At 41.4% G+C, this 69,219-nt stretch overlaps 3 long non-coding RNA genes across 4 annotated transcripts; all 3 read right to left on the reverse strand.

The window, feature by feature from the left end:
• Window positions 1–11,649: 11,649 nt before the first annotated feature.
• On the reverse strand, window positions 11,650–14,995 carry LOC114011776 (uncharacterized). Its single transcript, XR_003553839.2, has 3 exons — window positions 14,783–14,995; window positions 12,768–12,881; window positions 11,650–11,943 (listed from the first exon to the last, which is right to left on the reverse strand). It is a non-coding gene; the product is annotated as an uncharacterized LOC114011776 (long non-coding RNA).
• A 1,491-nt stretch (window positions 14,996–16,486) lies between these two features.
• LOC114011775 (uncharacterized) lies at window positions 16,487–51,542 on the reverse strand. 2 transcript variants are annotated; one of them, XR_008745319.1, is made up of 5 exons: window positions 49,654–51,542; window positions 48,219–48,409; window positions 29,636–29,832; window positions 28,290–28,398; window positions 16,487–16,721 (listed from the first exon to the last, which is right to left on the reverse strand). It is a non-coding gene; the product is annotated as an uncharacterized LOC114011775 (long non-coding RNA). The 2 variants fall into 2 exon arrangements; XR_003553838.2 differs by having other exon boundaries at window positions 48,219–51,542.
• A 6,528-nt stretch (window positions 51,543–58,070) lies between these two features.
• LOC114011773 (uncharacterized) lies at window positions 58,071–59,986 on the reverse strand. Its single transcript, XR_008745419.1, has 2 exons — window positions 59,947–59,986; window positions 58,071–59,476 (listed from the first exon to the last, which is right to left on the reverse strand). It is a non-coding gene; the product is annotated as an uncharacterized LOC114011773 (long non-coding RNA).
• Window positions 59,987–69,219: the final 9,233 nt, after the last annotated feature.

The raw sequence follows: 69,219 nt of genomic DNA on the forward strand, positions 1-69,219 counted from the left end.
AAATTGGAAATATTTGTAGGGAATTAAAAAGCAGAGCACTGTAAAAGCCTATCTTTATGCACCTACAAGTGCCCAGGCCAGGTGTGTATCTCCTCCCACATGGTGCAGTGTTAGGTATCTCATACCTGGTTCAGCTGAAAAATTCCCTGTAGCTGATGGCAATGGCTGTGCCATGGTTTAACCCTGGCCTGCAACTGAGCCCCACGCAGCCGCTCGCTCACTGCCCCTCACCCAGAGGGATGGGGAGGAGGATCTGAAAGGAATGTGAAACTCAAGGGTTGAGATAAGAACCATTTAACAGGTAAAGCAAAAACCCCACACACAAAGCAAAGCAAACCCAGGAATTCATCCCCCACTGCCCACGGGCAGGCAGGGGTTCGTCCATCCCCAGGGCAGCCGGGCTCCATCACACATAACGGCTACTCGGGAAGACAAACGCCACAATGCCAAATGTCCCCCCTTCCTTCTTCTTGCCCCAGTTTATATACTCAGCATGATGCCATATGGTATGGAATGTCCCTTTGGCCAGTTCGGGTCACCTGTCCCGGCTGTGTCCCCTCCCAGCTTCCCGTGCCCCTCCAGCCCTCCCGCTGGCAGGGCCCAGGAAACCGAAAAGTCCTTGATTTAGTGGAAACATCACCCAGCAACAACTAACATCAGTGTGCTATCAATGTTGTTCTCACATCAGAGCCAAAACACAGCCCTGCACCAGCTACCAAGAAGGAAACCAACTCTATCCCAGCTGAAACTGGGACAGGCTGCCATCGTGACCAAAACACGGGGGACCAAATCAGGAATCCCCAGGAGAGAAAGCTTACGCACTCAGCACAGTGGTTTACCCATAGCATATGGAGGCAACACCACAGGCACTGGTGTAGTAATATATATTTCTGTTTACATCACTAAAGCTGCTCCATTTGGTTTTAATTCATTGATTAAATATTATTTCTGCATACTACAGTCCCAAACGTTGAGTTATGAGTGGCTGAAGCTTTAGGAGTAAGTAACTACTGTCTGTTCCCTGTGAAGTTAAACATTAGCATCATCTTACAGGCTATAGGAAGCAAGAGCTTCATCTTAAAATACAACCAAGCAATGATTTTTTGATATTTTTTTTTTAAAGCCAACATAAGGAAACTTCACAGGCACCTCTGAACTGTAAAAAGTGAAGCCTATTTAAATTAGATAGGATTTTAGAAACGTGTTTGATGACAATGTTGATAAGAGCTAGTTTTCACTAGAACCATTTGGAGAGACTTTCCGCATCATTTTGCATTTTCCGTCATGGTTGGCCTATTTTGCTGGTAATTCAAAAGGCTCAGAAGCGCACACACAAAAAACCCCCAACCTTTTTCTGTTTTCTCAAAACCATCTGAAAAAAAGATGACACCTTGCAGTGATGTAAGCTACTTTTGCTAAACCTAGTGGAACTTCCCTGATTTATACTGGCTGAATACATTGCTGTTTATGCTTTGGGAATTTTATCAGATGTTGTAGTTTTCAGAAATTGATTGCTGTTTTCAGCGATCTAATCCCTGTCAGGTGGTAGACTCTTCAGCTCCCATTCACATCAGTGAAATCCAGCAAAAGCACTGTCAAAACCAAAGACCAATTGCCTGCAGAAATGCTGGTGTTAGCTAAAATTGATCATAAAATACTTATTGAATTGCTAAAAGGTGCCTAGCTAATCCTCTCAAACTTTATAAATATATTTCTTGCTGAAAAGAGAATCTTTATGCCATTGGCAAATTGGACTACAAACAGAGGGAAGATTTGTTGGTTGTAGATGTGCTTCCCAAAGCCCGCGCCAGGAAGGGTGGCAGAGCAAAGCAGAGAGCTGTAGATGCAGGTACAGGAAAACACGGCTGGAGGGACCCTGTCCTGCACCCCCCGCACTGTGATGGGGATCCCACCCCCACCAGATCACCCCACTCCTGCTGCCAGGGGGGCTGAGCACTCCAACAGTCTCATACCAGCATGGAAATTGTGTAAGTATTAAACAGTAAAACTATAAAGTGTTTTGTTAGTTTTCTTTCACTCTGCAGCAGCATTTTCATTCACAACTGCTTTTCTGATTTTGTTTTCAGAACTTTATAATTTTACAACAAAGTAAAGAAACTCACTCATTTCTGTAAACTTTTCCATGCTGGTATTAATGTGCTCTGGAGCCATGTGGGGTGGGAAGCAAAGTCTTTTGCTGCAAATGTAATTAATTCTCAAACTCCACTGAATGCTACTAGATTTAAAGCGCATCATTACCCTATTCAGATCTTCAGAAGAAATTTGTGCTTGAGTAACACCTGAAACATTTCTTCTGGGTTATTTTTTTCAGAATCCATTTCAATAACAACATGAAGCAGTTTGAATTTTGAAACGAAGTCAGAAGTTGGCAGGAATTTTGCGGGGACAGGAAGAAGGGACTGGTGCTCTCATTGTCTTTGATAGTAGAAGATTTTTTTCTTTTCTTAAACATGGACATTAAACTTTCTAAAGAAATACAGAGCACATTTCATCACATAAACAGGAAGTGAGAACTTTCTAATGAATTTCATAATGGAATTACTTATTTCCATTATAATGGAATTAATTATTTGTGAGCGAAGTTTGCTTGAAGCAGTATCTCCTCCTATCTGTCTCTAAAATTACTAACCAAAGTAAAGGTCTATGATCTTCTGCATGTGGTCTCTTCTTACTTTTGCTTTTATCTTTTCTTCTTAACTTTTTCACTCTGATCTCTCTACAGCGAGGGATTTTCAGAGATTTGTTCCTCCAGAATAAAGAGAACAGTCCCCCCCTCTCCATTTTATTGTTAACCCTGCAAACTTGAGAACAGAAACCCAAGTGGGTTCTTACCTTTCTACACACTTGCACCAGCAGAAGGGCCACGTGTTGCCTTCAATTAAACCGGTGCAATCATACCAGTGGAAAAAAAAAAAAAAAAAAAAAAAAAAGAAGAGACAGCTACGTAGAAAGGTGGGGGGTGGGGGGACAGAGATGGGGACGACACACCAAACCAGAAATGCTTATATCCTCTTTTCTACATTCACACAGAGCTGAAAAGCAGAGACTGTCCACTGAACACATCTTGATGCTGGGCTCTCCGTGGCAGAGAGTGCTGGGGATACTTGCTGTTCCCAGGTCTAATGGTACTCTCTGCCAGCTTGAGCATGTATTACAGCAGCTTCAAGGCTGCTCTAATTTATTCTGCTATTGACGGATCCTTGTGGGAATATATTATCTGTGGAAGTTCAGCAATGCAGAGCTGTATCGCAGCTCCTCTTGGCCCAAGTACCTCGTTATTATTTGCATTAGGGTTGCTCCAGGGTTGCCTGGGGCCATGCTGCGCTTAGTGCTGTGGAAACACAGCGGTGTGTGCCCTCTCTCAGAAAGGGACAAGAAGAAAATGGCCTGGGACCAGTTGCCTGTGGAGTGTGGGGCTGCGGCTGTGCAGGATAGGCTCCCCCCAGCTAAAGGTCCTCTTCTGCGGGGAAATCTCTTCTGAGCACTCATGGGCACAACCAGCAGCAACAACAAGCAGAAAGCTGAGCAAATCGGGTTTGTTTCTTTCTGAAAAAAGAAGAAAAAAAAAAAAGAAGAAGAAAAGGAACCACATTTTCATACTCGGGCAATGTCATAACTTGTGATTATTTGATCTTTACTTGGATGTAGAAACTTCCCAGAGGAAAGCTTCCTTCCCTCGCATGGGAGGCCAGGACTAAAATAATCGCGGCACGGACCTGGGGATGATTTAGCCTGAAAACTTTCAGGTGCTCATTGAACATTGCAAACTGGATTTCAGGCACCAGGAGGGGAATACTTTCCCCTTTGAATGCAAAAACCTAGCAGGATTCCTTTGTAATCTATACTTTCCTCTAGGCCTTTTGAAGCTTAACTTTAGGCTGAGTTCAAGTGAGGAGTCTTAATTTCTGCTTCCTCACAGCATTTTTACTCTGGGACTCACTATTGCTTTGTTTGCTTGGGAAGGAGGATAAAAAGCAAAAAGTGAATAGAAATCACCCTCTAAATCAATGCTTGGAATGCACACAGTTAGCTGAGAAATGGTTTTATTTATTAAAGATGTGAGAATCCCTGCTTCCATTGCACATCTAAATTTTCACTTAAGCAAGATAACTGCAGTCCTCAAAAAGGAACAACCAGTGCTTAGGAGTAGCAGAAGTGGGTACTTTTGAGATCATCAGTATTTTATAATGCAAACAGAGAGACAATATTGTCTGAAATACGGTCTTAAAACCAGCTTCATCTATGCAACAGCAGTTTTCCCCACTTGCCTTGCAGTTTTAAAAATGAACTTGTTCCAGCAAAAGAAATAACACAGATACTTGTCATACAAGGTCACTGGCTATTTTATCCCACAGCTTAGGTTTTATGCTGTACAGCTCAACTTCAGACTCATTCAGAAATCAAAAATCTTGTGACAGACAGAAGTTGATGACAAATGCATGCAGTGCTGACCCACAGTACACCATCCACTTCTCTGATGTGTTCCACATTGTTCAGACATTGCCCTTCCACATCTACTTTCTTATTTATATTGGTATAAGTATGCATTTATTTAATTGTCTTTTGTATGTGTAACATACATGTGTATGTTATGTATGTGTAAAATACATTAAAGCATCGCTTTAATATTAATCCATTCTCCTCTTAGTGAAATTAAAGTTCTACAATGTTTTTCCACTAGTTTTTGGATGAGAAAATTCCCATTTTAACTAAATTTAATTAATTTTAGATTTATTTTTCTCATTTTAACATGAAAATTCCCATTTAGCTCAAATGAGTTGTGATTTTAGTTTATCAAGTTTGCCAGTACCAGCAACAGTGCTAGCTAAGCAAGCAGACACATGGTAAGAAAGTTGGGTTTGAGTCTTACTACTCTATTAAACAGCCCTTTTCCCCATCTGGGAGCAGGTTTTTTGCTACATGGACTCCTTACCTCACTTAAGAAACATCTCTCTCCAGGCAGATGTAGGTCACTCAGCCAACAGCTCACGCCCAACTTCTTGCTGGCCCTCAGCACAGGTGTCAGTAGGAGATTTGAGGGTCATCATCCCAGAGCAGTGGAGGGCAGGGAATCTTTTTATTCTTGCAAGGAGAGTGGAGAAAGCAACCTTCAGAACATGTCCCTTAAGCAGCAGCACAAGTCTGCACCCCTACCTACCTCCGCTGAATGTTCGGGGGAAACAACACAAGCCATTTACGCCTGCAAACCTATACAAACAAGCAAGGTATTTGCCATGAGAAGTAGCTCATGGTAAGAGGAATGCGGTTTTCTGTATTTGGCTAGGAAGAGTTTCTAACAAGCTTTGGGACAATTAAGCCTCCCCTTCCCGTGGATATTTTAACATAGAGATACAGTGTAAGAACAGGTCTTTCTCTGAAGAAAATATCCCACACTGCTGATCAAGAAATATTAAGAGGCTTAAATAAATGTTGTCCGCTTGTTGTACTGTGATATCTCTGCAGCACACAGTGAAAACCACAGGAGGCACCACTGTCTCCAAAATGTTAAAGAAAATAATATTATAGTGTAAGTGAACCACTATCATGAACAAGTTGTAACAATTTAATACATTTATTGAAAGCTAAATTTTCCATATTTTCAGCAAGTTCTCATGCCCTTTGGGATATATTGTGTAGCTCAAACTACCAGCTACTGTCCCCTCCAGCAATAAAACATTAATAGACTGAAACTTTTCAATTGCGTTACTATGAATGCGATGCAATTTAATTTTATAAATGCCATCAATAATGCATAAAAAATATTGTAAAACATAACATGATGATTTTAATTCCTAAAAGTGGGTCTGAAGAAACAGCGGATGAAGTGCAATACTAAGCAGGTGCCAAATATAATTATTTACTCATGCTAATATCCACATGCCCAGAGCTGGTCAGACAACGCCTATGCAAACACCTTGCTCTGCCAACCACCTCCCTTTTAGTCATGTTAATTAAATCATGGTCATAAAAGACTGCTTCTGCCTGGCAAACTACACAAGCCTCTGTTTTTGAACATTGTAGGAAATCAGTTGTAAGAAGTGTTACTTTCACTCAATATAAAATTTGCTATTGGGGGTGAAGCTGGTACTTGATAGAGAGGACAGTTTTCTGTTATCCACACAGGTTCTGATCTCTGGCCTGACGACATAATGGGAACACATTATGAACTTGTCACTGTGGACAGTCACAAGTATAAAGTGTAAAGAGAAAGAGTGTTTTAAAGACATTTTCACCTCTGGAAGGGTCTGATCCTTGGTGACAGAAGTGGGATGGCTGAGACCTGCAGTCAGCAACATTCTGAAAATGCATCCTGCATAACTGCTATCCTATTTTTCCCATGCCCATGATTCCTAGGGATGAAATTAGCCTCTTCCATTCAACCACATGAGAAGAACCAGGTCGCATCAACCTGATGTGAGGGACCAGGTTGCACCAGATGTGCAGCCTTTGGCATTCTCTGTGGCTGCATCCCTCTACAGTGATCCTCTACCTCCTCCTGGGACCCATTTTGGAACCTATCATACGTACATAAGTCTCAAACATAGTGAAAGGACATTAAATAACGTAAGGGAAGGACAAAGATGAGGTGTAGACTTTTAGCCAGCATGGGATTTCACTGCAAGACAGATCTCTGTTAGAAAGTGTAAATGCAGAATTTGGCTCTCCCATTTGTGGGTTTGTGTCTGCTGAATAGCATGGTAGCCACTAAGTGTTCAACTATAGACTAACTTCTGCTTTACTTACCTTTTAACTAAAAAGATACATTTTTGAGTATTTTTCTAACATACACATTCATAATTAGCAGATAATATTTTAGCATTTGTAAGAACTAAAATCCAAGTGGCAGCACGAACTGGCTCTGTCATTCAAGTACCATTAAATCGGGGTGGGGGGGGGAGGGGGGAAGAGGGGTGTTGCCATTTATGTGAACATGCATCATAAAGCAACACAAATATAAAGCAAACAAAACAACACAAGGTGAGACACGTGCTTTATCACTGCAAAGCAGAGCCTGGATAACCATGGATCCTAAATTGCACTACAGACTTTCCAGTGCGGTCAGGAGGAGACATTTCTGTGTTGAGACAAGGCCAACATATCCTCCAGTTGTGTACAGCAGCATAAAAATACTTTGCCAGCAAGGCTCACTTTGCTTGCCAGATCAGCATTTTTCCCTGGCATAAACTTGCCCAAGTGCATTATTTACAGAAATAGCAGACAACTCAACTTCAAGAGGACCTTTGGGACAGGTCCTCAGGCAACAGAGGCAGCTTCTCTGTACTGACAGTGTTGGGTTTACTCACACTGAAGATACGGTCTGAAAAGGACATGGCAAATGCGGGAGGGGGGTTTTCAAAAAAAAAACCCTGGATATTCACACCTGCAGATCTTTCCAAGCCAATGTGTCCCACAAGCATAAACATAGTCTTGCGTGTGGGACATAGCCGTGATCAGGCTGGCACGGGAGGAACTGACAGCCAGAGACAAACAAGACCTACAAGATACCAGACATCAGTCTTGCACTTGAAACAGCCTTGCACGATGCAGGCGTATACATACCACAGGCATTTTCATCAGGGAAAGCTTTTAGAAGTACCTGGTCTGAAACACTCTGTGAGAAGTGGATCCAAAAATAAAAGATCTCCTCATAAGCTGCTTCTTGGAACAACTCTCACATGAAGACCAAGCTTGGCAGATTTGTGGCTGATGTGCTGGGTTGTGACATCTGAAGTCAGATTGTAACTTGACATGAGAGATCCAATCTGACAGCATGCATCAGCTTAAGATGCAGCAACTGAAGTCTTAAGAATATGTTTTTCTCTTTGCTCTGCAGTTTTGACAAAAGCTCCACTTACAGAAATGGCCCATCAGGTACTCCCTGCCTCTGCTCTTGGCTGGCTTTGACAGGCTCGGTCACAGGCTCCCGGGCCACTGTTCGTAGAGAAACGTGATGCATTTGGGGGCATTTCGCAATATGTTCCTATTTGAATGCCCAGATCACTGACTACGTTTCCTTGAGGATAATACATTCAAATTAAAGCAACGCCTGTAAAAGTGACAGATCAAAGGACCTAGAGTGCAATGTACCAGCTCCGTCCCCTCCCTTTCGCAGCCGTTTGATTTACTGAGGAGGAGAGGTTTTACCTGCAGATAGCAGCCCCAGCCCCATGCCTTCGGCCAGGCTTGTTCCCACTGTGATGCCATGTTCCCTTATCCCACCGAACCATCACTGAACCAAATTACCTTCTCCATCCACAACGCATGAAGCTTGCCACCACACATGAAGCATCCTCTTTCAATTAAGGCTATTTTGTAGCATCCCTCATGTGCAGCAACTTCCATTCTATCAATACGTGAAGGAGACTAAGCAGACACAATTTGCATCCCAAAGAGCCAGAGATGGGAGCTAAATCAGAGATATATATGATAACTTTCGGTTAGTTAAACCCTTTTCATTACACCAGCATAGATCCCCGCTGACTTATCCATTAGTACATTAGGTATAATTATGTCAAGAGAAAACTAGCTGAGCCTAAAAAGACAGTAAAACCTACTGACGAGCAATTTGCACCAACTTGCTTTTTAGCATCTGAATTCGTTTTGGGAAGCGTGGAAGTTCAAGATCTCCTTTTCCACCTGCAGAACATTCTCACTCAGACCTTTATGGTGGCTCTGACCCCAGAAGACCATCTGGGAGGTTGTCCAATGACTGCAGCCTTTGGCTGCTCACATGTAAACACCAGAATTTTGTTAATTCTCGGTACCCAAGATTGTCTTCATTAGTATGGAAGTGACCAAAACAGAAAAAATAAAGGCTGCTAGTGAAGAATTCTTTCCACTTACTTGGTGCAGCTTCAAATATTACGAAAAGCCCAAGAGCAGCTGATGACATCAGCTACCCTGCACTGAGGCAAAGTGATTTATAGGGAAAAAGCTTCTGGACAGAACAACACTGGCATCAGTCAAAGGTAAAGTGAAAAAAATCTTTCACTCAGTGGTGAGCAAGTAACCCAGCTCAGCGGCTGGTCATAACAAAACTCTTGACCTCATCTCGTATTTAACTTTCCAAGGGAAGTTTTGATGGCATCCAAGACTGGGTATGTTTGAACAGGATCACAGACATACCGGCTCTTTCCTGGATAAACTATGTGAAGCTGGAGAACAGCATCTGCCCTAAACAACAAAATGACATAAAAATCAGTCACATCCTCATCCCTATATTATCATGATTATAAAATACACTCGGGTAAACACTACATGGAGCAATCTCATCAAATTCACTGCTAGGATTTTTTGCGCCTTCCACTGTTTTTTCCTGTCTATGAAGACCACAAACAGTGTTTCTGTGCTAATTCACTTGTGTCTTCATAGGGGCAAAAAGAAGAGACAGGAAACATGACAAAGAGAACAGCTATGGAGGGAGTAATACAACCAACTTCAAAATCATTTTGGTCCCCCATCCTACCCTCTCCTGCTCCAAGCTGCCATGACTGAAAAACGTGCCCTCAGAAAGAGCAATTTTAGACCATTGCTTTATGTGCTCTGTTGTTCACCCTTTTTTTGTATTTCTTTCAAATATTGTAGTTCATACAGCAGAGAGAAGAGATTTGGAGGGTAACTTTTTAATGATACACTCATAAGCTTAAGCTTATATTGATAACTGGTTTTGAGCAGCAACTGTGTTATTTGCAAAAAAAAAAAAAGTAGAAGCCAATTTAGGGAATTAGGAAACAATTAACCCTTAGGGCATAAGCGCTGCTATTAGGCATCAGCCCACCCTGGGCACACCATGAGGAACCTTATCTGCAGGAGATCAGAGGGATGGGAAAGGAAAATTGCATGTCCATTCCCAGAAAATTAAACACCAATTTGAAAACTCATCATGTGTTTTTAAAGCTATCTGAAAACATTAAGTGTGCAAGGAGAACCCTGGGACAAAGCGCTTCTCCAAGCAGGGGCTGTACTTCAAACACTACTTGTGCCAGTGGAAATTTATTCACCTTTGGGTCCTTGAGCAGCCTATAGTGGGAGGACCCCCAGCCTTTCATTGCTGCATCCTGGCCCAGCTGGTTGTCAGTGTTAGGTGGAAAAGAGCAGACATTTTGCATCACGTGCATGATCCGATCCTCAGCTGGGATAAGCTGTCAGAAGCTCCTTTGAAAGAAGCTGTGATATTTCACACCCACAGAGATGCTGCCTCTCTGGGGACAGACAGCTTTTTTCCCAGAAACTCACATATCATCACGATAACTGAATTCAAAATGAAATATGAGTGTTGAGCAGTCCCACGGAGCATGACCACTAGCAGATATAACCCAGCTTACCTGGGCTGCCTTCAGCATCTCATAAATGTTTGGTCCTGGTGGCATTTGCTGCACTTCTCTCACAAGAATCTTCAGTACACATACTGTAGCTTAAATCTCCAAGACAATTTCATGAGAAACATCACCATGTACCAAGCAGCCCATGCAGCAGTTCTGGACAGATTTTGGGGTAATGTTTTGAGGTGAAAACAAGGTTTTCAGCTTGGGCAGACACCCACTGCCTCCCTGAAGTCTGTCCCTCCCTACAGTTAACAAGGACACAGCATAAGAAACATACTGCATTAACCATACTCCAGCTTCCTACAAGTACAGACCCACAAGACAACCATGTTTTGCCTTTTCTGCTCAAGGGAGGAACCCACTGTGGATGCAGCAGACCCAAGCACAAAGCGCCGGGAGCTGAGAAGACAAGAAGACAGGCAGTGGTCCCAAGCCCTGATAGCCCTGGTATGTTGTTGTTGCTGTTGTTCTGCTTTACAGTGCAATTGCCAAAATGTAAAAGGAAACAAGTTTTCTGCATGAGAAATATGTTTCTAGCGCAGACGAGGAAAGAATACTTCATTGTTTTAAAGAATAGTTAGAAAATTGGATATTTCTGAAAAATGAGCCCTGTGAATATAAACCAGCCGAGTCCCTGAAGGCCTGCAGTTTCCCAAGGAAACCTCTATGAATCTTGCCAAGCACACAGTATGAATAATTCCTAAAACAATTACTGGGTGAAGTAAATAGGTGGCTCAACAATTTAAAGTACGTGTGTGTGAGGGTGAGGGACTAATTGCAGGGAGACAAATCTGAGCCAGGTGCTGCTCCAGTCCTAGGGTTAAAGGTTGAACTTGATGATCTTAAAGGCCTCTTCCAACCTAAATGATTCTATGAGTCTATGATTCCCTGAAGTTTGGTGACATCTCACTGAGACTCCAACCATCCCGCGAGGACACGGGCAGTGGGATGTACTGGCAGCAGACCCCCAGCATCACTGCCATCAAGCCCTGGCACTCCCTGGAGCAAAGCCTGGCCCTTTGGTTACGTTACATAGTGATTTTGAGATGCTAATAAGTTAAGAGGTGCTCCAAATCCAGAAGGCATAACACATCATTTAGCGCTAATGACAATTGGGCTGCGCCTGCACTTTGTCACCCTCAGAAGGGACCAAAGAAATTATTCCTCCACACAAGGCCAGGGGGAAGAAGGGATACAAGGAGCAAGGGATTCCCTAATATCTGCTGAGAAGGCTGTAATTTCCTGAGCAAGAATCATAAGAGAAATTACTTTCATATCAAAGATACACAGGGGGTTATAAATATTTATGTAAAACTTGCAAAAAATACATGGTACTGAATAAATAAAATATTTTTTAAAACAGTTAAAAAATGACAAGTGCACATGGGATTATTTTTTTTTTTCTGATCCTAGAAGCATTCATGCAGATCTGGCAGTGCTGTACCTCACTTGTATAAATCATTGTAAGAGATACTGGAGAGGGAATAAAGGTCCAGATTAAAGAGCTGTGTTAAGTGTTTCCATCCCACTGTGCTCTACAGGTCCTTGTTGTCCCTCCTCTGCCCTCCCAGCAGGTCCTTATGCACAGGATGCTTCTCTGCCAACATAAAGAGAGCAAGAAAACATTGCCTCAGCAAGTTCAGCACTCATACAGAAAATAATTTACTTAATGTAGGGCAGAATTAGGAAGACTCGAATCGCCTTGTCCCGGTCCAAGTACTCGGAAAAGGCTTCTGTGGCCTCTGGGACAACATTTCTGGGGAACATTTCTCTCCAAAGCTCAGCTCCTGCAAAAGATCCGAGTTTAAAGGCCAGCTACATGGGCTATTAATAAATCCAGTGCACAATGATTTTAGGCACAACTCTGCTACGTGCACATTAGCATTTGCTTATGCAGCTGGGATGGAGGCATCCTGCAAACCTTTTCCCTTCTGTTTGCATGCCCCCTGGGCAGCACACTTGAGTGGCTACACAACTAGCTCCAGAGCACACTGCAAACCAAGCTGGCCTCATTATTAATATTCAGTTTTTTTCCTCCACTCCTTCTTGGTGGGTCAACCAGAGACAGCTCTGCCTGTCCAGGCTGTTAAGGAGCCAGCAGCAGCTCTGCGAATATCAGCCCCTTTAAAATTACCAGCTGAAGCAATTTGGTGAAAGCATTTGCAGATTTCACGAAAATCAAATCTGTTTGCCATAATAATAATAATAATAATAATAACAACAATAACAATAATAATAGTAGTAGTAGTAGTAGTAGTAGTAGTAGTAGTAATAATAGTAGTAGTAATAATGATAGTAGTAATAATAATAATAATAGCAGTTTATATCAACACCTGATAAAGTCCTATGAGATTTAGAAGTTTAGACAATGAAGTGGAATATCATCAGTCCAGGAGAATAATTTGGTACTTTGTTCTTTACCTTTCACTTGAGCTTTATGGTGCATTTTTAACAGCAATGGAAACCACTGCAAAGCATCACAGTGTCTTGTGGGTGTGTAAGAACACGCTCTGAGCTCTTTTCCTCTGAGGAGATCTGCATGCAACAAAAAACAAAACAAACAAAAATATATCTTATTCAGAATTTTTTGCCAAAATACTTGAGTCTTTTCCCTGGCTTCCCAGGGATCCCATGATGGGGCAACTGTGCCAAGGGGCTGCTTGCAGCCTTTTTAGCTCCCTGTACAGGGAAGAAATACAGGGGCAAAACCAATAACACAACAAAGATCTGAATGTATGTCTGAACAAAAATCTCAAGTTTCACCTTAGAAGTGTCATGAACAAAACAGCCACAGCAGCTCGTTCAAAGCCTGGCAGCTCTGGACACTCCTGTGAGATCTGGTCCGAGTGCCTGGCCGCTGCCATGCCCCTGAAGGTACCAGGACTTGGGGGCTGGGGGGGGACAATTTACTGTTGTTCATATAAATATGTGTTGCTTATGCAAAAGAGTTCTAATCCAAGTGTCTGTCAGCAGTTCCTAGCACTGAGCTTTGAGAATGCAAAGGGAAAAAAAAAAAAATCTCTGGTTTTTTCTCAGAACCGAGCAAAAGGAGTATTTTGCTTTAAACCCAATATTTCAGTCCGCTCTGTTTCGATCTGCTCAGCATTAGCTCCATGCAGACTGTGTTTTCCTTCTCTCTCAGTTTCAGTATACAGTTAGGTGAGTAATATAATCTATAAATAAAATATTTTTATCATCTGAATGTCATTAGGAGGCTTAGAATTTGTGCCGCTAGATCTAACCTATCACAGATTATCCAGGGCAGATGTTATTTAAGATCTGTAGTAACTATGATCATATGGGTTAAAATTAAGAGAGGGTATAATGAGCTTCTTAAATAGCAGGGAATATCACTATGGGAAAGATCCTATATTTTTTTTAAGTATCCCAGCTGCCTGACTCAAGGGTTCATGATACTCCACCCAAACAGTTCATTCTTCCACACTTCATTACTCTTAGCCTTTTGTACATTTAAAAATATATATATATGTATAATCTCTTCTATTCTACCATTATCAGGACATCATTAGAGCGTACAGCTCATTAGACTTCGTAGCTTCATGTCTATAACCAAGCTATTAGACAGAAATTGCTATTTCCACAAGCGCTCTGAGCTAGCATCCTAACTTCTGGGACGAAAAGAAGCAGGAGGAATGTTAATTTCCATGGTGGATCAAAGAAAGATCTCTCTTCTGTGGGATCTGCTCCTGGGTCTGAGAGGGGAACAGCAACGTAGCATGAGGAGGAGACTAACAATCACTGAATCACCGGTAGAGAACTGCCATTTGAAACTCTAGGGATCCACCGCATTCTAAAAGCCAGGACAAGAAAACAATTTTCTGCAAAAATGTATTTAAGACAAATGACATCTTACACACCCACACGCCAACCTAAGAGGGTTAACAGTACTAAATATCATTCATAATGATGTCTTATTGTTATTTGTACCTCAATGAAATTCCGTTTACTGGCAGAACAGATGCACATCTTGTTTTGACCACTGCAATTAAAAAGAATAGCACCCTCCAGCTGATGTTGATGAAAACATTGGAGTTACTCCATAGATGGAAGCTTGGATGCCCAGATTTCTGAACACTTACAGATAAAATCAGAACCTAAGTCCCTTTAATTACTGTATTAAATCCCATATTGTATTCTTTGAGCCTAGATTAAATTTGATCAGTTTTTACATAAGTATGACCAAAAGAAAGTCAATAATAAATGTGAGATCCTCACAAAGAAATAGAGACAGAAAAGGAAAACACAGCCAAGGACTATTTGTGAGTGGAAAATCCCTCCTGTGATGGAAGCGTGGGTTGGTGGCCTCTGCCACATCGCTCCCCACCGCAGACACCAGTGCCAGCGCTCATCGCAGCATCAGCCAGACGGAGAGGGACTTCCACAGGGTTTTCCCCAAATCCCTTACCTGGGCTTACCTTATACTTTCGCGGTCCTGTGGCTTTATAAAATTCAGGTTTGAAAAGGCCCCTCTCCCAGTGTGAGGGGTGCAGTGAAGCTGGTTTTGCCCTCCGTGCAGCCTACCCACTCCCTTCCTGGGCCATCGCTGCCACCACGAGGTGCCTCCTTCACCAGGACTTTCTGCCTTGGTTTGCGGTAAAGTCACATACATTTTCTCACGACTCCTGTGTTACTCCTTGTGGAAGGCAAAGCAAAAGAAACAAATGTTTATTGTGGCTTTAATGGCTACTTATTTTATTACAGTCAATTGCAAACTCCCCGGAGCGGTGTGGTGATGAACGCACATCTCTGCTAACGAGTAGCAATTAGGAAAAACAGGTAGCACCATCTACAAAGACAGACCCCCTCTTTTCAGTAAGATTAGATGACACTAGAGTCCATAGCGGTCCCCATAGCAGTGCATGGGAGTTGGGTCCCAGCATGGGGAGGATGCCCCAGCTCCAAAAACCCAGCGTGCCGCTGCCTGGGTGCAGCACCACCAGGAGTAAACACCAGGAGGGAGCAGCAACCAAAGGCAGTGGCTGCTGGTCCCTGTGGGCCAAGACGGCTATTTGGAAATAAAATAAAACTAGATTAGAGACACTACATGTTTCCTCCAGAAACCTGAGTGAGCGGTCAGCAGGGCAGAGCACGTTTCAAATGCTGCTCCACAAGCACTGGCAATTAAAAACCTTGGTTGAGTGTGTAAAACAAAGCACTTTGTTCTTTCTATCTCATTTTAAATTGTTCCAACAGTTAATTGTGTTAAGATTTGGTTTCTTCACATAAACACATACTGTATGTAGGAATTAACTATACAGTAAACCTATATACCTGCTCGGAAGTGTTTGTGAACTCATAATTATTACAATAAAAGCTAAAAATTAATTGCTGGAGTAAACCAGCAGCACGGATATTGTTAGCGATCAAAGAGAGGAAACAAAGGAAAAAAGTGCAAATTAAAACCCAGCTAATCCAATTACTGGCTCATATTTTCTCAGCTAAAAATAAGTTAGATTTCTTCTCTTATGTCACTATGTATGAGGACCTCTGTAAGATGCAGCTGTAAGCATGCACATCCTGTAAAGATTTCCACAGTAACAACTGCTGACAAACTCTTACAACTCTGGTTATCTTAAAGCGTCTCTTCATGCGATCTGTTGGCTGAAGCTGCTGAGTATTTTAGCATTGACTTCAGATTCACACAAGCACCCCTCAGCAGACGCCATCAACCACTCCAGCAGCTGACAGAAAAAGTCCTTCATCCCACAGGATTAGTGCCCGATCTCACCAGCTCCTTACAGGACCAGAGTCCTGCCTTGATAAATTCAGCCACAGCAAACTCTATGTATTTATTGTGCATGCATTACTAGAAGAATATTATATATGATCATGACCTTTTGAGATCAACTATTTATTACTTGGAAGAAGCAGTTGCTACTGCAATTCCATAAATATTGCTTCCCACCCAGGCAGGAGGTGCTGCCCGCAGCTCCCCACACTCTACAAGCGGCAGCCGCTGCAGGCAGCATGGCCAGCACGTCACTCCGCTTCCACACCAGCAGCCCTGCTCAGCACAAGGCTCATCTGGAGGAACCACCTTTACATTTCTTAGATGCAGCATCCATTTAAAATCTCTCCCTGTTCTGCCATAGAAAAATAATAGAAGATTGGAAGTGTCCTTACTGGAGTTACCCAAGTCTGTCTTTGTTTATTGCTCCCACTGCTCCTTGGAAAAGTCAGTCTTGGCCGTGTTGAGCAGCCCAGCCCAGCATGCAAAGCGCTGAAGTCATCCGCAGCCCAAGAGCCTCTGATGCCAGCTGCAGCGCGATGGGCTCATTCAGCAAGAGCTGCTGACCTCCTCTGCATCCAATATCACTTCCCAGCTAGCATCTTTTTTTCATTATTTTATTTTTTCTGGAAATCAGAAGCATTTTTAAATCATGACACCCTGAATACCAAGCAACGATTTTGGGGGAAGCTTCTCAAGCAAAGTCTAGACGGAAGAGGAGAACTCTAACCCAGTCTGAAAGGATTATATTCTCACTAACCAGGCCAGCAATCATTCCTCTAAATGCATACAGATATATGGGTTCCCTAGAAAGAAGAATCACAGAATGACCGGAAGAAAAACCTCTGTTTTCTGGGGTACTAAGTATCGATTACTTTCATTTCACTTGTGGAAATGAAACACCCCTAAAAGGCAGCATCAGGTTCACTAAGTACAGATTTGATGAGCTAAGTGGAGCCTCATGTATCTGCATAGCTGAAGATGTGACTAATTTTTGGCAGAAGCACCAGAGATTTGTTATAAAAAACAAAGCACCTGCATTAGTTAATTAGCTCCTGGTACTGAAAGATCCTTCCCAGAAGGACTGCGTTCACAGTAAATTCCTTCCTGAGTCACAGCGATATATGTATCAGCAGACAATTCAATCATGACAGCAGAAACCCGATGTGCACAACTCTCAAATCTTTTCCGACATCAGCCTTCAGCAGTGAGACAGCCTTGGAAGCTGAGCTAGAAAAAGATGGATTACATTACAGAACATGGAAGATCTGCCACCCACCAATGGAAAATGATCTTTTTAAAACGAAGATGGAGGGACTTAATGAATTGATAACTGAATCTCATCACAGTACTGTTATAATGGGACATATCAAAGTTTGCCATCAGCTACACGTTACTGTCTGAGCCTTCTTCCTTTCTACTTTAATGGATAAAGTGATTTATTTTTTTTCCCCCATTGATGATGTGGTGGGGGAACCTGATACTCCAAACGGGGAGCTCATCAGCGGGGGCTGGGGGTCCCCTGGGCCGGGTGCTCTTTCAGCAAATGCAATAATAGGAAGGCAGAATGAGGCTGGCAATGAGGGGCAAAAAATTAAAAACTTTGCCTGCAAAGAGATTGGAGACAATCCAAAAGGGCAAATACGAGCATTTCCTTCACAGGTTGCATTCATTGGCCATACATTTCCAAACACATAAAAGATGTCCTGCTCCTTCTGTCCTAAGAGGCCAAAATATGATATAAACCAGCAGGATTCAGTCAAAGAAATATCAAGTCACAAAATCACTTTCTCCGATGTGGAATAACCTAACAAGGAGTTTAATTTTGGCAAATCAACATTTAAAAGTTGCCCAGAATTGCAGTTTACAACAGGGTAAAGGATGAGGATGGTGAAACTGTAGGCACAGAACACAGGTTCTTGCTAAATAAACTCATTACGTCTAACTTTGCACTACTTCTACTTAACAATATTCAGTTGCTGTTAATAACATGGTATATTGTGACAGAAGACACTCAGATCTGTGTCGTAAAAGACAACGGCAAACCGTAGCCTGAGATGTCCAAGGTGGCAGTCAGTGGCACTGCTGCCCCTAGGTCCAGCCCTCCTCCTGCCTGCGGGTCAGGGATGCCCGCTGTCCTGCTGCACACCCCATGGCCCCCAGAGGATGCAATGAGCTTCAAAGACACGTTTGCAGTCTCCCTGGGACTCACAGGTTTTTCCTCGCATTGGTTTTCTACTCTATGACCAACCCTACCCAGATGCTCAGAGTGAAAATTGGGAGGATATAGCCTTATAATTTATTTTTGGAGATTTTTAAGCTGGTATTCTTCATTTCCTTGCCTGATCTCCTGCCTTATAAAGTAGAATAAAATAAAATCTCTAAGGGCCTTCTTGGAGCTCCTGTTTCAATAGTGGAGCTACTGCTGGGAATAATTCCGACATTGTTTTGGGGGCTTTTGTTGGTTGATATGACACGTTACCAGCTTGGGATTTGAGGCTGGGGATTTTTCCCCCCTCCCCCCCATCTCAAGAGGAGGTAATATCTATTCTAAAAATAATCCTTATAGCCATAGTGGCAGGCATTTTCAAAAAGGAAGGTTCTGCAATTTTTACCAAGCACAGTCACTCTGATTTCACCTTGATGTCCCCCAAAAATGTGTCCTGCTCCTGAGCAGGAGAAACTAGACAGTGCAGAGCCAGGACCTGGTCCAGGAGGGTATTTTTGATTCAACAGAGAGAATTTAGTACCTATTCTTTTTAAACAGGAAAGATGGTGACAATATTCCTGTTTTTGTTTTGCTTCCCATTCAATGCTCCATTCTGCAAGGACTTCAGTGCATGTTTATCTCTGCAAATATCCTCAGAGATTGCAGTAGGACAAAAAAGCTGTTTGTTTATTGGGGCGGGGGAGGCACACACAGGGGTTGGGATGCAAATAATCTGCATATATATAACCTTTCTAAAATGAATTTGTTTTGTCTGAGATTTACGCTGCCATCCTTGGTAGCGGAATAACATTACAGTGTGCAAGTAGTCCAATAAATTCATTCACTTCTCCTGATGCCTGCTCGGCCACCTCCTTTTCCACTGCAAAATTACAGAGAAAGAAAACAAACAAACAAAAAAAACCCAAAAAAACCAAAAAAAAAATGAATACACAGAGGTCTCAAAATTCACAGTGTTTTGAGCTCATACCAAAGTCAGCGTGCCTGTATGTGGGAAAGTTTCCACTGACTTCATTTCCAAGAGGTGTCTGAAAGTGCTCTGGGACAGACCCTCATCCTGCTGGCACGCACAGCTCCTGCCCCAACAAGGACGTTTCGGCTGATTGGCAAAGAAAAATGTCTTCTTTTTGTCACAGTGAATAATCCAGGTACTGAGAAAACTCAATTGCTCATGGTGTTAAGAAAACAGATGTTGCAGGACTTTAACAGTGGTTCAAAGACTCTTTACACTGATGCCCAAAGCTGTTAAAAGGGCACAGGCTTATTCCCTGCATGGACTCTTCCTTTTAACTCCATACCAGGCTTTCATAGCTTCAGTGGCTATTTATGAATCATGATGTTGTTAATCAGTATTTCTTATTCACTGAAAAATAGGATCAGCAAATTTAGCAAATTGTGAAAGTCATTTAAGACCATTGTCTTACATCTGAAAAGAGCCAGTTTTGATAGATGAACTTTCTGCCTTCCTGCTCACCCTCTCTCTGCTTAATCAACTGCTTCCCTCTCATGGAAAAAAAAAATCCTTTCATCATAGAGTCACAGAATGGTTTGGGTTGGAGGGGACCTTAAAGCCCACCCCGTCCCACCCCGTGCCCCGGGCAGGGCCCCCTCCCCCCAGCCCAGGCTGCTCCCAGCCCCATCCAGCCTGGCCTTGAGCACTGCCAGGGATGGGGCACCCACAGCTGCTCTGGGCAGCCTGGGCCAGCGCCTCGCCGCCCTCACGGGGAACAATTTCTGCCTCACAGCTCATCTGCATCTCCCCTCTCTCAGCTTAAGGCCATTCCCCCTTGGCCTGTCACCACGTGCCCACGTACAAAGCCCCTCTCCAGCTTTCTCATCAGCCCTTTTAAGTTGCCCTTCAGCTTCACATTCCACACCAGCCCCTCCTTGTTGGTGACAACAAGGTCCAGCATAGCACCCCTCCTCATGGGCTCCTCTATCACTATCCTGTATCACATAGAAGGCAACACCCCCTCCTCATCTCCCCTGCTTGTCCTTCATAAAAACCTTCTACCCTTCCTTCCCAATGCTACTGTCATAAGAGCCATCCCACCACATCTCTGTGATGCCAGTCAAGGTCATAGCCCTGCAGGCCTGCACATGCCTCCAACTCCTCTTGTTTATTCCCCATGCTATGTGTGTTTGTATGGAGCATTTTGGTTGGGCCCCTGATGGAGCTGGCTTACCAGCTGGGGAGGCTGGACTACCTTTGTGCTGCTCTATAGGTGCTCTCCTGTTGACCTGTGACTCCTCTCCAGGTGCTGGGCATCTATTGCCGGCACTGGCATCAGCCTGGTAGGAGGGGGATGGACTGAGATTTCTTTCCCCTGGTAACTTCAGTGTAAAGCAGATCAGGCTGCCTTAGTCAGCTGCAGTGTCCCTCCTGATGTGATGGGTCTCTGCTCTTCATTCTGCAGAGGGCAGAAGTGGTTCTGCAAGGGCACCTCGGGCTCTGGGCGATGTCTCTTCCTCCCGCAGGTCCTTGCCGTTGTGAGCTTCCGTTCTTCTGCATTATTGGCCCCTCTCCTGGCTGTGTGTGCCGGTGGGGGATTTTTGGGTTGCTTGGCCACAGGCTGTGGGGTCCACTGCAGACTGCACTTGTCAGCAACTATTTAAATCCTTCCCAGCCTCCCAGAGGTTACACAGCCTCCTCACCACCTCCTGCAGCTCAGCCACCGGCTGCAGGAGGTTTCCACCTAGGCACACCTTCTTCAGGCAGGTCTGCTGCCTGTCCCTGCCCCAGGAGAAGGGTCCAGGTACGTCTTGCAGCCTCAGGTCTGCACTACAGCCTCCCCCTGCAGCAACTCCATCTGGGTGGAGGCATTAGCCACCGCAGACCCCCCAGCCAGAGCTGCAGCCTTGACTCTCGGACAAGTGCCCACCATTCTGCCTTAAGGGTCAGGTAGGATGAGTGCCCTTTACCTGTGTAGATGGTCACAGGATGCTACACAGCTGGGTTACGTGGACCTTAAGTCTCTCCACTCAGCCAGTGGAACGCATCTGCACTGGATTATCACCTTGGCAAGTGACTGTTGATGGGGGTTACACCACATTTAAATTAATCTCATTTATAAGCAAAACACTGTATTCTTTTCATCATGGCAAGACAACAACCCACTGTTTGGTTAGGCACTGTGCAAAGCCCAAATCCCTGACGAGAGACTGCTCACCCTAAGGATGGAACCCCAGGCCCCCCATGGCAGTGGCTTCCCTGATTTCTGGATTTCTCCCAAAGTGTTGTACATGAAATGTAGGCGTTGAAGGCTGCAGGGTGCTCAGACAGGGTTACTATTAATGGACTAGGGAAATACTGCAGCACGGAGCTCAGTGCCGCCTGCACTTAAAGTGCCTTATAGCCCAGCTACCTGATGCCAGTGTGGGCATCCTACAACCTTGGTGTGTGGAGCAAACAGGGAAAACTGACACTGGTGCTCCAGGTTAAGATTGGTTTATCTTTTCCCTTGCATCTTCTTTACGATTTTTGACATTAGACAAAGTGGGGTTTTCCTAGAAAAAAAATTTCATAACCACTTCTCTGCATAGCACTACAAAGGCCTCATAAGGTTATAATCTTCAAACATATTATTGCAAGCCTTTGATATTAAAATTAACTGCTGTAAGTAGTTAATTCCTGGGTGTTTAAGAATAAAGACCATCCCTGTGCAATGACAATTTGAGAACAGAATTGAGTTGATGTTCCTCAAGAGCTCAGGTTCAGGTGTGTCCCTGGGCTTTCTGCAACCTCTAAGGCTCAAAGAGCATTTCAGACTTATTTACCGGGGCAGAGAGAGGGGAGAGTTTGTACAAACTTTGATTGATTTGCATTTCTTCAATTATTTATTTCTTTTTTTGGAATTAGAGAAATACTAGTCCCTGGTAACTTGTTATAGAGCATTTGGGCATCTCATACCTCTGGATCTAAGAGATACGGATAGGAAGAGCCTGATCTGGATGGAGACGTGTGCTATCAACAGGTGCAGTAGGCTTTCCGGACTGGAAATCAGAAACTAGACATGCACCACTCCTGTTGAGCAGACACAAAGTAAATCAGTTTGGTTACCTACAACTTTGTGCTGCTCCTTGGTCACCATTAAATCCTAAGCTGTAAAATGAAGTTCATCCAATCGAATTTCTTGAACCCTTCTGAAGAAAATAGAGAGTGAACGTATCAGACCCTGTTGGTTTTGCCATGATGCTTATTACTTTACGCTGTCCCCACAAATCTCTCATAATACTTGGCACTTAAAAAATAGGTTAGGAACACTCAGTGATTAATCCTCCCAAAGACCCCAGGAGATCCATAAACAGATATTAGCCTCCCTGTCTACAGAAAGTGAGATGGAGATAGTGAGGATTAGACAATAAGCTGACCCTGTGGCCAAACCGATGCCCTGCTTTATTTGCTAATCCCTTATCATCTGTACTCTGCTAAGATCCAGGTTGATGACAATATTTTAAGCCTTATTTTCAAAGGCAAGGACAGAGCTGCAGAACAATTGCTATCACTGGAGCAGGCATTAACTTCTCCTCCCAACAGCAAAACCCAGCCTGATAAATGGCTGAAAGGCAGGGTGCAGCGCCAGGAGGGCAGTGGGGGCGACTGACTTCAGCAGCACGGTCCTGAGCCCAGTGCCGGGGTTGACTCAGGCATCTCCAGGCACCTCCACACTGCAGGGTTGACATAAACACATCTTAAAGCATTCTTGGGTGATATCAATCAAATGCAGTGACTAAACCTGCTCTACTTAAAAGCTGAGACACAGCACTTTTCATGTACCCTGTGACTATATCCACTCCTATTGCTGCCCACTCTGGAATGAAGTAGCATATGACAACATGTCATTTTTCCACTTTCTGAGCACCACCACACTGACATTTTTGGGGAAATGGCTGTATCCTGTACACCTCTGGGCACCCAGCAAAGCCCGCACTCAGTGCAGAGTGGGATGATCATGACCCATCTCCCCAGCGAGAGGCAGGAGCTGCTGAGCTGCCTGACGGCATCTCTTCCTGGGTAGAGCAGCTTTTGGCTCTTTTCTCCTGGCAAAATCTCCATCTGGGAAATGCTGGAGGCCCGTGTCTCTCGGCAAAGTCCGGGATGGTCTGCTTGCAGACTTGTCACCTGCCTCTGTCAGAGCCTTTCCCCTTGCACCCCGACTCTGCGCTGGCCCCAGTGGAAGATGGCTCTGCTTTCCCAGCTCCCACTGAGCCCTGAATTTGGCAAAAGGATCTAACGAGGAGTAGTCTGCACGCATCCACTATTTCCACGCGTGGGTTTTTGTTCTCCCTGTGAGACCACAGGTACACTCATTGCTGCTTCTGAAGACCTACCGTACAGGCCATTGTGAACCCGCTGCTGCTGAAGCAAGATCCCAGCTGCCGTTTCCTATGTCAAACACCCAAGCCTCCTTATAAATACATACATATTTACACAGTGCAAGCGCACAACCACACCAGTATCTCCCGAAACTGGCAAAATCTAATCTGCTCCCCAGTCATGACAAGCCAACTGCCGGGTTTCAGTCTACAGTGTTTTCTATACGGCCAACCGTATGCCTGTAATAATGGTGGTTTACAAGAGACACACCAAGAATTACTGAACCAAAGCTTTGTGCAAATGTAAATGCTGTGATATTATACACAAAGCGCATATTTTTCTTTCTTAGATTATAACGTTTGGCACAGCTGCACATAACATGCCATATAAACTCCAGCGTACGTTAAGTTAATTCGCATAGCACTTTCTTCGGGATAAACCCCAGAAGATGAGATAAATTATATGATTCCCATGTGCAAGATCTAAACCAAATTCTTTTGATTAATCATAAGCCATTAATGGTAATGGTAATGAGTATGCCACTAAGCATACTATAAAATATGTAAAGCCTGGATGGCTCTCAATAGATCTTGGCAAGTGCCTCATTTAACCTTCACAGATCATGAAAAACTGTTCGAACTTCTTCGTTTTAGACATGAAAACTATTGATTGTTTACAGCATTGCATGACCTTTTCTGACAAGTGGGAAAAATTATGAGATATTAGGTTGTAATTCAATCATGCAATATGCTCTAAATTATGTTGAGTTTCAAAATGCCGATGTTGTTTCTGCACATTTATTTTAGCTTTGAGTCTCATCTAAGTCTTTGGAGAAGAAATGTATGAAACTATTTCAAACTGCAGTTTTCCTTGAATGGCCCTGAGTGCAGATAAACTGTTAATATCTGTAAGGCATCAGATATGAAAGGTTAATCTTAACTATAACAAATAGTAAGTAATTTTAAAAACATCAACTAAATAAGACTTAACATTTATACATGAAACAGATTGTGTTGAACGAAGATCCTATTTTAAAAAACCTGTGCAAAGACATACCCAGACTCAAACCACTGGTGATGTCCAGCCACTATGATGTCTAGCTAACATAAAGTCTTCTTCGTCTAACAGCACCTGTAACAGTCTGCTTTGATCCGTTATCCTGAACCTGAGCCTCAAACTACATCTTTCCTTCACTGCTGATCAGACAGCACACAGGGCTTCAGGAGTTAAAAGTATAATGTGCCAGCAATTTTTTCTCTCCTATGGGATCTCATTTATCTTCCATCTGATCATATTTTCACTGTTTATTTCACTTCAAAGTCTCCTACCCTTTCATCATCAGAACTACGCCTCCAATGACAGGGAATTATCATATCTTATTATAGACCTGTAATTACGAGTGATAAGTGACCACTGAAATGGATCTTTGGGAGCACAATGTTAAAGAAACATCCAGAAACTGGATTGTGTCAGAAAAATGTTTTGTTATATGCTCTTTCAGTGGTGGATGACTCTGCAGTTCCTATACATGACAGAGATGCTGCTGATGGTTATCTATGATTTTTCTGAAAGACAGACCATTTCCCCTATATAAGTAGAATACTTTTACTAGAAGTGTGTGACACCTCTGCCAACGCTAGCAGATGTAAGAGAGAAAAGCCACATGAAAAGGTCCTACATCCCCTGGTTGCTTTGGTCTCATACAGGTCAGTAAATTTTGCAGAACTCCAGCTCACCCCAGCCTCCCCCAGCAGGCATCCCACCAGAGATCACTTCCCATATATAAATTCACGTTTCATATATTTTGCAGACTGCTCAGCCCATTTATGACTTACGCATTTGTAGCTAAAAAGATTTAAAAATTTACAACATGTAAAAAGTTTGTAATATGGCCATTTTAGTGAAGGGAACCCATCTTACCTTGAAGGTCTGCAGGAAGGAGGCATGTTTGTCAGACCTTTTGCTCTCCATCTGGGACTTTTTCTAAACCAATACCTATTGATTCAAACTTTGTCTTTCCATAAGTGACTCTAACGCTCAAACTGAAACAGCAATTATAAAATACAGTGGAACATAAATACTAGTAAAAGTTGGGACCTGAGGCATTCAAGTGACTCAGCAGAGCAGCAGTCTTCCACAAGCAGTGATGAGCAGCGTGCATTTTCTTGGCTGTTTTGAATTAGCAATGTTCTCATCCATATACAGGGCTGTTCATGTGGTAGCTCTGCAGTATATACCTAAGAACAGGACTGGAACCGTCTTTCTGTGAGGGACAGTAAAGCTTTTGGCCTGCTGTAAAACAATGATGGCTTTGGTCTGTAAAAAAACCTGAATATAGACAGGTTCTTTAGAGCTGATAGTTTAGCAGTAACTGTCCCTGTCATTCTTACCCATTTCAGGCACTGAGATTCCTGAACATCCTGCTGCATAATTCGGGGCTGATTTATAGAAAGAAGGACAAAACATTACCAGTCTCAGCAGAAACATACTTCCACTTGAACTGGAAAGTTCAAATTTGCTGGAAGGAGGTCATTCGAGTTTGTATTACTGTGCTCCTTGCCCTCAGATTCAGCCTGCTCTTTCAAGAGGGCAGGTCTTTGAGGGATATCACTGTGTAAAATATTGAAGAGACCTCAAGCCACTGTGAGGAGCACAGACTTAATAGGAAGAACCAGCCATGCCTCTGCATTGCTCAAACCACTGTACCAGGTCCTCTGAGGAACTAGAACGAGCATAGTTTTTAAAAAGGAGCTATGTAAGTTAATTTTACCTAAAAAACAACAACCGGGCACAAGTTTCAAGGTAAGTTCTGTATAGAGAGATTTCTGACAAGGACTACAAGGACTATTGGGTAAGTCACAGAGTTACTGGTGAGCTAATTTAGGGATGTCTTACCTTCAGAAACTTCATGCTGAGAAAGGAAGCAGCTAAACCACATGACTAATCACTTTTTTTTTTTTTCTCCTGAAAACTTGGGCAAAAGACTTGGAAATGTGTATCAACAAAGCAGCCCAAAAGATCGTGGGACTTAGATTGGTGATTGATTTCACATGATTTAACTGTTTCCTTATAAAGACAAGGCAATCATTTGGAAAGGCACCAGCCTTGCATAGCTTTGGTCCATGGCATAAGAGGATGTTATCAGGATGCTGCCTAAAGTAGATTACAGTCCAGTACTGGGAAAGCGTTAGAGCTGGTGCAGGAAGTGTTTCACCCAGGACCGCCAATTAAGGCACAGGGTAATTGGCTCTACAATGGCAGCAAGTTCCCTTTGCTTTCTTCATCTGCTCTGAACACAAAAGCGCATAAAATATTCCAGTACAATTTGAGGCAACACATCTTGTTGAATTTCAGACAAGTGAGTTCAGTTTCAGTGAAAACACAAATAATACAACTCACTAAGCTGAAATACTTATGGGAGGGGTAGGCAGAGGGATCATTTACAGCTGCCTAGGGTAATTACTCCATAGGTATTCAATTCTGGTGTTTCTAAAGACATATACATCTGTCAGCTTCTCCTGAAGGCAAAAAGAAAATAAAAATGCTGAGGCAGAGACATCCCTAAGATAATAAAAAATAAGTTTATAGGCAGAAGTTATCATTTCTGCATCATATTTTGATTTTCAGCAACCCAAGTCTAAATATACGCTCAGAAGCACCAAGAAGGGATGCAATGCAACATTGCCTGTGTAAAACTCTTAGATCTACTCAAACCATTTTATTTTATTTTTTTCTGCAGTGGGGGAGGGTATGCTTACATCTGATTGCTTTAAAACAAAGAAATCAAACCCTTGAACTATCGATCCACCGATCCACTGTCATGTTAAAGGTCATCATATTTACCACCAGGGATGCACAACCAAGCAATCAATTTCCTAATTAACAAAAGGTGCATTGTATTTCTGCCACCAGATTCAGGTAGTTTAAGAAGCTAATCACAGCTCAATTAAAAGTTACTGCTCTCAATTGGAAGCAATTGGGTGAATGTATCTAACCCATTTAAAAATAAAGGCAAGCCATACCATTTGAACAACCACTAAAAAGCAGTGATGGGTGTGTAAACCCATAAACAGCATATGGGACCATCAGAAAGACACTGCCCATGATTAATAACATCTTTGAAGGCTACAAGTGGGGTTTCCTGTGCAATCTGAGTCATTTAACTGTAAAAGATGGGTAATAGGTAGACACAGACTGCAGAGGACACCAGGACTGTGATGAGACTAAATCATCAGTACTTTGAGTCAGACTGGACCTGATTGCCTCTGAACTTCAAGCCAGGCCCACTCCAGCCTGGCCATCTCCAACTCTTATATTAAAACCGTGGATGTGAATTAATAAAGAGCAGAAATCAGGGAGACAGAGGCACAAGAAAGGAAACAGAGAATCAATATTATTCCTACTAAAGGCAAAAGGTACTTTTGTAATTTTGTAATTAGTGCTTGGCACTAAATGTGAAAAAAATAGAGGAAATGAAATAAGACAGTTGGAAAAGACAGAAAAGATCTGAGAAAACAAGAAATTATGTGAAAAAACAGAAATGGGAAAGAAAAGCAGCAAGTCCTTGCTCACCCTGGCAACTTGGGTCTGGCTTTGCCTTTGGAAGACATAAGAGGTACAGGAGAATTTTATTTTCTAACAAGAACTTACATTGCCAGATCCCAATTCTGCCATGTGGTCCATACTGGTATTTCAGAGTGGGAGTACAACGCCTTTGGGCTTTGGTTGAGGGATACAACCTCATCTTCTGCTTTTCATGCTGCCAGTAAACCATAAAAAAAAAAATAATTTCTGTCAGTGCAGTTGATATTTTCACCTCTGTACGGCAGTCCCCTTTATTGTTCCACATTCATCCCACAGCAAGCACTGAAGAAAACTCCTGGAAACATGAACAGAAATGAGGAGAAGAGACTTCTTTCAAGTCTGTGTTCTGCAGCAGCTGATGGGACGCTGTCTCATGGAACCACCAAAAATGAAGACTTTCACAGCATGAGGGAAAAACAAGCTCGGAGGATGATGCAGTTGACAGGCCAGCTCCCAGCTACTTATTCCCCTGTGACTCTCCTTCCACTGGTTATTATCTGCAGCCAGTGGCTTTTGTGCCAGCTCTGAACCAAAACCAGTGATGGGGGAGCCTGAGGATCAGAGCAAGGCACAGCCAAAACAGCAGAGATTGGTTCCCCACCAGCATTTGCCAAGGAGGGGGCTCTGGGCAAAGCCAGAACAACAAGGGGCAAAGCACAAACTGGACTGGAGCATAAAAATGCACATGACAACAAAAATTCCTTCCTTTATTTAAAAACATTAACTTCAACGCCATCCACTGACAAACATGGAACTAACACTCACTCCATGTGCCTTGCTTTACAGACTCACTGTTTTCTTAAATATACCTACTGCACTTACATCGTCCTGCAAACAGACAGGTCTTACAGAAATGCTCGAAAGTGAAAGGTATTTTACCATACTAAATAGATATTTTCTGCTGACAGTGACATCTAATTTGTATGAGTGAAACACAAAAGTAACAGCCCTATCTGAATTTCTTGCAGGCAAAAAGTTTGATGGATACTTTTGACATAAATGGCTTCAATATTTTTAAAACATTACAGAATACAAGGGCAAGTATTTGAAGCTTAGAATGCATTGTATGGTAAATTCAGAAATAGTTGGAAAAAAAGAAAAATCATTACAAATTACTGTCTACCTAGGGGTATTTTTTCTAAGGCTTAAAAACAAAACCAAAAGTTGTTATAAAAGCTATAAAAGTTTTAATAGCATCTAATAATATATAATTTAAAATAAAATGGCAAAAATAGTTTTAAATATTCTGTGCTTTGATTCTTATATTGGAAATGAAAAAATATTCATCTATTACTTTCTGCTAGGTAGAAAAATGATAGCAGTGTGATGCATTGCACAAGTCCCGCTGAGGATTACTACCCTGGGTTTGGAGCAACTGGAATATTTGCCAAGCCCATGGCAACCTGCACTACCTTTTGTTATGCAGAGGTATCGATCTGCATTTATCCAACGGTGGGCCAGGAAGAATGATTTCAGTGTCCAAAGGTACCTATTTTAGCTGTCTCTCAAATTCAGTATCGATAAATTGCAGCTGTTGACCTTGGCAACTTGGGAAATTCAGGCGCTAACCACCGCTTCCTCACGCTGGGAAGGTTCTGGTGACTGTGACCTGCAGGCACAGTGAGAGACCACAAAACAAAAGTTGCATGCTGCAGAGCAGGTATGCTGCTGCTTTGGTCATTTCTTTTCATGATAACTGCTAAACACCTCCTAAATAACATAGAATATAGAGCAGTTTAGTTTTAGCCAAAAGACTGAAATGACCAATTCTCTAGAAAAGGAAACATAATCCTGGCAGATAAAAAAATCTCAAAGATTTTTTCCCCCACACAGAAGAGACTATCTATGTTCCCCAAATCATTCCTCCATACCTTAACTGAAACATCCTTTTCAAAGAGAAAACAATTCAAAGCGGGGAACAGCTGCAGATAACTAACTTTAAAAAAGCTGAAGACAGACATCCAGTATATGTCAAGAAAATGGAAAGTAATGAATTTCTAACAGGCTTCTGAAAAAAACACTTTAACACACTTTTTATATAATAAGTATTATGGTGATAATACACACATATATATCTATTTAGGTATATATAAATAAAGCTTATGAAGTCTTTTCCATATGAGTAGTTTGCATAACGTTTGATGAATTTTACAGATTGTACAAGCTACATATCGAGATCATCTTCCTCAGTACATCTTTTACAGTTTTTCCTACTGTAAAATGGAGCATTTCATAGCACAGAAGAAAACCGGTCCCTCTTTCCCAAGATAAAACTTCTGTTATGCATCTCATCACCATGGAAGACTGAGGTAAGTGCAATGACACCATTGGGAACTTCTGACAAGGCTCCCTGCCTTTGGAGAAAGTGCCTTTGCACCTCCAGAGCCTGTGAACGGTTTGCTCCTCACAGCTTGGTCTCAGTTACTAAAAACGTGCTTTCAGGAGTGTTTTCTCTTCTAAGCTCATTTTTTGAAGATTAAATACTCGTGGCTCAATGCCCTAAGCTATGGCTTAGACATGACTTAAGGAGTAGCTTTATGGTGCAGCTGAGCCAGTCCAACCACAGGCCATGGGCACTGGCGCTTGCCTCATCCCACTGACACCTGCTTCAGAAAAAATTGCCCTCCAAAACCAGCAGGCATGTTTTTGCCAGTTTAGCTCCTTGAATTAGATTCTTGGGTCATCAGACGAATTGTGGCATTGTTGCAAGGCAAGAAACGGATGGTGCAGTTGTCAACAGAGGAGGACTCTCCCATTTGGGTACAACTAAGATCTGGAGACCCTTAAATACACCAAGAAATTGAATTCTTGCAAGTCTTCCTTCCAAAGAAAACCAACTCTCAAAAAAAGAAACCAATGCTCTTCTTGCTCCCATTTCCACAATGCTCCTGACATAACTTGCTGCTAAGTGACTAAAGACATCAGCTACTCCACTGGCAGAGCAGAATAAATCTCAAGGTAGGGAATTAAATAGGATTGCCTAGTCTTAGTGTCAGAGAAGCTTTGTCATTACAAGGATTTCCAGCTCAGTTCTGTGACAACGGACTCTCTGAACCTTTTCACTAAGAAATCATAATGCAAATTTTATACCTGGCATGAGTCTACAGTTGTGAGAAAGTATACTTTTCCAGACAACTATAGTGACATCTTAGGCAACAGAAAATAAAAACCCTACAAATAAATAACATCCTTTCATAGCTGCAGTGCAACCCCACAGTGTAGGATTAGTGCATCTTTATTTAGGGTCTATTCCAAAATATTCTGAAGCCAACAGGAATTTTGCATTAACTTTAGAAGGCTCTATCTAGCTTTCTGGAACAAAGCAAGAAAATGCAAATCGAATAAATATTTAGAATTTAAATGTACTTAAGTGAAATGCAGAAAGCAAACTCAGAGCCTCGGTCTCCCAGGTCCCCCTGCACAGCATTTATTTTAACTTCTAATGTTGTGTCATTATGTTTAATGAACAGGAATCATACTTAGCACAGATACTACAGCAAAGATTCACCAACAGAACTACTTGGGAAGGAGAAAATCATTCAGCTTATATTGTTTTAATATTGCATTAGCATTCCTAACAGAATCTCCCTCATGTGGAAAATAAAAATAGCCTCAATTCAACACAAATTATGCACAAAAATGTTCCCCAAAGCAGTTTCAGCTGAGATTTAGAATTTCTCTGACTCTAGACCCTTGATATTCAGCAATCTTTGCTTTGAAAATATAACCATACCTACTTTTTAAAATCTATTTTATTATGACAGACTTTGATGGCACCAAATTCTTTGGGTTTACACCTGAACAAGCCAGCAAAATTATACACCTAAATGGCGTTTTGAGTAACTGTGCTTAACCTTACTAAGGAGATCAAAGCGATATCCAGGGTCACACGCTTCACCCTCATTAGGAAAATGATTTCACAGGGCTGTTGTTTGGTCATTATTGCAAAGCAGGGCTCGGGAGGAAAGGGAAGAGAGTCTTCCAGGGGGAACACTTGCACAGAGCAGCCAAGGCACCAACTTTGCTTTGAAGATGGCTCAACAGAGCAACCTTTAGTGAACGGTGACAGTTCTGCTTTACAAGAAACCCAGCTCAGCACCCTCACAGGCAGCAGCTCTGCCAGAGCCCGCAAATAAAACTGGTTCAATAACCAGAAGACAAAAGTGAATGTTAATTACTAATTAGTAGAGCTTCAGGCAATTATGTAACTATCAATGGAAAGCTCAGACAGACACATGACAAAATCAGGCAGAGAGGGAGACAGAATGACAGGATGCGGGGCCAAACGTGACAAAAATATTGTTTCAGTCTCCAAGGAAATTACACCTTTCATGTCCATTTACATTTGATGTAACAGGAAAGTACAATAAAGAAGAATAATGATTCAGTCCCACTAAAGGAACTCAATGTGACGTGCCTTCTGCTTCTAGGCATCCGTTCCACAATTATTTTAAATCTCTGGCGTCTGTGTGGCACAGATGAAGTATGTGAACATCAAAAATTAATGTGTTGAAACCCATGAACCTATCTGCTTTCTTTCAATTCACTTCTGCACTTCAAACCTTGGTCGAAGCGTAGGCTTTGCAGCCCATCCACCTAAGCTCCAGACCCTGCTTCTCCTGGCAATCCCCAGTTGGATTCACCCTGCCTCTTCCCCACAGCATTAGTTCAGAATTGGTCACAGCTGGCCCGAGCCTATTGCTAGGACTTTTCTATGTAAATCCTGCAGGAATCTGGCTTGTTCTTTCCAGCAACTCCTATGTCAGCCTATGGCATAAATGAAGCCAAGCAAGAACATCTCATGAAGAGAAGAGCTCTCGTCGATGTCCGTTGTACCACCCTCGCAGCACAGCAATGCCTGTGAGGTTACCCAAGGGCAGATTCCTGCCCAGGCTGTGCATGGGTGAAAGCATTTACTTGAAGCATCAATAAAATTATGCACCTTCTTGATGTGCAAAGATATTTTATGTGTTATCCTAAATATTTTAAGCACCCTACGTATTTTAAAGGTAATCACATCAAAAAGTTGCGATAAATTACCGCAAACTTAAATTTTTTTCTGCACCAAGAAGTTTGTAAATCCTATGCTCAGTGTGAATCAGATTTTCAAGGACATTTAAGGACAGTTTGAAGGCACAGTCCATACATGTGCATGTCTCGATGGGTGCATCCATTAGTGGTTTACAAAAACAGACGTTAGAACTTGCCCATCCAAAATGGATTAGCACATAACTTTTGCATACAAACCAGGCTTCATGTGCATTTTTTGTGTTTACCCATAAATTCCAGGGGAAAAAAGGGTGAAATGAAAGTGTTCCCCAATTATCAGCAGATTTGTATGCTGTATGAAGTACAAAACAATCTTTGTGACTGATGTCCAAACCCAGTATCTTTGAAACACAACTTTTAGGGTAGAGCACAGCACTGGAAAATTAATGCCAGATTTCTTGATGCTGAAGGGGTGGTTTTTTTCCAGGTAAAACACTTTATGAAAGATCAGTTTAAAATTTCTCCATGTTTTTTCTCTTGGCATTCAACACCTAAAAAATATTACTAACCTAACTTTTCAAGTATTCACAGCTGCAGAGTGGAAGTAAGTGTGTTATCAGAGGTACTGCCTTTTAAACACCAGTCCCTGTGCTACCTTCCTGGCACACCTGCATTACCCTGTTACTGATAACAAGATATTGGGAAATACCTTTGCTCGGGGGGGGGGGAGGAAAAAAAAAAAAAAAAAAAGAAAAAAAGGATCTTTTTCCACTGCCTTTTAGGTGGGAGTCAGGCATAGGAAGAGTGCTAGAAGCCTCAAAACCTTGTTAATGTTGCTAACAAGGATCCAGCCATTATGAACAAGGACTGTTATTTTGGTGCCAACAGGCATTGAGGAGGATGTCTTCTGTGATTGTTTTCTGTTACCCTGCTGTTTTCCTAATAAAAAGGCAAATTAGGGAAGTAGGAATTTTGATTCCTCTTTTTGCCCAAGACAGCTTATTTTCCAGTTTGTCCAAGCTGTCACCATCTTCAGGATGTAAGTCTGTTTTCCAAGTCTCCTCTGAAAGCTCTGACAGGCAAGCTTGAGCAGTTTTTCCAGAACACTTGTCTTGGAAAATGGTACTTCTTAAACTATCACTAAAGGGTGTGTGTGTGTGTGTGTGTGTGAATGCATCTGGAGCCTCAAAATCTGGAAATCACATAAGGAACACCAAAGATCAAGTGTCTAGGCATTAGAAAATTGAAATCTGGGAAACAATGTATAATTTCAATAACAATGGCAGATTAAATATACATATATATAAAAAACAGACATTGCACACTACCTAAAAAGTATCATGTCAATTATTTAAAAGGATTAACTTTATATTCAAGATTTTTTTGACCACTGAGACAATGTTGGACATCATAAATCTCATCTTTCAACAATTTCTACACTATCCATCTGTGCCTGCAATAATCTGCACCCACAGGGGTTTTGTGTTTCATCTTTGTTTTGGCATTAAATGAAGAGAAAGCTATTACTGCTTCAATTACACCAATGTCATGAATATTAGCACAAAATAACTGTGCAATTAAGAACTTTATAAATCAAAAATTGTTTGAGAAATACAGTTTGGGGTTGTGACTTCTGTAACCTGATGAATTTAACAGATCTGTGGAAGAGTTTTAAATAAGTACACTGAAATTTTCATGGGACCAACTGTTCCCTGGTACTTTATTCCCGTAAGAGTTTAAAATAGGCACGGCAGTATGTGAACCTGCAGGCTTAACCCACATGCAAATAGATATATCATTTAGAATCGCTGGCATGGAAAATTAGTATTTACATTTTTTTGTGTGTGAATAGATGAAATATTTGTAAGTATTTTGGAGAAACTTGTCTTTTCTGTAACTCTGTTCATTTTCTTCAGATTCACCAAAAGAAAATGAGAAAAACTCCTTTCCTCCAAATTTCAGCTCAGCTATATTGTATTATATTACATACACAATATTTAGATGACATACAGTTCTGTGTATAACAGAATAGAGTTTAACCACTAACAACATTGTGTACGTGTACTTATATTGTCTATCCTCAAAATAGAAGTTACTCCAATATGATGTCACCAATGTGGCAAAGTCAAGCCCTGAAAGTCAGGAATTGCTTCAGCCTCAATCCAACCTTATGCATTTACAATATAAAGGTTTAACACATATATGCTTTATAATTTATACCATGTTTTATATACATGGTCAGAAAATGATGGTGTAATGAGAGCAAGGGGATTCTAAACCTGTTCAGTCATCACTGATGCCTCTCAATGTTCCTTCCCTCCCAAAGAATCTACACCTGAGTACACACACCTGGGGCACTGACCATCATCTCTGTAAACAAATTTAACCACAGAAAGTTTATCACAGCCCTGCCCTGCCCTGCCCTATTTAAAACAAAGTAGTTTGTTTCCTGGATTATGAAAACCTAGATCATCAGTGTCTCCAGTTGAATTAAACAACCAATATAAACCGCTGGTAACCTGACATACTTCTGCCAGCTAGGCTAGCTTATGAGTTAGTTTGAGTTAAATACGACTGCAACAAGTGGTGACATTGCTAAACTTGCATGGATTTCTAGGAAAGCAGAAAGAGACAAGGAATTCACACAACTAAATGGACCTTTTGAAAAACAAGCAATAAAATTTAAGACTCAGTTCTGTAGCCTATGAATATAGATGCTCCTTTTGTTGACATGTTGAATATACGGTAGAAGTTAAAACCAATATTGTTTCCATAGGCGCAACGTATCATTGAACAAAATGCTTCTACAGGAAGACTGCATCATAAAACTTACAGATTTGGATCAAAGCATAAATGCAAAGAATCTTAAATATCAACTTCTTTTCCTTGCCTTTTTACAACATGTGCTTAGGTTTTGTTATTCCAAAGCCAACCTCATTTGGCTCAAATGCAGGAGCTGAGACATACTAAAAAGTTATTGTAGAGTTGAATCAAAATATTTTTTAAGTTCCCTATTTCACGGCACTTTTACAATACTCTTCTGAGTGCTGTGCAGGCACAGGTTGAGATACATCAGGGAGAACATTTTTAAAGAGACGGTCTGTTCTACTAAGGGCCTTCCCCAAAGCCAGCAAAGGCAATGCAGAAGGTCCCCTCTCATTTCACAGAGGAGGTGACAGTGCTGCAGTAAGGCACCAGTGGACTCACCCCTTCTCCTCTGGCCTGAACATCTGTCTGTCACAAGTCCTTCATTCATTGCTATTAATTGGAATTAAAATTCTGTACTGCCAGCAAGACCAACACTCATTGCTTGACAAGGACCCTTCTTTTACACATTACTGAGTGTGCCTCCAGCTCTGTTAACTGCAATTCAGAAGCTGCAAACATTGCAAGAGGTCAAGAGATCAGGTTGCATCATCAGATGGCATTTTATCCCTGCTCAGCTGCTGCACCCCCTCCTCTGCCCAGAACCAAGCACAGGCAGCTCACTGCAGCGCAAAACAGAGAGGGCAGCTCTCCCGCCAGCTCCAGGAGGGAATTTGAGAGAGAGAAGGGAAGCACAATTTTACTAGGCAGTACTTGGGCTAGTCATACTCTCAGGCAGATCTGAGTACAATAATGGAGACTTTCGATCTGCCAAGCTTTACTCCTGATGTACTACATGCTGTTTTTACAGAGGGAAGGAGCAGACCACTATGCAATAACCACAGAAAGTAATAAACCAGGGGAAGTGGCAACATAGATGAGGAAAGACATAGTCCTACTTACAGAGGCAACAATTACTGTGGCCAAACGCCCAACTCTTGCTGTGAGACCCAAGTGTGAAGGATTTAAGACACCTTTGTCCCTTTGCCCTCTAGCAGGAGTCAGTCGGTACAGTTAGTGCATTTCGGAGTAGGAGAGTGCAAAGCTAACACACCAAACAATACAGAAAAAATGGGCTGAAGCACCGGAACTAACAGTCGATTGTTAATTCATTAACATTGTCAATTAATTCTTGCACCTATAATAAGTTTAATGCACTGCTGTGGCTCTCCAACACTTTTTCTATGTATAACTATAAGGAAGCCTCTCCTCTGTGCCAGAGGACTTGGCATATAAATATGTTGCCTAATTTCTCAGTGGGAAAGACCAAAGATAAAGAGGTTTGCAGGCTATAATGCACTCTTCTTGGAGAGTTCAGACACAACAGTGTGTAAGGCACTTCTTCTACCCATGCCCACAAGGGACTGCCATAAGTCCTATTTAATTCAACTACTGCATTATACAAGTTCCATCACATCATACAGAACAGCTTTAAATAGTATGGGTTCTGTTATGTTTGATGCACTTCACTATCAGTGCATGATTATTTTTTTAAATCAATGAGATATTAAATACTCCACCATTTCTTTCATCTCAGTGTGAATTTTTTTGACTTGAATTTAATTTTACGAAATAACACCTTCCTCACATCTCAATCCAACTGTTCTCAGATCCAGAATAGTTAAAACTGGTGAAATGCATAGTTTTGATTTTTTTTATTTTATGCATCACATCGCATGACACATCTTGAAAGCCAGGGCATTTCAAATATCTATGAAAATGACATAATTGCCTGCCAAAATTCACATTACTTTTTCTGCTTTCCCAAATCACTGTTTCCAAACAAATCATCATAGAATAGCCCCTCCAGAGCAAGTACTGCAAACTTATTTAAGCTAATGTACAAAGAGATTTGGAACTGTCTGACCACGGATAAGAAAAGGACCATTTAGGATGCTTTTTACACAATGGTTTATTCCCCTGAGACTCAAACTCTTCGTGTTTAAAAAGGAACTTTCCATATGAGGGGTTAAGCTATATAGTCATACACATCTATAGCATGGCAGCAAGTAAGTTGGTTGTTTTCTACCAATATTTCTAAATTCAAGTCTTAAGGTGCTAGTAAACTTCATGTTCAAAAACTTCAAACACCAAACCCACTGCATGGCAATCCCGAAGCAATAACATATTGCTAAACAAGATGGGCTGCTTGGCTCAGAAAGTGACATTTGCTCTCCCTCTAGAGTTCTACCTGCATGTGCTGTAACCTATAACTTTTAGCTAGTTGAGTTATTCTGCTAGTGCTGTTGGTTGCTGTTCTTATTCACTCAAAAAAAGCTAGTGACCTTGCAAATTAATCTTTTCACCAAATCTTATTACAATATTTTATTCAGCCTTGACCACTGGTCTAAACTCCTCTCAGATACATTATAATGCTTTAATGTAATAGCTGCAAGCAAACTACTTACAGAAGTTAGTATTTATATTGTCTCAGTATTCATTATCTTTAGAAGCATCTTCCTCTTTGCTTTTGACATTGGTATATAATCAAGAAAATTCACCCTGAACTGTCTAATAAGACTCTGCACTGCTCTAGAAAAACTAGGCAGATCAGTCTTTTGAACAAAATGGGAATAAAAGCATTTGCTTCGTGCTTATTCAAATATTTCATGTGCATGAAGAAGAAAAAAAAATCTAAGAAAAACATATCTCCGGTAATAAACATCTGCTCTTTGTGCCTAGCAGAAAATTTGGCTCCTCTCAGCTGTCAGGAAATCGGAGGTAACCTTTGAGTTCACGAAGCCAACAGCCATGCACTGCCCTGATCCTGGCACTCGCAAAATGTCAAGGATAATCTCATTTCCATTTTGATGAATAATGTACAAAACGGCAAACACTTCTGCACATGTATATACAGGAACTTGGCCATGGGAACTCAGTAGGTTGTGTGGAAATGGAGGCACAAGAAAAAGATGACTTGAGGGTCAACGAGACTGATGCCTTTCAAAGCTGCAGTTATTTTACTTTTTTTTAATGTTAGAAGACAGCGAGATGAAATAACTAATTTGAGTACATATCAATTCGATTTCCTAGTCCTTGTAGCATTATTGCCCCTCCACTGAGCGAGGGGAGAGGTGGCACTGCAGGGCAGCTCATTGGCAGAAGAGCCGTCGGTGACGCGGTGCTGTCGGCACTGGCTGTCAGTCACCAGCCCTGCAGAGCGCCAGCCCAGCACCTAGCTCTGCGGGGAGCCTTCGCTCAAGATCCCTCTCAACCTGAGACTAAGAGCAAGAATAAAATCTCTCTTACACGCTCCCTCTGTCTCAAAAGGGGCATGCATAAATAAAAAATTCAGCATGACTTCTGAAGGCCAAACATTCCTTTGCATGCAGGAACTCAAGCTGGCAGTCTTTACAAAGGCTACCGGCTAGGTCTTGTTTGGGGTTTTGCAATTATATACTGGGAAACAGAAGAAAAAGAATAAAGAAACCCATGGAGCCAAAATACCTAAGAAGAGGTATCACATCTATAATTTCTTGGTGTCTAGGTAAAATGGCGCGACAAGCCCAGAAAAACAGCCAAAGCTATGCATTCTTGTCTCTGTTTTTTCTCTGTTTGTACCTATTCTGCTCTGTCTAGTAGGAAACAGGCAGCAACAGCCCAGGGTTGGTTCTAGGTCATGTTCTGGTGCATAGGCTGAGCTTTCAAAGTTTGTTTTTTTCTAAACATTAAGAAGGCTAACATAAAAACCATATATTTTAAAATAAAGGATAATTTTAGGTGTGCCAGAAGAAAACACAAAATAAACTTCTCTTCCCTATGGAGTTTCTTGGTTTCAGTGGAGGTTACAGCTTCACAGGACCAAGCGTTCACTTGTCACAACAACGACACTGAGCTCTGTCAGAAATGCCCTTCCAGCTGTGCCCCTTGGCCAAGCAAGCCCTCCTGTCCCACCACAGACCACAACCTCATGCCCTTCAGTAACAGTGCTCGTCATTACTTCTGGCCCTGCCACTCATCCTCAGCTGCTCTTGTGCAAGCTGCCGGCTCCTGAAGGTCTCAGCATCCACCTGGGGTTTTTCTGGCTCAGGTAAACCAGGGAAATTTGACTGAATGCTTCTTACATCGGGAATGGGATGTTGAAATCATTTTGCTTAGCTGATTCTCTGAATTAGCTGACATTCAGTCAGAAGGGGCTTTGTCTTCCACAGAACATACTCATTATTATTTTTTCTGCTTTTGTTTTTTTGGTCTTACATCTCTTTCCCAATTAAACTGATGGTATAAATCAAAATAAAAGTCTTTTTACTTCAGGGAAGCAATCTGAGAGCAAAGCAGGACCGCTACGGTACACATTTACGTTAATTAAAAGTCTCTCAAATTTCTTACAGAAGTTCACAGCCAGAATGTGATGAGCCTTAAATGCACACGGATTTCTAGATGGTGAGTTAATAGGAAAGGCTTTGTCCGCACCGTCACTTAGTACACATCAGCATTTCAACACACCTTGCACGCACACAGCAGATAGCTGAAGGTACCCTGGTGCTCCGTGCTGAGGGCAAGCAGCACAGCCTCTGACATGGCTAAAGAAACGCGTGGTTTAAGGTGAGATTGGGCATGCAACACCAGCATTGGCTTTGACTAGCCAACCTGACCGCACACTCAGTGGGACCAGTGGCTCTCCCGTACCACATGCAATCTGTCAGGCAGCTGCTAACAGAGAAGTATAATTTGACTGCCTCTCCTCTACCCCGGCTGACGACTTCTCCAGGGAAGAGTGTGTTGCCGTGGCCAAGAACATAGTCTCAAGCTCTGTTAAGCTTTCTCTTAAACTCCTGCAATAGAGGTAAAGATTTCCAAGATGGCAAAGTTGTATCATGCAAGTATTGCACGGATATTGCTTAGAACTTCTGTTCATTGCCTTACATGCTTGAGATGCTTTCTGGAGGAGAATAAAATATATACATAAATGTGTGCTCAGAGGGCATGATACTGAACTTCTCCTCAGAGCCTGGGGACAGGCCAGTTCAGAGTAGCCCAGGCAGTCTCAATAGATTGCCCTGGCAATATCCTCACTCAGCCAAGGTCCATCAGGCCCAACAGTCTTTCCTCAGAGGTGGTCATTAGCACAGCAGCAGATAGGGAAAGAAGAAACAAAACCCATGTAGAAGAGTCCTTGGCTGTTAGAAACACCGTGGGTCCCAGCAATCCTGAACTGAGGTTATCGTGCTCAAAAACCACAGGTAAACACTTCTTTCATTACTCTAAGTCTTTCTTTAGGCCTCAACAGAGTTTTTTGACAATGACTTTTGCATTGTATTTTATGGGAAAAAGCACTCATATTTTATCTGGTCTGAAGCCAAATGCAAGAAATAACAGAGGCTGAATATGATGGACGATGGAACCACGGCTGCCTGTGTTCATACCACCATGTGCTCACTTCTTCCCTCTGGCTCCCAGCCAGCCCCTAATGAGCTGGTTTTTTGGAGAAGCACTCTGGTATCACATACTGGAAAGCAGCATAAAACTCTAGGATAATTAATATTTAGAATACATTCTCTTTTAAATGCATGGATGTAAGAACATGTTAGGAACAAAATCCATTGACGCTCTTTGAGTAATGCTGGAAAACACAGCCAGTTATCCAGATCACTCAGGCAGCCACTGGTAAAGTCAAGAAAAGCCCTAAATACACTGCTGCAGATAATGGCATATTCACTATGTGAATTTCTGTGTCACGGGAAAGGGACATGATCTTGTATTATCCTGCTTGAGATACTTACCGCATCTTAGCAGGACTGTACTAAGCGGAAGCACAGAACTACATTTTGTAAAGAAGGTCTTAAGTAATCCATTTACTTAAGGAGGGTAAAAAGCTCTTCATTTGTAATACAGGCATAGATTTAATGACAAAATGGATTTTCATCAGAAGTTTCTAAAGATTTCTAAAAGGCTTTGAGCATTAAAGAGAATTTGAAATAAGCTTGGAATTTTGCCTAGTGTTTTTAGCTGATTTCTTTCCCCTTCCCCTATCCCAGGCACAAGATGGTAATTAGAGCATATTACATTCCCTCCAGAAAATATATGTCATTATGTGAGAGTCTGTGAATAAGGAGTTCAACGCATCTCTACTTCATGTAACTAATCTCCTAAAAATACAGCATGTGGTAGAACAACAGAAAAGGCATTGCCAAACCAATAACATAACTAAGATTTGATTTAGCAATAACTAATATGGTCCTGCAGTGACCTTTAAAACTACCTGCCAAGAATTTTTTATAGAGAGAGAGAAAAAAAAGTGGATCCTATAAAGCCAGTAAAGAGAAACATTACATTGGCAAGTCTCTACAGCAGTAATCAAGGTAATATAGATGTTCATTTGAAGGAAGGGCAATTTGGCTTAACATTATTGAAGTCCCCCCATTTTCTAACATCCTAAAAGCTTTTCTAACTAAAAAAGGCTCTTAAACTGTCATGTGCTGGATATAAACCATCTCAGTCAGAACCACTAATCCCTCAGGAAAGAATTTCTTTGGTAAAAGGGTCTCCCAGGACTGCAGCTAAAAACTTAATAATTCAATTTTGGGGTATCTTTTTTTAATCAATTCATATCAAGAACACATAATGTTTATACCACCTGTGGAATATCTTTCTGTATTTCTGATTAATTAAAGGCTTATTCAGGTCTGAAAGGATCTAGCATTATGGCATTTCCACCAGCTTTTTTTTTTTTTTGACAGTTATTTACAATGCAGGCTTAATTATCGCATCTTGCAAACTCAGCTTTCATCCCCGAGGTTACATTATACACTTTCAAATAAACAGATTTTTTTTAATACAGGAATTTGAAACTGTGACAACAATCAAGATAATAAAATATAAATTTATCTTTCTGATCACATTCTTACCACTTGTAAACTTTCCTCAAAGCATTAGCAAACAAGGGCTCTGTTTAATCTAGGGAGCTATACTATTCCAGTTGCATAATAAAACAAAGGCGAAAGGCCTGTTTGATCCGTGGATTATATTTTGTCTGTTAAATTTGCCAGTAGCAGAAGGGCCGTGGGGCGGTGGAGGCTGAGGGGCTGCACAGGCTGCGCGGCCGGGGGCTGTACCGACCCCCCTGGGGCTCTGGCTGCCCAGCCCACCGTGCTCCCTGGGGGCTGCTCACTGCCTCAGCTGTACACAGCCCACTCCTAGGTACGGTCAATGCAAAACCACATCCTCTTTTAATGATTAAAAACCTAATCTCAGAAAGCAATTAAATGGAAAAAAATAGTCAATAATACGAGATTTCAGAAGAAGTATCGAAGTACCAAGGGAAACGTTGGTTTTACACAACAATTGGGTTTAGTTAGATTAATAATACCTTTTTCTTTTTTCTCCTAAAATAATGTATGGAGAAATTCATATCAAAACAACAAACCTCATCTTCATTTTCAATGTCTTTATGCGTCAATTTTTTTCAGAACTTTTGACTGGAATATTTTTTTAAAAAATGGGAAGAAATTTAGGTCATTCACAATGCAGATCTATAATGTTTGCTATTTTAATTTTCCACCAGCAGAATAATTAAGCATTTTCATATTTGTTAAAGCAATGTAGCATGTGAACTATCATGCTACTCTGATCAGAACATGGTCAGCTAATATATTCTTCAACAACAGATCTTCCCTAAAACAAAATGGATAGAAGACTGCATATATAAAGAAGAGAATGAAAAGATGGGTGTAAAGAGAGCATTTATGTTGATTGGCAGCTACTTTTGAAATTCCTAATACACTTGACCTGACAGAACATGCATACTGAAATAGTCTTCAGGTGGTTGAGGGAAAAAAAAACCCCAAACAACCAAAACACAATGCCAGAATTATAAGAGGAAACACTGAATATGCTACAAATACTAGTAAGTCATTCATGTGGCTTTAATGTTGAATCATTACATAGGTTTATTAAGGAACTGAGGAATATATGCATTAAATTCGATTCTCACCAACAGATGCAAAAAAAAAGCTTGCATGGAGGAAACTTCCTGGAGCGCCAGGCTCATGGCTTTTGCACAGACCCTGGGAGGAATCACATTGCACACATCCTCAGCTACACTAATCTAATGGGATTTCCCCAGGAAAAGAACACAGCATAGAACATAACAAACTTAAATTACTGACAGCACAAACAAAACCACTGACCAAGAGGTATACAAGACTTTCTGTAATATCCTCCTTCAGAAATACACTTCAAAGCAATTCCAGCTTAAATCAACGAAATGAAAGCAATTTTGACGTTTGGAAACGGCAGGGCATAGGGATACCACTTGGTGATGTACTGCTAAATTAAAATGAGGATCAAAGTAAATTTCTCTAACAGTGGTATACAGTTATGAAGAATATTCATTCTAGCTCTAATTTTTTAAATGATTGTGCTATGAATATACAGTTCATTAAAAAGATAATTGTTCAGACTTATCCTACAGACATTACCCAACTTAGAAGGTTCCAGCTGCACCTTTCAGAAATATCTGATCATCGTTGCATTGCCAGATATTTACATAATGATGTTTTAAAATGTGAAAATCAAAAAGGGCAAATGCAGTTTTAATATGCAGCAGCCTACTAATGATAGTCTAGAAACAATATACATACATGCATATATAAATGCTGTGTGATGATTACACATGCACTGTGGATACATCAAATGCAATACATACCTGTTTCTGAAGACAGGGTGCCACACAAACATTGTCCTATTAACTATTTACTATAAAATCTACTAAACTCTTATAAACTAATATAAACTAAACTATGTAATGTAAGCTATAAACTTTACTAAAAACTATTTGAAATAAACTTTACTGTAAACTTTTTTTAAAAAAAATATCTATTAGTGGAGAATAAGCATGGTCTGTAATCATTCTTACCCTCTTTCTTTCTTTCTCTTTTGAGGCAGGAATTAGTTAGCCCAACTAAGAATTGTGTTAGTCTCTGCAATAGACTTGGATAACAGAGAAAAAAATACTTAATTACATATAGCATGTACATGGGTGTGCTAATATATGATATTTAGTATAAGACAGGATACATCATTGCTGCTAAGGGACTAATGAATGCAATTGCCTATGTAATGCAAATATCTCTGTGGTGTTAATGTGATATACTTTAATGCCTTGTGAAGGCATTTGATGCTGAAGCAGCTTTCTTGAATAGATTAAAGGAGCCAAACTATATTTTTCAAGATTAACAATAACACTGTGCAACTGGTGAGGATATAAGGCTGGAGTGCTGCAAGCTTGATGTTTACTGACTGAATAAGGTTTTCAAAAGGCAGTAAGGTACAGCATTCCAGCTGAGGAAGACTGCAAAAGGTAACCAAACAAAAGAGTTTTCATGGTTTAGAGAGCCATAAAAATTAAAACCCCACTATTTAGCTCACTTCTCTGTTCAGGCTGCTATGAACCCCAGTAATGGTTGTTCGTGAAAGGTAGGGTGGTATTTTACAAATGACACTGAGAGCAGTTTGTCCCTTACAGCTTTTAAAATAGGGCATGTCCTGATTTATGACCTGCAGCTGCTCTAGAGGTGAAAGCACATCGTGTCTGTAGAGCAGCGTGTGAATTTACAGGCCTTCCCCCCACCTCACCTTTCCCTCCACTCTCACTCCTTGTCAGACAGATTTGGGCTCCGAGGACAGTTTAGAGACCCAGGATACATAGGGCGTAATGAAGAGGATCTCAGGTAGTGGCATGGAGATATTTCTGCCAAAGCTGCCTGCATACAGACCGCTGAGACGGTCAATTAGCTGTGCAGAGGAATGGACTTGATAGATAATTAAATTACCCGAGGGGTCAGACCATTAACACATCGCACTGTACTTCACAGGCTACCCAGAAAAATGAATCCTGATTCCTGACTATTTAGGCAGAGCTTGAAAGAAAATAAAATGTGCCATAATGTTAATTATGTGAGCATGAACACCTCTGCAGCATAAAGCGTGTGAGAGAGGAGGAAAAATTTTTTTGTACTGTTTTTTTCAGCTAGCAGGAAGTGACACATCTATTTACAAATTCATGAATGTATAAGCAAAATAAATTAAAAGTCAAAAAAGGCTATCTACTTTGAAGCTTTCTGATATTTGTTTCTTTGTCTCATCTTGTGTTACCTACTCAAAAGTATGTGAGATGGGGAGGTGAGACCTCCTGCCACAGAAACTCCAACTGAACAGCACTGAATGTTCAAGCATGCTAAAAAAACTGAGGCAAGAAATAGCAAAGGAAGGGTTTACATTCTCCTTATAGCTGCACTTCTTTACGGCACCTAAGGAGTACTTGTCCTAAAATCCCTCTATGAAGCCCAAGCCTGTTTGCTTCAGTTGTCACATGCCATTAAGGCATGAAGGGACCATCACGGAGAAAACAGAAAAACCAAGAGGAACCTGCCTGGGGAAGGCAACTGTGACACCAGGTCTCAGCTTTCAGAAAAGGATCCTGGGAATGGTGAGGAGCAACGCCTGAGCTGTTTCTGACAGCAGATTAAGAGGACACCTTAAATTTACTCTGGAGAACCCAAGACCATAGCTACGTATGGTCTTGGATCCTCCAAGGATGAAGGTCCTCAGGAGTATCATCCCAGCTGATGACAATGAAACTCCTCATGAGATCTCTGCAGAAACCTTCCCTGCATCCAGAAAACTACATTCAATGAGAATTGTTTTTCAGTGACTCAAACTTGAACAACACAATGACAGAAAAGGAACATTTTCTGTGCCAGAAAAACGTCCGATGACTATAGCTACCCTGTTTTCATCGGCATTCACTCCTCACCAGTGCCAGTACCAGCTGTAAACCATCCCTTACTGCCAACTACAAACCCACAAAGAGACAATAGTTTCAACTCCCTCTTCTTGGATCTTGGGGACCTTTTATCTAGTATATAGAAGTACTTTCAAAGAGACAGTCTAGAAAATAGAGTCCAGACATGCTGTATAAAACCTGAAGTATAAGCTTCACTATAGGGAAGCTCTTGTTTCAGATATACAAAACTCACCCATTTCACATTGTAGTGACAAATGAGAAAAGTTACTGAACTGAGACTTTAGAAAACATATATCTCAGCATTTATGAGTAGCTTCACTCACTGAAAACAAGGGGTTCTGCTTCATTACCACTCCAATATTTAAAACCTAAAATATTTCTGTTCATTTCCATATAGTGGGTAGCTTAATGAACTTCATTACACATATAAATCCTAGGTGTTGGAAAGGTGAACAAAAACTCCCAAAAGCAAACAAAAAATATTTTTCTAACTTAATCAGCAAGATCAAATTCTGGATAACCCTTGCTGATATCACTTGGAAATAATTAATTTTGACATCAAAATGTGAAGATTAATTTCCTAACCTAAATATACATGGCACCCAACATAAATAATTAACTAAAACAAGGTCCATTAAAAATGGAAACAGAAAAAGAAGGAACACTGGGAATTGGAAAAATGGGTGCCTAGAATACAAAAAACGTTTTCTGTGTTTCAATTACATGCTTCCCTTTAACTGAAAAACACTTTCAGTTAAAAATTAAAGTAGAATTCAATGCAATACCAAAATTCAGTGGAAGAATCAAGAAGCAACTGGTGTGCAGAATTTGTTCCTGGTCTTTGCAAGCAAGGAGAGGTGTTTTGTCCCCTTGCTCCTTCTGAAACTTAATCATACAAGGGTTCGGTGCGCGGCAATACCCCTGGTGACCCCCCCATCTAAGCACATCGCACAGGCGAGCTATACCATGTACTAGCTAACGATAAGGCATTTGATGACAGATCGGTATTTGTGGATTTACCCAGGGCAACACAGGAGCAAGCAGTGTTGGTGTCTGCATTCAGGCATAAGGATTTCCCACCTAAAATATTCTCTGAGTCTCCACGTAAAGTCCTCTTTACCACCAAACCAAGGAAAAAATCCTAAAACCACGCTGCACGCTGATGGTCAAGGGTTATGGGGGGGAGCAGAGGAGCTGTAAACCTCCTTCCCTCCACCCTTTCCTTTCCCCAGCCCAGGAGCTGTGCAGTGGGTCTGGGGATGGAGCTGCCGTGCCAGCACAGCCAGGTCTCGTCACCCAGCAGGCTGGCAACCTGCAGGGCTGAGGGCAGCCAAAGAACACCAGGAATATTGGTAGAAATGATAACAGATCAGCTCCACAGCTGCTGCTTTCACCTCAGGCTGCTCTAAGAGTCTTTGGGGACGAGGGTCCGACAGGGCCACAGGCAGTGGTGGTGTGACAGCAGGTGACACCTCTGTACTCCCACGCCCAGCAGGTGGAAGGTACCAGCCAGCCCCAGTTTCCAGCAGAACTCATCTTTCCACACACCTTGGTTCTTCTGTCCACCTTCCACATCAGCCCGAGACTAAAAGGAGAAAATTTATAAATATATATATACACACACACATAATATACGTATAAAAATCCTGTGGATTAACTATATACATATAGTATATAACTCATAAGATTTTTAAATTCACTCATGGCTAAACAAGCAAGGAGGAAGAAACTCCTGAGAACCCACGACTAGCAGTACTCACAGTTACACACTTGAGAAGCAACCAGTAATTACGAAGTTGCATGATCAAAGCTTTTAATGCTAAATTTTCACAGCAGTTTGTAACCATTAAGCAAATGTTTCAGCTCACAGGCAAGGCAAACATTACTATGCACCTTCAATGAAGAGTTAAATTTAAGTAAAAAAGAGAAATGAAATTTTTCCATTGTTACACAAATAACTTATATCGTCTGAAACAGAACACACACGCCCCCAGACCCCAGTCTTCCACCTTAAAATGGAAGTTGCAGAAGCTTGCACCCTGCTGGTAAGAGTTTTTGCTATAAAATCAGCATTATTTTATTTAGCAAGAGAAGAAAAGTCACACTTTGAAATATCAGCATCAGTCCTGAAACCCATTTATGAGAAGCAATTACTTTAGGTTATTGATTTGAAGCTTCAAGGGAGATGTATCACGTTTGTTTTCAGACTAAAGAAATAAAGAAGGAAATCATTATGTTAGACATAGTATTTCATATTAATGCTAATAAAGTTGTTGGAGAGGTTTTTTACCACTGTGTTGTATAGAAGTGTGAATAGCAGAATCAAAGAAACCCCCAAAGTGCATGCCCTGGGCTCCCCAAACAGCATGTCATAGAAAGCCTAAGGTTTCTCAGGACTTAGAAAAAAACGGATTTTGTGTATATAGTTAATGGAAAACAATGAAAAAGTGTTAGGAGTAGCATCCACTCTTTGCATTAAAAAAAATCACGTTGATCCAATGTTAAACTCAAGATGAAAAAAAGGAGGAAGCTTTACATGGAACTGGGGTGTTATCTTCAGTCGTCTTGTTCAGAACAAAACAAAGTGCCTTAATCTACAAAGCCATGGTTCAGATCAAGAATCTGCGGTTTTCCAAGCATAGATCCTACCCTGAGTCCAAGACCAAAAAGCAAGGAGCCGGGATGTGTAAGCAAGTGTCTGCCCAGAGCTTCACAAACTGCAGTCCTTGCTTCGCTGGCATCGGGTGTGCTCCTGCCTGTTGGGAGGATAAAATATGTTTTTTCCATTTGAGAACCTTTGCCCATGATTATTTCCAAGATCGTTGGTACCTGAAGAAGGCAGGCGTAGGTGTCCATCCTCCCTATGCAGAGGAAGCTCACAGCGGTTCTGGGACAGCCTCGCTCACTCCTGAATTAGCCTGATTTATTTAGTGATGACTCCTCAGCAGCAAGACACAACACCTTATCCACAGGGTCCTTGTTTGGTGAAGTTTTAGCAATACCAGGAAAAAAAAAAAAAAAAAAAAGCTGAGTTTTGAAATAAGGGCTGTTGTGGGAAGGATGCGCCCAAGCTGATTTGCCATACAGATAAAGCTGGTGTCTGAATAATTCCCTGCCATATTAAATTCTGTAACAAATTACTTTTTACCTAAGAACTACATCCAAATTCAAAGGAAAGGCATGTTCTCAAAAGCCGTGCATAACCACAAAAGGAAAATCTCAGACCTGTAAAGAGCAACTCTCCGTACCAGAGATACAAACCTGTTCCCACAAAGAAAAAAGGAGGAAAAGGGGTGTCAACACTCTGTGTAGCCCCTGGGCTGGCAATCCCATCCCAGTCCCCAGGCTGGCAGGGCTCTTGGTCACCTGAAAGCCACTCCCAGTATATGCACCCTTTTCATCTATATGGATTGTTACCCTTGTGACAGATCATTCAGCCTGACTTGCAGTAGGTCATGCGCTACAGCATCAGTAACAGTGTAAGTGTAGATCGCTATTGAATATAACTAAGTTACACACCAGACTCGATGGGAAGGCTGGCATACTCAAGCATCATTGCAGGTGTGTGGAGGTAGAAATATCTGGCTAGTTTAGATCATACTTCAAGTTTGAACACATTCAACGGCTCTGGAATAATGGTGAAAAAAACCAAAAACACTGTTTCAAAATACTTCGATTTTAGGTGAGGCTAGATATTAATTTCATAGCAGAAATATAAATTTTTTCATTGAGGCGTGCAAAAAAAAAAGAAAAAGAAAGGATTAGCTTGCTTAATAGGTGACCTTTCATCACCTGAATTTTAAATGAATTCTAGACCAACTTTATTATGTTCTCAGCATAGTTTTATTTGTAGCAATGTTTCCAACAGTCAAATAGGACGGTCCACATTGAGAAAAATGGATTTGTTTAAAATTTGGTTGCCTAGGAAAGCAGAACAAAATAAATTGCTAAGGTTAATGCTGGGTTTTGATGAATTATCATCAGCTTCAGAGCATCTACCATTTGCAGTGATGACAAAAGTGAATGCTGTTGGGCTGCGTAACGGCACGGAGGGATGTGCTGGGTTCAGGGCTGGCACGATGGATGTCCACCACACAGCGGGGAAGATCTCAATGCAATTCCCCCAAGACTGCCCCAGCCGTGAAACTGCACCACACTGGGGAAACAGCACTGCCAAAATTAACCTCCACAACATGAGTTACAAGCAAACAGGAGGTAAAGAGGAACCAACATGCAACACCAGAAGTAAAACTTTGGGGTGGGAGAAGAGAAAGGCATAAGACTGCACTTGCAGAAGAGCTCATTTTTGAAGGCAAATCAGGATCATGATAAAAAAAAATATGTAACTACAGGAATCTTCTATCTGTAAATACACAGGGTTTTTTACTGTAAGATTCATGTGCACAGATAAATACCTACAGAAACTTGGCCTTCCCTAAACCACACTACACTTGGTTTAGATTCTTAGATGTTTACCTAAAACATTATTTTAGGTTTGATTTGTTTGGGGATATTTTTGAGTTTTGTTTTTAGTTTTGAGTAGGGGGCAATTAAGGTTTCTCTCACTAAAGCAACTGATATAGTGGGATACTGCATCCTCCAGCTCTGAGCTCCTGCAGCCCCGCCAGCCTCCAGGCAAGACACATTTCCATTCATCATGCTCCAGAAAAGCCCAGCCTGCACCCGCAGGTGCCTCCCCGAGGGGGCTGGAGACCACACAGTCCCCTCCACTCACACCCCCCACCCCCCCCACTCACCTCCACATGCCTTCAGATGAGCTGCCATGGGAACACCTCCGCTTGGCCCCCTCTTATTTTGGGAAGGGAGCAAGTGGAACAGCCGATTCCACCGACTTTGCAATATGGCCATTAATGGTATTTGCCTGTATTTATTTAACATTTCCCCAGCCATAGCCGATTTCCATGATGCATCACACAACACAGCTGATAAAAAGACAGTAACCAGGTGTGACAAGTAACAACATAGTAATAAATGATGTAACAGCACTGGGAATTACAAAACCGAAAAACCAACAAAAGCATTGTTTTCTGGATCACATGGTTAAAAGGCATGTAGTGCTCTCTCTCACTCATGTACTATTTATATGTTGGATGGGAAAATAAATATTGCAACAAACAATTTTTTTTTCTATGCTATGAAACTTTGTTCTCTCTGACATACCTGGAGGTTTTATTTCTTCTTTTTCAAGAAGTCTATAAAAAAGTCCTCTCAAATGAGCAATTAGGCTTATCTCACTTGCTCCATTTAAGATCACACTATGATTGTTCTTACCATGAAAGAGTTTGACTACATAAAACTTTACAGCCAGGTAGATTTGTTTGGTTTATAACACAAAAATATATGCTATAACAGGGAGGAGGCTGATCACAGTAAGGAGCTGAAATGACTGCAAGATTTTTCACACTTTTCCCTGGAATTACTCCCATTATGTAAAATCAAACAAGCCTTGCCACCTGTCTACAAAATCCTCTTTATTTCAACCTTTGATGCTCCAAAGCCATTGACTTTGCTGCTAGTCTTCATAAATTGCAAATTGCTGTGGAAAGTACAAGCACCAAAAATAAAGGCAGGAGAGGTCGTTGTGGATAACGGGCCATCTCCAAAGCTGGTACAACCCAGCCACCAGCCACCTGCTTCTAGAGCCGCCTTTGGCACATGGGCACCAACGGGCAGGTGACACTCCCTACATGCGGAGAATCTTTTTTCCCTCAAAGCAGAACTGTTCTCCATTTTTCCTGTTTCTATGTTAATGTTTTATATATTAATAATTATTTATATAATATTATATATTTCTATTTTAACGTTTCTATATTTGTATAATAATCACATAGAAAACATTCACTGTTACAGTCACAGTCAGGCTTAGTCTTTGGTATATCTTCTAACAATATAAGCTGTTTCATTCATTGTCTCAGACCTTGTCTTGGTTTTTTACTATAGAGGAAAAAAATTTCACTTAAAAATGCCTATCTGTATTACTGGCTGTGGTCATGCATCAGGGCGAATCGAATTTACAAGACTGATTTCTGATAAATACATGATATTTGATGCAAAAATGAAATTTCAGTTCCTTTTAAGACAAATTAACACCTCCTGGGTTCCACCCATCACCGTGGTTAGCATATCCCCCATGAGATAGTGGACCACCACAGAGCACCACAGAGCATGAGGGACAGGAGCTTGCTTGCAAAAGGCAAAGTACCTAAGCCAAGACCCCCAGTTAAACGGGGTCCAGACTTCCAAGCTACCAGATCACACTAGGACCTGGAAAAGGAGTTGCACCAAATGCAGCAAAATCACACGGGTGAAACCACACAGTCCCAGCACCGTGATACCCTTGGCTTTGGAAAGTTTAAACTCCTCCCTGGAAACCCCTGTGTAGAATTGTGCCCCTTCCCTGCCCACATCTGGAACACAGGCTGGGGAGGAGGGGAACAACGCAGGATGGAGAGGGGAGAAAAATACCATGGAGGCTGTTTGGGAAAGTGCCCCAGATGATCTGGAAAACAAGACTTACTTGCCTTTTTTTTTTTTTTTTTTTTTTTTTTTTTGACATGAGGGATAGCTACAGCTAATAAACGATCTAGGAAATGTGCCTTGAGTTAATTACTTATCCTGTTTATTGCTGCACTGTAATCAAACTGAGCTGTTTTCTAGGCAAGCTGTTAAATATAACAAAGCAAATAGCAATGCTGATTTGGGAAATTTAATATCACAAAAGGCACCAAAGTCTGTAACACAAACCTAGGACCAGCCCAAGAAGGACATTGCTACATTCACATACGCCCACAAATGCCGGCACTTACAAGGCTCAAAGCTTCTCCTCCACGCAGGGAAGGACTGCCTTGATGTTAATGTGAAATTCCACCCAAGTATGATATTTTGTCTACATTTGGAAAATAGTAAGACATTTGGGTGGATTGTTTTCCTTTGGTTACCAAGGACACTCTGTCATAGAAAATCACCTCCACGTGAATTTAATTTCCTGCAGATACTGCAGCACACCCTCCTCCCATAAGTCAGTTTTTTGGGGCATCTCTTGGAATGAACTGATGCTAACCAAAACACATCCTCTGCCTTTTAGGCAGGGTTTTTTCATGTTGTTTTGTCAACTTCTCCATAAACCGTCATTATTTGCAGGGTTACAGAAACAAGAAAACCCTCACAATTGTTCCATTATTGTTTGCCCTGTTTCTTCAGTGCCAAGCATCTTCCTTTCCTGTCTTCTTTTTGTCACCCCCTTCAGAACAAGGTTCTTTGAGGGTGAAGGGAAAGCTTACAGAGCCTTATAAAATGAAGTTTGCCTAAGAAAAAATTAACTTTTTTTTTAAATCAAACCTGATCATTTAATTCTGTAAGCTCTCCCCTTACCTTCCCAATCTGACTTCTGCCTTTCTCTGCTCTGCCTCCCAAACTGAGAAACACACTAATTTCATAGCTACAGCTACCCCTTGTCCCAAAAAGAGCCTGCCTTTCTTTTACAGTCTAGTTTACTTCCTGGAATTAGCAATGTTAAGTTTATCACTTTATTTTTTGCACTGTAAAAACAGTAGAAAGAAACCACTTCAAGCTGAACTAAACACAGTTTGGACAGTGCAGTGGCTTCAGGCCAGAAAATTCTTACAGCCGAGAAGTAGCAAGTATTATTCAGGTTGTTGGAAAAGTCTTTTCATGGCTGTATCTGAGTAAGTGAGCCCATGGTGCACATTTAGCTATGAAGGCTGGAATTCCTGCTCCACAACCCTAAATACTATTATTTATGTTAAAAAAAAAAAAGTTATTTCCAAAACAATTTGCTCTTCCTCCAGTTAAAACCCAGACTTCTTTACTCAGAAGTTCCACATTTCTGATACAGTGCGCTAGTATCAATTTACTGTAAAAAACAAAAGTGAAAACATTTTGAAAAGCCTGACACCTCTTCCTTACAGAAACCTTATGCACTGTAATGGCACCATTTCAGCTGTTGTATTATAGGCTTATTTCATATTTAAATGTAATTATGTTTGACCTTTGCTCTAATAAATCCTTGAACCAGAATTGGAAGATAAGAAATTCAAATACCTTAAGCTTGCTAAAGATAAAATGCTGAAAGAAAGGTGATGTTGCTTAAATAGCTTTGCTCAAAAATCAATACAGAATACATTCATAAATTAACAATCACTCTAGACTAAAACATTTATTGCTGGAGGAACACTGCATAATTAAACCATGGGAATGAATAACAAATTAAAATTTAATTTTAATTTTTCAGTTCTTTTTAAAGCCTTTGGTTAAAAAATTAACTTGGCTACACCTGACTATTTCTACTGGAGATTATGTGCCTTAATTGGTCATGACTCCAAAAACTGGAGTTCTTTAAAGGTCAGGCTCCAGCTAAATGATTTTAACTGGATTTATGCCAAAATCCAGAGATGCGTAGGCTCGGGGTAACTGGCATAGGCCAAGAAAAAAAAAAAAATAAAAAAAAAAAGAAAAGCAAATACTGCATTTGTAACCCCAAAAGGGAAAATTCTGATTAATCAAATCATTTAAATCATACTTATCCTTGACCTTGTGAATTGCCAAATTAAAAACAGTTGTGTGCTTCCAGCCTGCGCTGGATTTAAGCACTGCAACCTGTGCTGGTGTTACATCGTGGAGCAGGAGGAGCAGAGCCGGAGGATTAAGGATGCTGCTGCGGTCCTGACAGCCGCTCCTCTCTCAGTTCAGGGTTGGGATTTCTTTGTTTGATATGATTTTGGACTAGGTGGACTGAATGGCTATTTAGAACTGGCCCACAAGATTCAAGGCAGCCCTCCAGCTTGCCCCAAGCTGCATGGGGCTGCAGCCTGGGCACCTCACGCTGCAAACTGGAGCATTGACAGCAGAGAAAATCAGAATTGTTTCAAGAGTGCTTCCAAACTGAAATGCCACCGTAGGTGCCCCTGGAGTGATTTCCAGGCAGTGGTGCCTGCCACAGTACGTACATCACTCCTCCCTTTCTCTGCCTACATTGCTGTCTCAGGCATCCAGCATGACCTGAGCAGCGCATGCACCGTGTATCACCAAATATCCCTTGTTTTCTTGAGACATCAAGAAAAATAGCTCAAAAACCTCAAGTTCCTTTTTTTCCCCCCACTTCAATTTTCTAGGATGTTTTTTTCAGGTTATAACCATATGTTCACACAGAAAGCTGTTTCAGACTAGAGTAAGATGCAAAGGAAACGAAGCTGGGATGATTACTGTTTGCTCTTTGAAAATGGGCAAGCAATACAAACCTGCAGGAACAAGGCGTAAGATTTAATTCTTTTTTCTTTTGCCATTTCACGTTCCATTTTGCCTCCCTCTGTCAAAATCATCCCTGGCTGTTCAGCATGAGGTGTCACTGATTAATCCCAGGGAAGTAGGGGGTTAGGAAGGAGAATAATTACATCAGGCAAATGTGATGTGCTGCCTACAGCACTTAGGTTTTATAGGCACCTTTGACCTTTTAGCTGCATTCTGAACAGTGACAGTTGCTGCTTTTCCAGGTAAAACATGCTTTGTGTTAAATAAGGGAGGGGAAGGGGTAAGATGGGGTAGGAAGGACAATTAACTTCCATAAAATAATTAGATAATTTCTTCCAGATGTGTTGGCTTCTGCTGATTGCCTTGGATAAATTATAACCAAAGCACCTTCTCTGTACACACCAGTCTCTTTCAATATATCTATTATCAGTCACGCAGTGGTGAAGCAAACACTGAGTGGCCACAGAGAGATAAATTTGAAGAAATTCTTTCCGTTAGCAGACTTGCCAGGAAACTATAATACAGGAATTTAGTCTTTTAGGAAATATATGGTAGTTTTACACTATAACTATCATTTAGATATTTTGGATGGGATTGATCTGGGTGCATAAAAATGGAACTTGTACTCTTTTTTTCAGTTTTAGGAAGGTATCAGTAAAGGATGAAAATGTCTGTATCATGAAGGTCACATTAAAAAACATCATTAGTAGATCACTTGACCTTTGCTTCATAGGTCAATTCTGTGAATCGAATTTCCTTCAGCATTAAATATTTTTGTTCACAGTACTTAAAAATACCATTTCTTCAGAGAAATAAAAATCAGCAAAGCAAGCTGGCCCTTTTCTCACAGTTGCGGCAGGGTGACGAAGATGCACAGCGTACTTTGGGGTTCCTCTCTTCACGTGAAATGTTGATGTCCAGTGAGGGAAGACCAGTTAGAGATGTCTTACTCCAGACCAGCAGGTCTGGGGGAGTCTGACTGCACGGGCAAGGGCCAGTCCCGTCGGTACAGTCCTCTCTTACATTGCTAATGATGACAAACCTGAGAATGGTTTCAGTGCATCCCTAAATCACCCCAGCTGGTAGGGTCTCCCCTGCTATATGCTCTGCAAAACCAGAAGAAAAATAAGTAGAAATAGAAATATTTTGAGCACAAATCAAAAATAAGGTAACAAGTCTCCTCAAAGTAACTGCCTTCAACCAGTGCTGGAAACACGATTCCTTATGCTGGTCTGACCCAATGTATGTGTTTGGTTCTTACTTATACCCATGTCAGCACTGAACCCAAGTGAAATCCTCATGGTACTTTTGCACATATTAAATTAGATGAGATTTTCAGAGTCGTAGATTTTGGAGCCAGAAGAGACTGTTATGATCTATTTGAACTCATGCATCACACAGGCTGTAAGTTTCACCAAGTGATTCCCATGTGAAGACCATAATTTATAACTGACTACGAATATACTTTAAAGCAAGAAATCAAAGTTCTCTATAAAAAGGTCAGTTATTTCATGTAGGATGAATGATAGATGAGACCTAACAAATTAAACACATACAGCACTTTTTTGATACCAAAATACTCCTCAGAATATGTTTTTTGTTACACATCAACTTTGCCCATTGTAAGATTAAAAGCATAGTGCAAATACAGCCCTGGAGAAGGAATCCTACCTGACCATACCCAGCTGCTTCCTTTCACCTAATACATGTGAGAAACGACATTATACGGAAAACCAGAACATAATCTTTATGGCACATTAGCAAAACAGCTAAACAGTGAATCTGCAAAACCAGAAAATAATCCTTTTCTTTTAATGTATGGTTTTCCTTGAGATTTTACCAGCACTTAGCCAAATAAGCAATATGCTCTCCTCATGCACACAAGAAGGAACGTATTTCATCTCTAAGCATTTACACCTTCTGAAACCAAAGAATACACCAGGCCACATTAACCAGCATATGCTGAAATGGGGAGAATTTTATCGTAAATATAACTTGCAAAGACACAGGAGGTTCATTACTACAGTTGTCAAATATTAATGACAAATCCAAAGAAAAAAATGTCAATAAAACACAATATGAAAGAGCCTTGAGAAACAGAGGTGAAGGGTAGTTCCTGTCTGGGTGACATGCAGACACCAGGAATATCCAGCAATACCACTCCAGGTACTCCAGGTACAATTTCAGTGTTACTTGGAATAAAAGGAGTGGCAATTCTCTAAAAGCCTCTGGTGAAATAGGGAGATGGACTCAGAAATATCTAAATTAGACACTCCAAAAGAGACTGAGAACTTTTTCTTTCCTCTCGGACATGAAATGGCGCATTTTTAAGAAAGAAGACCTTCAGAAGGTCTCTATTACACAGTGGACCTCATCGCAAGATATTCGTTGTTACTTATTTAGATTGCAGAGGCTGAGTAGGCTTTTAGCACTTATCCCTGCAGAAGAAAAATACAGCAATTCTTGGGGAACATTTCTTGGAACAGAAGAAAAAGAGAATGAAAAAAAAAAAAAAAGAAAAGAAAAAGAAAAGAAAAGAAAAACATGTTTTCCTCTCTATCCCCCTACCAGGGTCCAGAGGCAATTTTAGAATTTACAGATACGGGACAACTCTGCAAACCCAGTGGGAAGTTCTCCTTCCCACAAGGTCTATGGGAGGTTTGCAATGACACTAACAGCATCATTAAGGGCTCACAGCTAAATGCAGTAACGAAATCTCATTCATGTCTACAGCAGCCAGTAGAGCCAGCACCCCAAAGGCAACACACGCGGGGTGTGGTGGGGCTTTTATTAGAGGGGATGCTCTTTCCCAGCACTGCCAGTCACACCACAACGACCTGAAGTCCAACTGCATGGAACCTGTGACAGCTCAACATCATCTGCAAGTCTGATCACCATCAAAATTCCTGGCTCGACATAATGGGCACCTGCCTCAGAAGGCACCCACTACCTGAATTGCTTGAGAAAATGTTTGTATCTCAAACAGCTACCATGATCATTGTCCCATGAGTACAACCAGTCACACTTCAGATACCTTTCACATTTCTGCTTATTTGCATCACTTGCATGTTTCATACCAGGTGCATTTCTAAGGAAAATGAACAGTTGACATGGCACATTTGTCCCACCATTCTACAGTATTTCCCTGACTTTTGGCACCTGACACGGATACTCATGAAGGAACATTTACCCAAGCAAGCTGTGATTTGCTACAGTGTAAGTGGACATTTTTCACCCCGACTGCAGACATTTGCCGTTCACATGGGGTTTCAAAGCCTGTAGCTGAGCATGATGATAACAGAGACTTCACTGTTCCCAATCTTGGATATGCACAAAGGGGCATTTTTTGCAGTTCAAGCCTTCCCTGCTTGGAAAAAGAACGCACAAGGAATTAAAATGTGTGTGTAACGGTTAGCACAACAGCTCATACTGTTAAATCATACACAGACAGAAAACACTATCAACTGTGGTACTGGGTCTATAAGTAGCCCTGAAGTTAAAGAGTCACAGAACTCTTGGCTGCTAGTATATTTTTTCTCTTAAGTATCATTTTAAATAATGCAAGAGGTTTAGTTTCTGACAAATCACAAGCCAGGTCACAAGCTGTTTAAAATAAAAAAATCAGTTAATTTGTTTCCCAACACAAAATATCTAGCAATTATTGCAGAGTTCTTTCCCTATTCTGAACAATTTCACAGTCTCCAAATACGTATGAGGTTAAGGTCTCTGTGACTAGCCTCACTTTTAACCCTGATCTGTTAGCCTACATTGATCTACTTTATTCCAAGCAGTATTTTGTGACCATATGATTTTTTTCTTAATAACCATACTTACACCTGAAGTGAAACAATCCTTTGAAGTCCAAATATTCTATCTGCTGCCTCTTCCCTCTGAAACAGATACACGGGTCAGCACACTAAAGGTTAAGTTTACTTCTGATGTCTTTTAGGCGATTTTCCTCCCCCAGAAGAAAAGAAATAGGGTAGAAGAGTATCTCAGACTCAGGAGATGCCTTGACTCCTGTGCTGTTAAAATTTAAGTGGCAAAAGTATCATAGCCCTGCCTGTCCTCAGACATAGTTAATCAGCTTTCTGGTGGACATACTGATACAGGGACACTCAGGTAGAAATCCTACATCTTCCTACTTCCAGGCACAGCCCACTTCTCTAACCCACCTTACATTATACCCATATTGGGTTTACTATGTCATGTGAAAACCAGTGTTAAAGCAATTACTATTTAAGTTTTCCTAAGATAATTACCCAAAGTGAAAATTAGTTGAAAAACATGAAAGAAAAGGCCACACAGCCAGCCAACAGTGCAACACGCCATAAGCAGGACAGGACTGGAACCCAGGAGACCTGGATGCTATTATCCTGCACTCAGCAACTTAGTTAAATAAATCACTGCACCTCTGTTCTCCCCATCAAGTTAGTGGAGACAATGATAATGACTGCTCCATAAAATCCTTTGAGATTTACTGTTTAAAAACAATCTGAAAGGTAGGTATGCTATTCTCTTGATTAGATTATTTTATATCACTGTTCTTCTCATCGGTTTACTCGAGTTGTGAATTAGAGTCAGTAAGAAAGAAAAAAAATAGGTGCAGCTTGGTGGTTACACTGGAACTAAGCAAACCTTTCCAAAAAATTAGCTATATTCTACATGTGCGTGAGGGACAGCAATTAAAATTAAAAAAAAAAAAAAAAAAAAAAAAAGTCTTCCCAGATCAGTGTACTAGTGCAAAAGCTGCAAGGCATTAATCACCACAGAAAAGGTGTCCTTAGTCACTGAGTGACCAACACCACTCTTCATGAAGGTGGTCCAAGAGAGGGAGCACCAGCATCTCTTCTGAAGAGTACCACAGCTTCCTGAGGGTGCCCTGTCTCATACGAGAAACACTAGGTTTGAAAATAAACTCTTAAAAAACTTGTGTGTTCAAACAGAGTAATGGTGCCAAAATCAGCTGGAAAAAATATAGAAAACTTTCCAAATCCAGGAGAATGGAAAGCTAAGGCTATTTACAAAAAAATGCATTTTATCATTAACTGGATGGCTGCATTTTCACTGGTACAAATACAGTTAGTTCCATTGAGCGGACACAGGAGTTTTTATAGAGATAATAAAAGGAACTATCAAGAAAAATAGAAGATAGATCCTTGCCAGGATCAATCAAAAAGCCTAAAAGATAAGTAGAGCCAAGCAAGTATGCCCACCAATTCAGAAGTTTGAAAGAAGACATAAAAAAATAATTCAATTATGCAATGAAAGACCACTGAGCAATCCAAAAGCTATGTAAAACCAGGTACTGAAATATTAAACTAGTTAAATCTGAAATAACACCTAAGAAAATAAGCTCAATAAAGACAACATAATTCAGAAGTAATTACAATGGTAGAACTGAACGGTTTATGAATGAGCTCTGTATAGCTGACGAGCCGGATATTTGCAGGAACATTTTCTTCTGAAGAAACAAAAAGTGTAAAAAGAAAAAGGCTGGCAGTGAAATAACAAGGAGATTATTGTGGATTTTAAAAGAGTATTGTTAGCATGTAAATGGAAGATGTACCTGATGTGAAGTAGCTTTAAGCATGAAAGGAAAAAGGAAAGCACAGGTTAAGCTGTAAGTCGTATTGGGAATTAATGAGAATTAACAGAAGCATAATTGTACCTCGTTACTTTAGAAAGTAAGAAAATTTTAATATGCAGGAAAATTTACAGGAATGGAAAAACTGAAGATTTTTACAGAGGACACATAATTTTTTCTTCCTGGGTGTTGCTGCCTCATTGAGTGTTTGTTGGCATAAATCTGGCTTTCCATGTTTTTCAGTCTATCTTCAATATTTCCTCTGCCTCTCTGGGTTTTACACTCAGGATTTCCGCTCCCCCTCCATTGCTTGATGACAGGATAGCTTGAGCAGTATCTAAACATGAATCAACCCTAAAAGGAGGAAAGATGTGTTTCTCAGCCACGACTCCTGTGCAGTGAAGTAGCTGCTGGAGAATGCTGCAAAATTAAATGTTATGAGGAGTCTGAAAAGATCAACTGCAAACTCAGAGTTAGGAAGCACAAACTTACATACACTTCATCCCAGGCTCAGTAAATTTACTCGGAAGCTTTGACTATTGATAAGGGAAATACAGAGAGACACTTCAGATGTGCAGGTACTACCTTAGCACCATCACACCAGACAAATTTACTTTTTTAATTAACCTCTCACCAAGTTAAGAAACTTTGCTTTGTAGAGTGCTCTGCCTAGGAACGTTGTTCTCTGTATGCTGGGCATTTCAGTAAAACAACTATTTTTTCTTGCACAATTAATGAAGCTTCAGATGTAGAGAACAATCTATTGCTCATTTCACTGATGTGATTTTGTATAAATGTGTGGGAAGGGAACACATAATCGAGTTCATTAAGTCAGCCAATTGCCTAGGACTGACCCTGCAGAAATACTGTATTAAGTTACTGAATTCCCCCGAATGCCAGTGAAATCTTGGAATGACTACATCTTCTTTAAGTGAAGCCAATCTGGATATGGTCATAAAAGTTCATCTGCTGATTTAATACGAGCACAACCTCACTGTACTTGACAGAGGATCCTCAGGAGTTGTTTACACATCCAGCTGCAGCTGTTAGGCTGTATTTTCACAGGTTTTGCACCAGTATTTAAGATGTGCATATATCTGGGGTCCCAGACAGTTTTGCTCCGGTACCACAGCCAGCAGAGAAGCAGCAGCGCATGGTATGATGCCAAGCTACACAAATGAGGCAAAGGAAGCATGTGTCTCTTCAGACAACACACACGTCCCCTGCTAAAACAGTGGCCTTTGCGCCACCAGCAATCCCCATGCCAGTGTTTGAGCCACTGCTTTGCATCTTTTAATGGCATCATCTCCAGCCATGAGCTGAAGGAACACAGGACCTGATGCCCCAGTCAAGTACAGCTCCTGCCCTTCAAACCATAAGTATTCCACACGGGATCTAAAAAGATCCATGAGTTTGAAGGTAAAATGCAGCTTCTGACAACCTGGAAATCTTCCTCTGGCAGCCGCGAATTGTCAGCAAAAGACCCATTTTCCCTGTACCTTCACCTACTGGGGGAATTTTAGGAAGCAGTTGTTGTGATGATTTTACCACCCTGGCTGTCCAATGCCGCACGACAAACGCTGTATGAAACACTTGCCCATGAGCAGAGTGCAGCAGCCGTGCCCCGGCCGGCCCAGCGTTTTGGCAGGAGCACACCCTGCCACGAGCACCTGCGCCCACTGCGTCGCCTTCCCAGCTGCGGGAGCTTTCCGGGCTTTGCGGAGCAGCACAGCTCTTGCTTTCTGCCAAAGTTTTAAGCAACTGTCATCACATCATGTCTATGCAGCACCATTCACAGTGGCTTCCTGCAAAAGAGTAAATTGATTTTATAGGGCCCTTCTGATGTTTGTCCTACCAGCACGGTCCGCACGTCTTTCCCAGGCTGCCATCTGGTACAGGTTTGCGTTAGGCTTCCCACAAGAGATGAGGAGGGGGTCACACTTTTTCCCGCAGCAGTGTCTTCTGTAGGAAGCAGTGTCTTCTGTACCTTTTTCTGACATCTGTAGCAAACTATTTTCCTGCTTACTCCTTTTTATTTGCTGCCAGTTGCAGGTTTCAGTTGTCGCAGTCACTGCTTACCTGCAAATGCCAGCACGGTCCCTCCTATGCAGGACACCAGAGCACATGGTTCTCCTGCGATTGCGTCATTCGTCTCCTTCAGGTGTCAGCATCAATGCTTTTATTCCATAGAGCTTCAAGTAATTCATGAGTAATTCCATCATAGAGTCTCATACATACACTGCGTACATGTCACAGCTCATATGAAACTGTGTTTTTTTAAAAAAGATGAAAAATGCCAGAAATAGTGCTAATGTCATTTGGGGGGGTGGGGGCGGGTGGGTGTTTGACGTTTAGGTGTGGGGTTTTTAACCTAGGGCAGCAGGAGTAGGACCGTTAGGTCGTCGACAAACCTTTTCATTGGAGCTGAAGGTAGCAATGGTGGCTATCACCTCCCAAACACTACCACAGTCTGGCCAGTATGTTTTACAGGCATTTCTCTGCACAGGAAGGAGCAGGTTGACAGCCGGCTGGGCATGAGCCCCCCGTGTGCCCAGGGGGCCGAGAAGGCCAGCAGCACCCTGGCTGGTAGCCGAAGCAGCGTGGCCAGCAGGGCCAGGGCAGCGCCCGTCCCCCTGCGCTGGGCACTGGCCAGGCCGCCCCTCGAAGCCGGGCTCAGCTCTGGGCCCCTCACTCCCAGACAGACCCTGGGGGGCCGCAGCGTGTCCAGAGCCGGGCAGGGGGCTGGGGCACAGGGCTGGTGGGCAGCGGCTGGGGGAGCTGGGGGGGCTCAGCCTGCAGAAAAGGGGGCTCGGGGGGCCCTGATGGCTCTCAGCTCCCTGGCAGGGGCTGTGGGCAGGGGGGGTCGGTCTCTGCTCCCAGGGAACCAGCCACAGGACAAGAGGGAACGGCCTCGAGTTGCGCCAGGGGAGGGTTAGGTTGGGTATCAGGAAATATTTCTTCACTGAGAGGGTGGTCAGGCATTGGAACCAGCTGCCCGGGGAAGCGCTGGTGTCACCATCCCAGGGGGTATTTAAAAGACATGCAGATGTGGCACTTAGTCACATGGGTTAGCGGTGGGCTGGGCCTGGCAGTGCTGGGTTAACGGTTGGACTCGATGATCGTAAAGGTCTTTTCCAACCTAAATGATTCTATGATTCTGTAATGAAAATCTTGCTAACTTAAGGAAATTCTCAATTTTTAAATTTAATTTCCCATCAATAAATCTAATTAATTCAATTTCTGATTCTTAATAAAAATGGTTTCCTACATCATTATAGCTACAATCTCTAATATCTGAGACCCTACAGGATTACAGTCTGTGTAAATACAATTTCTGCAAACAAATGGGTTTTACATACAGATGGAGAAACAGAAAATGGTATTAGTAGCTATGTCAGCTTCAAACACCTACCATTTTGAAAAAAGACAAAAATAAAATTACTGGGTTTTCTCTCTGTCACACTGAGGAGAAAGACATTTGTGACTGTGCCATCTTCAGTTTGACAAGGCTTAGGATATTCCCTTTCAAGAATTGAATTATCTTAAATATATCCCCACCAGAAAAAATTAAGACTGTCATTGAGGTTATTTGACATTCTGCAAGCACTGGAAATCTTTCCCTTGAATGGGAAATTTTGTGTTATAAATGTTTGTGCAGTTTTTAACTAACCCACTTGACCACAGTTCCGACAGTTGTGAGATGGTTGTTCATAATATATTTGTATGGCAAAATGTTGTTATGCAAAAGCAAACTTTACGCTTCCTAGCTCACACATACGAGCATGCTGTGCAGCACAGCTGGGCCAGTTGTGGCTCTCCGTGCAGCCAGATGACGCTCCACTGCTTGCACAGATATACAGATGGACAGAAAGATTCCTCCCTGGCCAAAATTTGTTGTCTGCGTCCCATTTACAAGCCTCTACAGAGTATCCAAGTTAACACTTCAGGCACTGATTTTGAACATGGGGTTGGGAATTGCACAAAAATTCGGGAAAAGAATGACTGAAAAGTTTTGAATTAGCAATAAGTTAAAAATACATCACTGTCAGCAACTACCACTTACAATCTTCACCATTCATGTAAACCAGAAAGGCAGAGAAGAGAAAAAGAAAAGAGAATCAAAGGAGGTCTTAATAAACCTAAAGAAAAGACCCAAGGAGAAAACTTCACAGAATACAAATCACCGCTGAAACACAGCTGGTGTGTAACTTTTAATTGTTTTTAAGGAAAGCTAATCCCCATGGGTTTTGAAGATGGGACAGCTTTGGGTTTAAAGTCATTTACCAAGTATATTGTTCAGAGGTGCCTTTAGGCAAAATCACTTTTCTGTTTGTTTGGCTATTTTTTCTTTTTTTTGGGGGTTTTTTTTTTTGTTTTGTTTTGTAATATTATTTAGCTGTGAGAAGCATCATTACAGCCAGCCTTCCACTTCCAAATTTTCCTTTGTTTTTCTTGCAATTAGGCCAGCTCTAGGATGGAGCAGGGGAGGATACTCACAGCATGACAGCACTCTGATGGCCATGGGCTGAGCCGGCCACACCATGTTCTCCATCACACTGCAAAACTCCAGCTGCAAGACCCTTCGACTTCTCGGGTTCTCCAGCTCCAGTTTCATGTCCTGGGAATGCATTTTCTAGGTGAGCAGAAATACTGGTGTTTGCTTCTTTCCCACTTTAGGAAGACATTGAAGCCAGATGAGGAAACTGCATGGGGAATTACAGCAGCGAGGGAAAAGCATAAACACGTGTTTTTACCAATCAAATTCTACAGAGAACCCCCTTTTTCCTTTCATTTCTCTTTCTGCAAAAAACATGACTCCTTCATGCACTCCCTCTCCTATTCCCAGTCACTGGACCCATGTCCTAGGGTTTCACTTGGGAAATCAAATCAAAAATCAAATCCCTGCAGTGGCAGTTCCAGGGCTCAAGCACAACCCAGATTCTTGGCAAAATGACTCCCAAAAATCCCAGAAAGCTGGGAAAACAACATAGCAGTCCCTCTTGGGGAAGGCTTAGGAATGTAGAAAATTTGTTTTATGCTTAAGGCACTCTGAAGACCTAGGATTGATTTGTATAGAACAGGGGACGAAGAGAAAATAGCAAGAGCAAATGATCTTGGTTTTTTCTAAATGTTTTTTTTTAAAGGTAGTTGGAGTGTTGGATGGCACTTTCTGCTTTCATTGTTTAATGGCCGGGGTGACCCCTAGAATAAGGAGTTATCTGTGAGAGTGAGCAGTGCTTTTATTTTTTTTTTAGAACAATTTCTGAAATCAGACTGAATACTTTGAATATTAGCAGCCCACCTACAAACGAATAAGCAGCTCCTGAGATATTAACATGCCTCATGACATAACAGGTTATAAACTGGCATTTTATAGAGGTATAGCCACAAAACTGGTGTAAACCCCACAAACTCTTTGGCCAAAATTCCAGTAACCCAGAGGAGAGGAACAAATTGCAATTCTTTTCTGGTTCAAAGACTCTTGAGTCATGATGTCCAAAGAAAGCCATTCCCCAGACTGCCGAGATTACCTAAATACTGCCCTGACCTCTTTCCTATTTATTTCACAAGGTTTTACATTACATATGAATATGTATATGAAGTACTAACTTGCTCTCTCTGGACAGAAAAGAAAGTTCAAATAATTATTCATTTGTGATCACTCCAATTAATTTAAAGGGTATATAGGTAACCCTCAGTGTCCTATTGACTAGGATTAACAGAAAGTACAGTGGAAGACAGGAGTGAACACCTGCATAAGAATGATCTAATTGAGGTCTGGAAAAGGAATAAACTCTACAAACCTGCAGCTTCAAACAGGCACGTCAAAAAGGCTGATCTGGGTAATGGACTCTTCCTGGATGACCAAGGAGAATTTTTCCTGAAGCCCTTCATCAGAGGGAGGCTGTTAAACAGACCAAGCAGGAACGGCTAAATACGACAAAGGCAGGACCCATCTGGCTGCTCTTGCAATAGAAGTTCACCACCGAAGGAAGCTGTGCATCTGCCATCCTCTGAAAGAGGGATTAACAAAATCATTTCTTGCTTTGATAACAAAGTCATTGCAGCTGTACAACAACATGGACAGTGGCTTCTCTGTCAGCATGGACTATGCGAGCAAGTGTTCCTTAGCCAGGAAACAAGGAGATTGATGAGGAACGTGGCAGAAGTCTACAAGTCACAGGTGCCTTAGCTCCATGGAAGCCCTGAACCCAAGGGAGATCTCAGTGGTAATTTTTTTTTTATTATTATTTATTTATTATTTATTTATTATTTATTATTATTAAGAGGTAGGTCCCAGCTCCAGTCCTTTCTCCAGGCTCTTTGGAGGAGCACAGAAACACAGCTCCACCACAGGTGATCGGGTGCAGACAGAGAGCTGTGCTCCAAATGGCACTGTGTGCCCAGTGCTACTAACGAAGCATGTAAAACTAAGACAAAATTGCTGGCAAAATCATGGATCCTATCATTTCCTCTGCTGGGTCTGTAGGGAAGCAGACGCTGCACTTACGGAGAATTTTATTCTCTCAGCAGCTTTGATTATTGATGGGGTCTCAGTGCCAGCTGTGGCATAATAATTATCATAAATTATATGATAATTTATAAGAAATTATCATAAAATCATAAGCATTAACCAAAATAAGCAATTTGCAGAAAGTTTTTGGTGACGTGGACATCCCCTTTCATCTTACCTTCACTCATCCTTCATATAAAGAGAAAAAAATAGTGACTTGGTATAGCATGTATACTCAATTTTTAAGTTTATGTTGCTTGCAAGGCCAATCCTGTAGTCATGCAAAAGCCTTCCTTGACAAGTTTCTAACTTGCCCTACACTTTACTGTTTTATTTTGTGCTGGCATGACAGGAGGTGGTTTATTTTGCAGAAAGAACTGTTTTTCACAGGGACATTGGTGGACTCTTTTTTTTTTTTTTTTTTCTTTTCTTTTTTCTCTTTTCCATATTTTATTCTCTAAAGTTAACACTACTGGCTGCCAGGAAATCTCTCTGCCTGAACTATGATGAAGTCATACAACACACCTTAGCCACTCTGCAAAGCCTATAATAAATTAGGTGATTCACTCAGTGTACAGATTAAGCACAGAGTTTGGAAAGCATGCAGAAATAACTCAAATGAAGTGACTTTAAAAAAAAAAAATACAAACACGTCTGGGTGTATTGATAGCACTGTAGAAATATTACAGTCTCTGAATTTTCTTACTCTATATAAATTTCTTACTCATAACAGTCCAAACATAGATGGTATTATCTCAGAAAATGTAAACATCTGCCTAATTTGATTTGGCTTCAGCTCTGCTACAACGAGTTGACCTGTTTCTAAGGAAAAAATTTAATTATTCTGCTCAGAAGTGAATCAGGCAAAGTACAAGCCTGTGATTTCATCAATCTAACATTTTTAGCAGAAACATCTCAGTGGAGTGACTGACATTAAATGACATTACACACTAAATCCCTCTTAGCAGACAGCATGCTTGGTGGTGTTTTGTTTTTAAATATTTAG

This window comes from Falco peregrinus, chromosome 1, assembly GCF_023634155.1.
Source record: "Falco peregrinus isolate bFalPer1 chromosome 1, bFalPer1.pri, whole genome shotgun sequence".
Lineage (NCBI taxonomy): Eukaryota > Metazoa > Chordata > Aves > Falconiformes > Falconidae > Falco > Falco peregrinus.